Raw genomic sequence first — 60166 nt, forward strand, 5'->3', positions numbered from 1 at the left:
AAGGTTATGTTTTATCAAAACAATTTATTTACAAATATATGAAAAAATAAAATGTACATAGTGAAACATTTATTCACAATGAATAATTCACTTTTGTGTGGTAATCATTATAACACTTTCCGGGATGCAAGGGCACACAACAAGACTTGCACCACATTTTTGTCTCACTGCGCAATCCCTTACGTGCGCAAACCCTGCACCTCCTTGCAGGTCTACTTTTACTGCTGGTGGGCTTCAGTTTTTCAAGTTGGTGCCTGCCTAGGTCACCGTCTAGCCTGCTATTAGGGTCGGTGTTGTAAGGCGCCCTTGGGGTTTTTCTGCCTTTCCAGTCACCTTCCCCTTCAAATCCCACACCTGCCCCCTCCCATTGAAAAACGTAATTGACGTCTATAGACGTCAATTACGGTCCCGCCCCTCATCACGCCCCTCATCACGCTCTATAGACGTCAATGGCAGTCAACGTAAGTTTTTCAATTGACGTCTATAGACGTCAATGGCAGTGAATGAGTTAATATAATGTCTTAAAAAGGATTAAAATGTCTTAAATTCAATTTTGATGAGTGTTAAGTCTCCATTAAGTCTCCACTTTTTCTAACTTGAAAGGCAACTTCTAATTCATATTTCAGTGTATTCATTCAAATAAATTGTCTGATTAAATGTTGAGCTAACATTAGCTTGAATAATGTTGGATACGACGGTGACTCACTACTCCATCTGGTGGTTTAAAGTAATATTACATGACAGTGCATCACAGCTCTGTTTGAACAAAATAAGTTTCCACACATAAAATTCGCTTGTTACATGATGGTTAATGTCACTGATGGTCAGTCGCTAATGGACATTCTGGTTGCCTAGGTAATCCTATATTCTATTTACCATATGTTATATGTTAGTCATCACTGTCCTTCATTTTCATTGGTATTGGCTTCAGTCACTTGCATCATAGTTGGAAGCTTACTGCCAAAAGTTATTTCGCCCATTGTTATTTCATGTCACCAAGTATCTTTCATATTTCACGATCTGCTGCTGTGATTTACTTCTTGTGTGGACGCCCCTTTTGCTGACATAACTAAATTAATGCTTAAGAATTAACAACTTACCTCAGGGGGGTCAAAAATGTGGCCCAGGGTCCTGCTAAACAGTCCAACTTTGCTTGTGGGATGCCATTTCTACAACATTTATTGTTAATCTTTTTTGTGTGCATTTTAGTAAATTAACACAAAAATTCTGTTTTTTAATTTGATGACAAGCCCGGATATTGAGCTGCCAGAGTTTTTCTGTAAATTTACACAGTTATTTCTTGAAGTTTAGGCTTGAACAGCCATCCTGATGGGCTTCTTTCATTTACTGCAACAGTATTTCTGTATACTGTAGAAATAAAATGTGAAGTCTGATATCTTTGCAGTGAAAAAGGAGAATTGTAAAGAGTTCATCTGTTGCTTGGTGTTATACAGGCTAAATTTACTTGTTAAGGTCAAATTGGGCTGTATGTGCCCCACAGTGTGAATGTCACAGCTGTTGTTGTTTCACATTCTGTTGATAGTTTTAAATTGTTCTTTAGAAGCAGAAAAAGTAGACTTTCCTGTTCTTTCGTATGAACACGTGAAATGTAGAAGGTGCTAAAGGCGAGTGTTGCAGCAGAGTCAGGCTGCAGTGGATCCTGCTCTGTTAAATAATCATGATGAATAATGAAGGTGTGAGTCGGCCCTCCTGGGCGGACATTTAGTGTCAACTTGACAGCTCTCGGAGCAGCTCGGGGACGAGGGGGAGATGAAGTTGTCTCCATATTAAGCAGGCAGATTAGACCCATTAAATGGAGGGCAGCGTGATGAGGGGCGGGACCAGGACCTCCGGGGTCTGCATCTCATCAGGTGAGACAGGGTGGTGGGGGGAGGCTCTGGCCCGCCTCCACCGCACCTCACGTCTTCCGCAAACTGGAACTGACCCCGCGCTTCTGCTAGCCTCTGCCGCAGCTCGGCCCGGCCCTTCCCATCATGCACAGGGGCTGCGTCAAGCTCCCATGAGTCTCGGCTCGCTCCCTGCCATCTGCCGTGATTTATAGAAAACGGCCGATGATTTATGGGCCAGTCATCTCACAATGAAGTTGTTCTCTTTCATTTGTGCGACCTCCCGACCCAGCCGCCACTCCCAGCCAGGTTGGGGAAATGCGCGCTAATCATACACTATGAGGGCTTTTAAACAGGAGGAGCCGGGCGGGTGGAGGTGCAAACAGAGGGCCTTTAATCAAATTAATTTCCAGCAGCATGTGCATACTGATGAAACAGGCGGGCCTGAGAGATGCCAGTGCAACCGCTTCAAGGTCTGATGGCAGAAAGAAGACTCGGGCAGTCAGTCTCATCCCCATGCCTCGCTTTGATCCATGTATGAAATGCTCCGTTAGGAGCCAGTGATCCACGGGATGTGTTTAAATATTTATGCTGTGTTACTGTGGAGCTTGTAAACTAAAGAGTTAGGCCCCGTAGATCAGCTGTAACTACCAATATGACCCATCAGATCCAAAAACATCCACCTCAGAGGGGTTTCCATCTAAAGGAGGAGCTCAGTGGCAAAAATCTGTCTGTTTCTTTACCACTCTGACTGACTTTTCAGTCCATCAGGGATGCTCGAGGAGATGCCACATACAGTGACTACAGTACAAGCTGTGCTGCAGGGAATATAGAGGCAGATACCTTCTTAAACCCACTGGAGGAAAGGCTTAAAAAATCTTTACCAGGCAGATCAAATTTAGAAATAGGAGTATTGAAAGTTTAGCCTGGCACTCAAAGCTGATGGTAGCCTCAGGTCTGTACTCTGAAAACTTGGGATTAAACCTAAAGTTAGCTCACTAAGGCTCAAATCCTGCTTCAGAGCTATGAAGACACAGACCTAACCTGCTGCAGAGCAGAAGAGCACACCTATTGACAAATCAGATCACTGGAAAATAGCATCACCGTCACTGGAAGATCCGTCAGAATACAGGAGACCGTTTGAAGGAGAAGTGTGAAACATGTTTTACTTTGCAGGCTACAAACAACAATGAGAAGTTCATTCTAAAAAGGTTTTTAAAAAGCCGAAGCACAAAGTCAAAGACATGCTTTTAAAAATATACCTCACAGTACAGTCTTATTTAATGATCATGCCACAAAAAAGACGAAGAACAGCCTGAGATATCTTCAGATGAATAGTAAATCTTACTTTTCACACATCTGAGTCTGCTGCCATTACATGTTTGTTACAGTTCATAACAACAGTATTTTTATGTCTTCATGATTCCAACTGCTCATCAACATAGAATAGAATAGAATAGAATAGAATAGAATGGAATTCAACTTTATTGTCATTGCACATGCACAGGTACAGGGCAACGAAATGCAGTTTGCATCCATCCAGAAGTGCTTTAGTGATATAGATATATTACAATATATATTAGCAATAATATAGATATGTGAGTATATTACAGAAATGGGTCTATTATGGTATGTTATAATGTACACGGTATGAAGTATGTTGTGAATATTCTATAACTATAAGTATGTACAGGCTGTAGTGAGTACAAGCTATGTACAGGATATGAACAGGATATAAATATGAAAAACTATACAGAATATGAAATAAATAACTTTACAGAATCTGGGATATACAGCTATACAGAAATGGGAACTATGCAAGTTGTAAACAGTTGTAAACAGAAATGGGAACTATGCAAGTTGTAAACAGTTGTAAACAGAAATGGGAACTATGCAAGTTGTAAACAGTTGTAGGATTAAAGATTATCGAATGTACAGAATGATTATTTACACAGAGCTATACAGTAGTGCAGTTAAGATAAGTGAGGGTGTAGATAGTTTCTACAGAGGCTATATAAAGTGCTAGTGGTTGTGAGTGGTGGTTCAGTCCATGTTATTATTGTGTTTGAGGGTACAGTTGTCCCTCAAACACAATAATAACATGGACTGAACATCTGAACATCTAGAAATATCTAAAACCTCCCAAACATTTTCACTCCAAAAGGAACAGAAATCGATTCCATTGAAATATTGGATGGATTTGATGAATTCCTTTGATCTTCCTCTAATGAGCATCAATAAGGAATAAAGATCCATGGGAGCAACTTTATTTCTTTGTTTTTATTTCTTCTGGCTGCAAAATTATTTCCAAACATTTTCATTGTTCTGTGAGCTTTAAAGCAGACTTCAGTCTAAAACAACACCTGAGCCTTGAAAGTGTTAGCTGATATAAAACCAGCATGTAGGCCTCCTTGAATTTGACTGTTTAGTTCTGCAGGGTTTGGAGCTGGAAGAACACGATTCAAACTGAGTAGCATGCCATAAGAAAACATCTCAGCAGCACCTGAATTTAACTGAATAAAAAACTATTTGATCTGAGCACACTCAGAGTTATTATAGATTTGAGAAGCTTTGACACCATGAGGGAGGTGGTTTGCTGGACTCATGAGGATCCTGCCTCATTTTACAAACACCTTACTGAAACAGAGAGCTGCTAAACTCACCACTCCTTATACCAATTATGCTTCACACAACTTCCAACGCAGAATGAAACCAGGTAGACAAGGTGAATATCAGCTGATATCAATGACGCTGTCAGTCCCTAACAATACAGACTAACAAAAGTGAAAAGTCTCAAACCAGAACTGAGGGATCCTCAGGGGATTAATCCTGTGACTTCTACTGTGGGAGAAAATGAAGCTGAGCTCCACAGTGGCCTCGCAAACAGCATCATGGGGATTTTTATTTAAAGAGTGAGAAAAGGGGAGCAAAGAAAATAATTCCAAAATAAAACCAACATGTGCTGCACAGTGAAGCTGAAATAAACTCTCAGAGTGAAACACTGAAGCAGCTCTGATGAGCTGAATAATCACTAATCAAACACACACACACACGAGTTTAAATGGTTCAAATAAAGCACAGCAGCAGAGACAGAGCTGCCCTGGCTCAGAGCGCCCTCTGTTGGATTTTCACTCAAAGTGCTGTATTTACATTTACAGCTGTCTTAATGCAGGCTGAACATCAGAGAGGAAAAATAATGAATCAAAACTTAAGTACCCAAACCAAAACTTTACATGTGCATCATGAACGAGTCACAGGGATGAGAAGGAAAAAGGACGAGTTGAAGGTGTTAGTAGGATGTCATTATCTTCTGATCAATTATCTCAATCTGCTCCAAAAAACCAAAACAAACAAACAAAAAAAGAACTTCTTACAAATGTATTTATGACTTGCATCTCTCTGAAGGTTTACAATGGCTAATTCTGAAGTGAGCCATTGTAAACCTGAAGTGAAGTGAAGACTGAAGCTCTGGAGCTGATCATCATCAAAGAAACCATCAAACAAGATGATAGAAGTTCTGATATTTATTCATTTCATTGTGAACAAGTGTGTTGTACTTGTTAAAACAATAGAACAGTTTCTCCATCCTGTTTTTGATATTTCACACCAGGTGAATGAAAATAATGTAATTCTAACATTTGTATTCATGTCCATGGACAGTATATGCTTTAATATCTGTGCCTTTAAACATTAAAAGGAAAGAAGAGGTGAGTTTCTATTTATACAGACTGGATTTATCCTCAAATGGATAATTTTCTTAAACTTCGGAACAGTTTAAAAGCAGGAATCAACTAAAGCTCAGCTTGTTCTGCAGCTTCTGACCGAATCTTGTGGTCTTCATCAGGTGCATTTTGCTGGGTTCTGTTTATAGGACTTCTTCTCTGGCTTGGCTTAAACTTTGATTGATCCACATTCCCCATGGAAAACGATTTGACTGACTGATTGACAGGACATATGATCAGAGGTGCAGAGTTATCATTATCATCATCATTGACCCCGGGACAGAAGAATGGGTAGAGTTTCCCGGTGAAGGAGCAGCCAGGAAAGGAGTAGACAAGAACTGCACGATCTATATCATAAAAGGAGACCAGACCCTCCTCATAATCCACAAACACCCCCACCTTCTCAGGATAAGACTGAAGCAGGAGATGGACTTCAGGATCCTCAAGAGCCACACAAATGTTTTCATATACTCCTACAGTCCAGTAACCTTTCTCAGGACTCGGTATGATTTCTTGTTTCCTGTTGACTGACTCTCTGACTACTCCTAAAGCCCATTCAGTCTTTTCTTTAACCTGAACTTCAAAATAAAATCTGCCTGAAGAGAAACTCTTCTTTCCTAAAACAACAAGCTCTTCAGAAAATCTCTCTGGGTTGTCTGGATGATCATTCTCCTCTTGACCACAGTGTACTTTTTTTCCATCATCAGACAGGATGAGATAACGATGTGCTGTATCAGGATCGAGAGTCACATCCACTGCATACTGCTGGACCCTCTTCAGTTCAGCCTCAAACAGCTTCTTCATGTCTTTACTGAATATCTCCTTCAGCTGATCCACAGCTCTCACCACAGTCCCCTCATATGATGGTGGATGGATACTGACCTCTGTCAAGTCCTTGGTGGTTGGAGCGGATTTCAGGGATGAGAAGCTTTGGAGGAGGTGGAGGTGATCTTTAGAGCGTGAGAGCTGCTCCAACTCAGAGCTTCTCTTCATCAGCTCAGAGATTTCCTGTTCCAGATCTGTGATGAAACCTTCAGCCTGTTTCTCTTTTGTTTCCTGTTTCTCTTCAATCTCCTTTATGAGCTCGTTCAGACGTCTGTCAACAGACTCCTTCAGAGCAGTGAAGACCTGAACACCTTCTGCTTTCTCTCTGTCTGCAGCATCTTTACTCATCTTCACTGACTCTTTGATCTCCTGAATCTTCAGTCGTCTCTTCTGGATCATCTGTTCAATTTCAGCCTCAGTCTCCCCCAGCTCTGCCTTCTTTCCTTCATATTCTTCTCTCAGAGGAACAAACTCATGAGTCTTGTGGTCAAAAACACAGCAGAGCATGCAGACACATGTCTGATCGTTCTTACAGAACAGCTCCAGAGGTTTATCATGCTTCATACACATCCTGCTTTCCAGGTTCTCCTCAGGATCGATCAGCTGATGTCTTTTCAGCCGTGAAGCTGTCAGGTGAGGCTCCAGGTGAGTCTGACAATAGGAGGCCAGACACACCAGACAGGACTTCAGGGCCTTCAGTTTGGTTCCAGTGCAGATGTCACAGGGAACTTCTCCTGGTTTGGCAGCTTGTTGCTCTGACCTGCTGCTGCTGACTTTCTGCTGAGTTTCATGTCTGAACTGAGAAACCATCTCAGAGACAAATGTGTTGATGTGCAGCTCAGGTCTGGTCTGAAAGACCTTTTTACACACAGGGCACTGACACCTGTCACTGATATCCCAGTGTTGACTGATGCAGTTTTTGCAGAAGTTGTGTCCACATGGTGTGGAGACTGGATCAGTGAAGACATTCAGACAGATGGAGCACAGAAACTGATCTTCAGATAGAAGACAGCTGGCAGCAGACATGTCTGCACCCTGAACAAGAAAAAAAAAGAAAATTTGTTCATTTTTAAATTTATTAATTCACATAACACTACACTTATATTTTTCTTTCTTTAAATATAGGATTTACAGGCTCTTGGTTTAGAATTAATTAACTCATACAATCACATAATACTGTATTCTAAAATAATTTTGCACATTTTAGTTTTTCCTGTTATATTTATGATTTAATCTTTCTGTGTTTTCTGAGTTACCTTAGTGGCAGTTGCTCCAAGACCCTTGGTTGATGAGCTAAGAGGTGGAATAGGGGCGGAGCAAGCATATATGGAGACCTGCAAATTGGGTCATACCACAACTCTGGATCAATTTGTTATGTTAGTTTCAATAAGGTTTTGTGTGTTCTACCTCTTTTTGTGTGTGCACTATTTAAGTTTTGTTTAGGTATTGAGTTAGTAGAATTGTTTGTTGTCAGCTTTTGAATAGTGTTCTGTTACTTTGGCCCAAGATTTAGATTTTGCTGTATAATTTAACCCAAGGGCGTAGATTTGGCATGGACGGAAGGGACATGTCCAGCGATTATTGAATTGTCCCCACCAATAATTTGATCTCTTCGAGTAAAGAAAAACAAACCCGACAGAAAGAAGAAAAAAAAAGATCTGTCACCGTCTCATTCACCCAGCGGTGCAGAAAGAGCTAAATTACGTCCTCTACTGGAGTCCTACCTCATGTGACAAATATGGCCAATGTGATTGGCTGTGCCTTTCAGGGAGCTCTGTTTAGTTTTAGCAGCGGCAAGCCTGCGCTGCAAGGAGTAGAGGATGATGGCAGCAAAGAGGAAGATCCTGGATATAAGAAAGAAACCTGTAAGTCACTTAAAGCCAAGTTAACTCATAAAATGTGTCCGTCATAATAACGTTACAGGCTATGCTAGGCTTTGGCCCACATCAGTCTAAAATTTTATGTAACCATGAATAACGTGTTTTGAAAACTAACTGCACAACAGGCAGCACTGTTAGTTATCTCAGTCTCCCAGAGCAGCATTTCTAATTTTGATTGAAACTGTCAGAAAACGGCAGCCTTGAGTAAGCCAGGATATTAGTTTACAGAGGCTGTTAAAATTATATGTCTAACGTTAAAATGTTGGTGACACAATAATTTCATCCTAATGGTACTGACATATTCATAGGGTTAATTTTTGAGACAAAATATCATGAGGTAGTCATGATTGTGCAAATATTCCACCTTGTAGTGCAGTTTGCACAAATTGTTTTAAAAATGCACTCACCCTACAAACATTACTGATGAGTCAAGATCTGCACAAATTGACAGAAACACTGAAGCAGCTACTCATTTTATTCTTATTGTCATGTATGTCCTATTTGTCAGGTGACAGAAGAACCAACACAAAGCTCAGAGAGCAATGGTGACACAAGATCACAGGTGAAGTTGGATGATGACTTGTTGGTTCATGACTGTATTTGAAGCACATGTGTGACTGCATGTATTTGGAATGCCTCACTGTTATTTATCAGGTGACAGAGGCAGCTCTGCCATGTTGTAGCTCGGACAGAGGTGAAGAGGCGAGGTCACAGGTGACTGACTGATGATTTGGTGCTATAGATTAACTAGTATTTATTATCATCATCCCATCATCCCAGTATCCTCGGCTGAGGCTGAAAGAAGCTTCAGTGCTCTCAGAAGACTAAAAAGATGGCTAAGGTTAACAATGACTCAAATGAGATTAAACAATGCTGCTGTATGTCCACCAGAGACTGGACAGTATAGATGTAAAACCAATATGCCAGCAGTTTATCTCAGTTAACGAGAGGAGAAGGCATGTGTTTGGCTCCTGTGGACATTGAGTTGTTGTGTGGGACATGTAGTCCATGTCTGTTGCTGTAACAGTAGTTCATGTTTAGAATAAAACATCCCAGCTCACTGACTTGATCGGGGCAATAGTGCCTAAAATGTTGCATAATTTTGCCGAGAGATCCTTTACTTTGTGGTCATCTTAGATGGACAAAACCCACCAGGTCAGTCAGTGTTCCCTTAGTGCTAATGTATATAAGAGATGTTGGTGTACTATAACTGAAGTAATGCTGTTAAGTCCTTAAAGTCATATTCTTTTATTATCATGATTGTATTTGAAGCTGGGTGAGGGACCAGACAAAGAGCGATTCATAAGACCCTTATGAAAAGGACACCGAGGGAACAGTTTACCCTGCCCGGGATAGGGTTACCGGGGCCCCGCCCTGGAGCCAGGCCCGGGGAGGGTGCCCGAGGGCGAGCGTCTGGTGGCCGGGCCTTAGTCCATGGGGCCCGGCCGGGCACAGCCCGAAGAGGAGACATGGGCCCATCCTCCCGCAGGCCCACCACCCGCAGGAGGCGCCATAGGGGTCGGGTGCATTGTGTGCCGGGTGGCGGCCAGGAGCGGAGGCCCTGGCGGACTGACCCCCGGCTGCCAAGACTGGCAATAGGGACATGGAATGTCACCTCTCTGGTGGGGAAGGAGCCTGAGTTAGTGCGTGAGGTTGAGAGGTACCGGCTAGATATAGTCGGGCTCACCTCTACACATGGCTTGGGCTCTGGAACCAGTCTCCTGGAGAGGGGCTGGACTCTGTCTCAGTCTGGAGTTGCCCCTGGTGGGAGGCGGCGGGCTGGGGTGGGTATCCTAATATCCCCTCGGCTTGCTGCCGGTACGTTGGGGTTTTTCCCGGTGGACGAGAGGGTTTGTTCCCTGCGCCTTAGGGTCGGGGAACGGGTCCTGACTGTCATCTGCGCTATGCGCCGAGTGGCAGTTCAGAGTACCCAGCCTTCTTAGAGTCCCTGGGGGGGGGGGTGTGCGCTGGAGGGTGCTCCACCTGGAGACTCTGTTGTCCTGCTGGGAGACTTCAATGCTCACGTAGGTAACAACAGCGAGACCTGGAGGGGCGTGATTGGGAGGAACGGCCTCCCTGATCTGAACCCGAGCGGTGCTCTGTTATTGGACTTCTGTGCTAATCACAGTTTGGCCATAACGAACACCCTGTTCGAACATAAGAGTGTCCATAAGTGCACGTGGCACCAGGACGCTCTAGGCCGTAGGTCGATGATCGATTTTGTAATCGTATCAGCAGACCTGCGACCATATGTTCTGGACACTCGGGTAAAGAGAGGGGCTGAGCTGTCAACTGATCACCACCTGGTGGTGAGTTGGATCAGGTGGCGGGGGAGGACGCTGGACAGACCTGGTGCACCTAAACGCGTAGTGAGGGTGTGCTGGGAACGTCTAGCAGAGGCCCCAGTCCGCGAGATCTTCAACGCACACCTCCGGCAGAGCTTCAACAGCATTCCGAGGGAGACTGGGGACATTGAGTCCGAATGGACCATGTTCAGCGTCTCCATTGCCGAAGCTGCTGCATTGAGCTGCGGCCACAAGGTGGTTGGTGGCTGCCGTGGTGGTAATCCCCGAACCAAATGGTGGACACCAGAGGTGAAGGGAGCCACCAGGCTGAAGAAGGAGTCCTATCGGGCTTGGTTAGCCTGTGGGACTCCGGAGGCAGCCGACAGGTATCGACAGGCCAAGCGGAATGCGGCTCGGGCAGTGGCTGAAGCAAAAACTCGGGTGTGGGAGGAGTTCGGAGAGGCCATGGAAAAAGACTTTCGGACTGCCTCGAAGAGATTCTGGCAAACCGTCAGACGTCTCAGGAGGGGAAAGCGGTGCTCTACCTGCACTGTGTATAGTGCTGGCGGAGCGCTGCTGACGTCGACTGAGAAAATTGTCAGGCGGTGGAAGGAATACTTCGAGGACCTCCTTAATCCCACTGACACGTCTTCCGAGGAGGAAGCCGAGTCTGGGGATGAGGGGAATGACCCGCCAATTTCCGGGGGCGAGGTCACTGAGGCAGTTAAACAACTCCTTGGTGGCAGAGCCCCTGGTGTTGATGAGGTCCGCCCCGAGTTCCTGAAGGCTCTGGACGTTGTAGGGCTGTCCTGGTTGACACGCCTCTGCAATGTTGCGTGGAGATCAGGGGCAGTACCTGTGGACTGGCAGACCGGGGTGGTGGTCCCCATCTTTAAGAAAGGGGACCGGAGGGTGTGTTCCAACTACAGGGGGATCACACTCCTCAGCCTCCCTGGGAAAGTCTATGCCAGGGTGCTGGAAAGGAGAGTTCGTCCGCTAGTCGAACCTCGGATACAGGAGGAACAATGCGGTTTTCGTCCTGGTCGCGGAACACTGGACCAGCTCTTTATCCTCTCCAGGATACTTGAGAGTGCATGGGAGTTTGCCCAACCAGTCTACATGTGTTTTGTGGACTTGGAGAAGGCATTCGACCATGTCCCTCGGGGTGTCCTGTGGGAGGTGTTGCGGGAATATGGGGTGTCTGGCCCATTGCTACGGGCCATTCGATCCCTATACAACCGTTGCAAGAGCTTGGTTCGCATTGCCGGCAATAAGTCGGACTCGTTCCTGGTGGGTGATGGGCTCCGCCAGGGCTGCCCTTTGTCTCCGGTTCTGTTCATAATTTTTATGGACAGGATTTCTAGGCGCAGCCAAGTGGCGGAGGGCTTTCGCTTTGGTGGCCTCAGAATCTCATCTCTGATTTTTGCAGATGATGTGGTTCTGTTGGCTTCATCGGGTGAGGGCCTCCAGCTCGCACTGGAACGGTTCGCAGCCGAGTGTGAAGCAGCGGGAATGAGGATCAGCACCTCCAAATCTGAGGCCATGGTTCTCAGCCGGAAAAGGGTGGAGTGCCCACTCCGGGTCGGGGATGAGTTCCTGCCCCAAGTGGAGGAGTTCAAGTATCTTGTTCGCGAGTGATGGGAGAAGGGAGCCGGAGATCGACAGACGGATTGGGGCTGCAGCTTCCTCCGAAGGGTGGCTGGCCTCTCCCTTAGAGATAGGGTGAGAAGTTTGGCCATCCGGGAGGGGCTCAGAGTAGAGCAGCTGCTGCTCCACATCGAAAGGAGCCAGCTGAGGTGGTTCGGGCATCTGACAAGGATGCCCCCTGGGCGCCTCCTGGGTGAGGTGTTCCAGGCATGTCCCACCGGGAGGAGGCCCCGGGGCAGACCCAGGACACGCTGGAGAGATTATATCTCTCGGCTGGCCTGGGAACGGTGGCTGGGGAGAGGGAGGTCTGGGCCTCTTTGCTTAGGCTGCTGCCCCCGCGACCCGGCCCCGGACAAAGCGGATGAAGATGGATGGATGGATGGATAGATGTATTTGAAGCTATTTTTATTTTTGTATGATACCTGATTTATATGGAATATGGCTGAAGTAAACATAAGTCTAAAATACTTAGTCAGTCATTTGTTTAATAGTAATTTAACTAATTTAACAAAACTATGAATTTTAAGTTTAAATGGTTGAAAAGCATGTAGAATAGCATATGCAGGGAAGTATATTTCTCCTTTTTTATCAAGAAGCAAAGACAAAAAGGAAAAAAAAATAGAAACAGGGCAGGGTTCGGTGGTTGAATCATCCGTCCCCACCAATGCCAAAACCAAATCTACGCCCTCAATTTAACCACATTTGTTTCGGGGTTAAATAAAAAGCCTTTTTTGGGGGGACTTTAAGGTTAGGGTCAGGTTAGTGTTTGGGGACTATAATCTGATCATCGTTAGGGTTTGGCATGTGGTGTGATGCTGTTTCCACATCTCAAAAATATGACATTACAAATTTAAGCCCAGATCAAATAAAGGATCATTTTAAACTGTGAGTCATGCAGAGCTACTGTACACACTGTACTTCCTCTCACTTCTTCACAATAAAATGAATCCGCTGCTTTGCTTTTATTGCAAAACAGCTAAAGCAAATAGAAACAATGAGTACAGGAAGTGATGAGTAAGCAGTAATAAAGCAGGCAGACTGAAGTCCAAATGCAATTCACTTCCAAAGTCCAAAGAAGTGACAGAGCTAAATGTTTGCACAGTCGATCCGTAGATGAATGATCACGTTTCTATTGGAACCAGTGTGACTGTGACGAGTCAGCATGAAATGAATAGAGTGTTGAATGTGATCAGCTATACTCACTGCTGTTTGTAGAGACTCTGCTGTGTTGTTGAGGAAAATCTGATAGACTCAGTTGAATCTCTGCCTCTCCCTGCAGGTGTGTCAGGCACAAAGTGGGGAGCTTATCAGACCCTGAAATTAGAGATTTTAACTGTAAACGTCTTTTCTCTGTCCAACAAATGTAATCTGATCAGTGCTGCTATTAAATCAAGTCTTATTTCATCATTTAGAAAAAATGTGAAACACACCAGCTGCAGCAGTGTTACAGTTATTGTTCCTGACACAGAGAGAGTTTAAGTTTTAAACAGCGTGATCATGATATCTGTACTCACCAGTGCTGGACAGAAGCTCTGCTGTGCTGCTCAGAAAGGCTGGATGAGCTCAGTTTAAGGTTCCTTTGAGGAGAAACAGATTTGCTGAGCAGCAGCTCTCGCTTTAAGTTTCAGGTCTCGCCTCTGACACTGAAGCCCTCGTCTTTCAGGTGTTGCTCCACCTCTGACAGGTGGTGGGTAAGGTAACACTTTATAATACGCTCAATGACAAAGGGTTTAATTTCCCTAGAATCAAGTGGAATTTCCATGTATTTTACTTGAAACTACAATGTACTTGTTTGTACCTAGAAAAACTTAGTGGTTTATACACTGAAAATAGGGGCTAATAATTACTTATACTGCATAATGCTGACTCTCTGTGTTCTGTCCATTAGAAGGAGTGAATAAGCAATTTTAAGTGAGTGAGTATAGGGGTGGGATTTAATAAGTTTTCTTCGTCCCACTCCTTTTTCAGGCAATTTTTGTTTTTTGTTTTGTGCATTTTATGTTCAATATAGGTATTTGTTGTGCCTGGAAATGAACAAATAAATGAATGAAAAAATGAATGAAGTAGTACGTAACTTCTGAGTATTTTACAGGAAAGCAAACAGAAATGATACTATTAGTCATTTTATGTAGGGACTGAGTAATTTTTAAGTAGTGTTTAAATAATTTATTAATTAATTTCAGGTTTCAGTGGAAACAACAACAACAACAAACAGAAATTCTCCCTCTTATGTTGTAAATACACTGTAATTGTACAGGAACAGGTTATATTGTGTAATGTGTTTTTATTTTTGTGTTATGGGCTGTATTGGTGTACATCAGGAATGTTACACTAATCAGTTTCCTCTACATCTCTAAAAAATGTGATTTGAACTGTGTCCCTTTTTCCAACTTAGAAAAACAAACAAACACTAGAAAATATTACTTTTCAATTCAGTTTCAAATGTACAGTGCCAAATCACAACAAACGTTGCCTCAACATGCTTTATATCACAATATAAAGACCCTACATTAAGTCAAAGAAAACAGAGAAAACCCCAACAATCATATGACCCCAATGTGAGCAAGTGTTTTGGTGACAGGAGGAAGGAAAAACTCCCTTTTAACAGGAAGAAACCTCCAGCAGAACCAGGCTCAGGGAGGCGCGGTCATGTGCCGTGACCAGTTGGGGGTGAGGGGAGGAAGACTGGGACAAAGACATGCTGAGGAAGAGAGCCAGAGATTTATAATAACTAATAATTAAATGCAGAGGTGTATAAACACATACTGAGTGAAAAAGGTGACTGAAGAAGAAACATTTCACACATCATGGGAATCCCCCAGCAGCATAGACCTATTACAGCGTAATTAAGGGAGGATTCAGGGTCACCTGATCCAGCCCTAACTATATGCTTTATCAAAAAGGAAGGTTTTGAGCCTAATCTTAAAAGTAGAGATGGTGTCTGTCTCCTGATTTCAAACTGGAAGCTGGTTCCAAAGAAGAAATCAGACTTTTGAGTTTTCCAGATAGAGTGGTCAAGGCTGGGTGTCAGGCTTTCAAATAAATTTAAACTCTGTCTGGGTCTCGTGGTTGATTAATATCTTAGAGTGGAAGATTGCTGCCACACCCCCTCCTCGGCCTGCACTTCGAGGATTCTGAGAATTAGTATGACTCAGGGGTATTGATTCATTTAAGCTAACATAATTATCCTGCTGTACCCAGGTTTCTGTCAGGCAGAGTAAATCACTTTGTTAATTACTTATTAATTCATGTACTAACAGACACTTAGAAGAGGGAGACCTAATGTTTGATAATCCCATTTCACTGTTTTAGAGAGCTGCTGCACCCAGTGTGGGACAGATACTGTCTCTCCTCACAAGACCACGTTTCCTCCAGAAAGTTTGCCAATTATCTATAAAGCCCACATTGTTTTCTGGACACCACTCAGACAGCCATTAATTTAAGGAGACCATGCGGCCAAGCATGTCACTCTGGGAAGGGGACCAGGAAAACCAACCAAGTCCAACATTGTTTTGGCAAAATTACACAGGATTCAATATTAATTTTTAGTGATTGTTGTAACCAGGTGTCATTACTGCTGATGTGAATTTTAATTTTATGGAAGTTATGTTTACCCTTAGCCAGTAGTGTTAGGTTGCCCTCAGTGTAGCCTATTTTGGCTGTTTGTGGGTGTGTAGCAGTGTAGAGCAATAGACGGGATGGTGGTGTTCCGGTGGTTTCTGTTTAGACCATGCTTCCTCCTCACTGTCACCCTGCTGTGGGAGATCTAATGGTTGCTATGCTACCTTCAACTGCACAGACTACAGGAGCCTGGCGAGCTACAGGTATTTCAAGGCTGTGAAGCCAGGACTCCAAATCAGTGATCCTGGCCTGCAGCGCTGCAAACAGGTTATATTTATCACAAGTATTGTTATTACTAAAGGAAGTCAAGGAGTAGCAAAGCATCTGACACACTGAGCAGGAAAGTACAAGAGGGACAGGTGAAGAAGCCATACTGCTAGTGAATCCTATAGACAAAATGAATGAATGTTGTGAATATAATTAGCAGATGAATCAAAGGAGACTGTGCTACAGAAAAAGCCTTGAAGATTACACTATGAAATAAAACGTTATCTATGTTTGTTTGTTTGTTTTAATTGGCTACACAGATGAGCTACACAAAAACACCACTGTGCTCTGTAACAAAAACATGAAATGGTAGTGTACTGTGCAGAGAGCTCTCGATTTGGGGCATTATAATGGTGGAGCCAAATCAAACTTGACCATGAGAAAAGTGAGGAAGACGAGGAAGATTCTCTGGTTCTTCTCTCTGATGTATCTATCAGATAGATACATCTACTACAAACTGTCTCTTGTAAGTGTATGATAATTTTGACTGTCAAAGACTTTTAATCTAACCAAAGACCATGAATTTCTTCTTTTAATTTTTCTTTTTCCCCCACAAAACACCAATATAATTGTTAGTATTAAACAAGAGAAACTGAATTAGATCACGTGGAAATATTTTATTAATTAAGTTTTACACAATAAGAGATTAACAGAGTTATTGGTTTGGTTTTCATCTTTCGGGGTGTCAGAACATCGATGACAGCATTTAAAATGAGCTGAAACAGCTTTGAGACAAACTCAGCATCGACTCTCAGACAGTACTGCGTTTCACCACTTATTATACACACAGAATTTACTGAGGTGCTGTTTCATTCAGTGTATTTAACAGTCAGGGCCTCAGTGAGAAATGAGAGCGCTAACAGCAACAGCAGAAAAGAACTACAGCAACTATTTCATTATTCTCCACTGAAACAAAACTAATGTCTGAAAACAGAGAGCAGGTCGGGCTTCCCTCTGCATTTTAAACTTTATTATGCTTTTAATTTAGAGGGCATCATCTTATTCAGAGTGAAACACAGCAACAGCTCTGATGACCTGAATAATCATTAATCAAATACACGCATGAGTTTAATGGTTTAAATAATGCACAGCAGCAGTGACAGTGCTGCCCTGGCTCAGAGCGCCCTCTGCTGGATTTTTACTCCAACTGCTGCATTAACATTTACATTTAGGCTGAACACCAGAGAGAAAGAGTAATGATTTAAGACTTAGCTAGCTAAATGTTTAAGTACCAATACCACAACTTTACATTAGCATCATGAACGAAGGACAGGGTTGAGAAGGAAAAAGGACGAGTGGGCCGTGGGTGTCATTGTGTGCTGATCAAGTATCGCAGTCTTGAAACTAAACATAAAAATGATGGTACAAATGCATTTATGACGTGTATGATAGTTAAAATAATATTACTGATTCAAAACAGCAGCTCATAGTCCTGTTACTTCAGAGGTAAGATGACTAAAGTTCAGCAGCTGATGATCATCAAAGGAGACGATAAAAGTTCAGATTTATATTTATGTGATTATGAACAAGTGTGTTGTAGTAGAACAGAGGAACAGTGTCTCCATCCTGACTTTGATATTGATATAACACCAGGTCAATTAAAATAATACAATGTTAACATTTGTACTCATACGTGTGCCTTTAAACATTGAAAAAAGAAAAAGAAAAGGAGAGTTTCTATTTACTCACACTGGATTTCCTCAAATGGATCATTTTCTTCAACTTGTAAACAGATTAAAAAATAAATAGAAATCAACTAACGTTGAACTTCTGCAGCTTCTGAGTGAATCTCATAATCTTCAGAAGGTGCAGTTTGCCAAGTTCTGTTTATAGGACTTCTTCTTTGTGTTAGTTAAAATAATGAGCTTAACCTATAATTGATCCAATTTCCTCATGTAAAAAGATCAGACTGGCTGATTGACAGGACAGATGATCAGCGGCGCAGAGTTGTTACCATCATCATTATTACCGGGACAGAAGAATGGGTAGAGTTTCTCGGTAAAGGAGCAGCCAGTAAAGGAGTAGATAAGAGCTGCGTGATCTACGTCATAAAAGGAGACCAGACCCTCCTCATAATCCACAAACACTCCCACCTTCTCAGGACGGTGAAGAGGAAGATGGACTGGAAGGTTGTCAAGAGCTATAAAACTATTTTTACCTAAAATTACTGTCCAGTAACCATTCGCAGGACTCGGATTGGGGTCTTCCTTCCTGTTGACTGACTCTGTGACCACCCCTAAAAACCATTTGGTCTTTTCTTTAACCTGAATTTCAAAGTATAATCTGCCTGAAGAGAGACTCTGCTTTGCTAAAACACAAACACCTTTAAAAAATGTCTCTGGGTTGTCTGGATGTTGCTTCCTTCTATCACCACAGTGTACTTGTTTTCCATCATCAGACAGGATGAGTTTCGGATGTGCTGTATCAGGATCAAGAGTCATATCCACTGCATACTGCTGGATCCTCTTCAGCTCAGCCTCAAACAGCTCATATGATAGTGGATGGATACTGACCTCTGTCCAGTCATTGCTGGTTGGAGCAACTTGTAGGCATGAGAAGCTTTGAATGAGGTGGAGGTGATCTTTAGAGAGTGAGAGCTGCTCTACCTCAGAGCTTCTCTTCATCAGCTCAGAGATTTCCCCCAGCTCATGTCTGATCTCAAACACCGTTTTACACACAGGACACTGACACCTCTCACTGATATCCCAGTGTTGACTGATGCAGTTTTTGCAGAAGTTGTGTCCACATGGTGTGGAGACTGGATCAGTGAAGAGATCCAGACAGATGGAGCACAGAAACCGATCTTCAGATTGAAGACAGCAGGCAGCAGACATGTCTGAAAGAAAGAAAATGAAATTATTTTATGCACAATTCAGTTTTACTCATATTTAAAGTGGACTTGTTCTGCTTTTACTTCCTTCTGTCTCATGTCTCCTCTTCCGGTGGTGGATGGTCATGTTAAACACGACCAACACTCAGTTTCACAGGGTTTTTTTACTCTTAGATCCATATGAGGACAATACCAGCCATCTGTGTTAGACAGGATCATTAGTTTGAAACAAGAAATCAAATGGGTGATGTTGAATGTTGTCAGCGTGAGTGCCCCACAGGTTCGATGTCAGTTAGAGACATTCTGGAGTAACTTGGATAAAGTGGCAGAGAGTGTCCTCAGTGGGGAGGAGAGTGGTGTTTAGACCAGACTTTAATTGACATGTAGGTGAAGGAGGCAGAGGTTATCAGGTGTTGGGCAGGTATGGTGTTAATGAGAGAAACGAGGAAGGACAGATGGTGAAGCATTTTGCCAAAAGGATGGAAATGGCTGTGGTGACCATGTACAAGAAGAAGCTTGGAGACGATGGCTCTAACAAAAAGAGTCAGAATGACATGAACAGAGCATTGAATCATGAACGTGATCAGCTGCACTCACTGTTGTTTGTTGTGTTGTTGAGGAAAACCTGATAGACTCAGTTGAATCTCCGCCTCTCCCTGCAGGTGTGTCAGGCACAAAGCAGTGAGCTCTTCAGACCCTGACATTAGAGATGAAAGGTTTTAAATGTAAACTTCTTTTTCTCTGTACAACAAATGTAATCTGTTCAGTGCTGCTATTAAATCAGCTCCTATGTCATCATTTAGAAAAAATGTGAAACACACCAGCTGCAGCAGTGTTACAGTTATTTTTCCTGACACAGAGAGAGTTTAAATTTAAAACAGTGTGATCGTGATCATCTGTACTCACCAGTGTTGGACAGAAGCTCTGCTGTGCTGCTCAGAAAGGCTGGATGAGCTCAGTTTAAGGTTCCTTTGAGGAGAAACAGATTTTCCGCAGTGAAACTGCTGTGAAACAAAAATTTACTTTCACTTACTGTCTTTATATTTGTTTGTTTTTACTCCTAGTCCGTAATCCTGTGTTGATGCAGAAGTATTCTAAGTCATAAAGAGATGAGACTGAACATCTGGATTTTAAAACAGTGTGATCGTCTGTACTCACCAGTGTTGGACAGAATCTCTACTGTGCTGTTGAGAACGGCTGGATGAGCTCAGTTTGATTTAAAAGAAACAGATTTTAAAGTTCTTTCAGTTTCACTTTTCGAATTCTGATCCTGAAGTTCTGGTTTTTCAGGTTTTGTTCTGCCTCTGTCAGCAGGTGAGAGCTGGTGGCTAAGCAGAGACTTTTAATGTGATTATCAGCCAGAAACATTCAGATGTTTTCTTACGCATGTGAGTTTCTGCCTCTCACACAGATCTGACTTCATGTGTTCCTTTGATATTTCAGTCATGTTGAGCAGCTTTGTTTGGGTTGTTTTTCAAACGTGAAGGGAAATTTTTTACTGTCACATTTTCTGTTTGTTTTGACTTCTCAAATGTTGTTCAGCTCTAAAGCTGCACCATCATGTCAAGAAACCAAACAGATTCTCTCATGATTTGTGCAACTAATCATTTCCTCAAATCTTTACACGAGATGTCAGAGAGCAAAAAGACCTTAGAAACACTAAACCTGGATTTTTTTTATAGCAAAATTTGTCTCAACAGTGTTACAAATAAGTATGAGTGTAAACTAAGACAAATGACTGCAGTGATGTGTGTTTAACTTTAGAGGATTCTCAAACATGCTTAAATCCACACATAAATGCAAAGCAATTTGAGCACATGCAAAACTTCTTTTACAAATGTATACATCCAAACCCAAATAAACACTGATCAGTTACACACAATTTATTAAGTTCATCTTCACAAATCTGATAATTTTCTCTTTCATTAAACTTTCTCTGCGTACAAATGTATAAAACTACACATAACATCCTTTCTGCTCACTTAAAGCCATAATTTTTCAAATGTTTGTGTCACTATTTCCTCAAATGTAAGAAGACCAAACGCACACAGACGCATCCTCACAGAGAAGCAGCACTACCTGCATAGCATAAGTTGACCATATGTTACTGCTAGATGTATTAAATTATAAATTTCTGTTCTGTGCAATAGCAGGATTCAATGATGGAGATATTTCAGCCTTTATTTAAAAAGTCAGAGCCTTTAAAAACTGCTAAAGAGGTTTGATGAAGTCGTGTCCCTGTGGTAGCGCAGAAGCACCTCAGATATTAGAGGTGCAACGGATCACGGTTGATCCGAAATCCGAACCGATCCCACTCCACGGTTCGGCACGCACGTGATCCGAAGATTCAAAAAAGAAAAAAAAGTATGTGTATGGTGCGCGTGGTCAGTCTGTCAAGCGGTATGGTCAGTGCTAGCGGTCCAGGTGGAGGAGCAGAGGAGTTTTCGGCATTTAAGCAGCCCTTTGCTGCCCAGTCCGACCGGGCTAAAGCTATTACTAAAGCTATTGGGGTGTTTAGCTGCAGACGGGAGGTCATATTCCGTTGTGCAAAACAAGGTGTTTAAACTGTGATGAACGTGCTTGAGCCACGCTATGATATCGCGTTGCAAGTCCACTTGCAAACCTGTGTTAAGTAATAAAATCAGTTTAATTATCATGTTAAACCTTTTTAACTCCTGGCTCCACCCAGAGCCTGCATCCTCGGAACTGCCTAGAAACAAAACCTGTGTGTTAACATGAACTTTACCTTTGAAACTCAGTTTTCCCCACTTATGATCCAATCTGTGCCATAAGAAACAAAACTTAAGACAGAGCAGTTATCAGTCATGTTCTTCATACAAAATTTCACATTTTAATTTCATGTTGCTCCTCTGAATGTAATGGTACTTCTTTTAATTTTGACTTTATCAGAGCTAACCAAAATATGTTTTCTCTCTTTACTTTGCTCCCGTTTTCCTCCAGTACCAGCTAGTATCACATACCCTTACCGATTGTGCTCTTTTAATAATTTACTGTTTTAAAGGAAGAAAACCTCAGTCTCTTGGACCAGTGTTTGTTATTCCATAACTGTTTTTGTTTTTGTTTTAATGTAAGAAGTCTACCATTCCCCTATGTAACTCGTAAATTTTGCTTTGTTCTGACTATTTTCCTCTATAAAATTTAATTGTCTTCTACAGTGGCCTGCTTTGGTTAATGGTAACATGAGTAATATCAAAAATTTCCTCCCCTTTAGCATTTGACATTCTCCCAACAACATAATGTGATACCATAATCTAAACCCAGTCAACAAAACAGAATTTTCTTCAAGCAAACATCAACAACCCAAAATTAGCAGCTCCAGAATTAAGTCTTCCGCTCCTCCTGCTCATGGCAAAAGCAAAGCAAAGCAAAACAAAGCAAAGCACCCCCTTCTCTTGCCAGTGTGGTGAATTGTTTGTCAGCATTTATTCATCCTACCCTTGGTCCAGTCTTTATCTCAGTGTCCAGTCAGTCCAACCTTTAGTCCACATCGTCAGTCCATCACAGTCACACACATTCGCTCACACGCATTCACACCAGATATTGCTAATAGTGGAGACTCCCGCGCAAATAATCCCATTCTCCGCCCTCAGCAACATGAGCTCATTCATTTGTTTTATTTTGTTTTGTTTTTTAGGAAAAGAGTTCTTTATGCTCTTGGACTGGATTGACTCACTGCAATCCTTTTAGACAGGGACTTACAACCTGATCAGGTCCCCACAGGTAGCCTTTTCCTCAGCCCATTGTAATCTGGAAAAGCTCACCTTATGTTTGTTCTCCTGAAAAGTTTTTACAGCGCTGTTAATTCACTCCTGCAGGCCTGCTTAGCACAAAAATGAGAAAAAGAGAGCTGATTAGTAGCTCATCAAAGCACAAAACATAATCACCTGACAGATTTTCTCTTAAGTGCACTGTTACAAGGGCCCAGTTCTACCCACGTCCAGGATCAATAAAACTCCCTCTATTAAAATAAGAAAACAACCCAAACCTAACTGTCAGAATCAACCCATCACTAAAACAACAACCCCAAAAATCGTAATCACAGAAAAGTTTTGCCTCAGGTTCTTCAGCGACTGACAGTCTGAGGTCAACTGACATAATTTCACCTGCTAAATACACAGAAAATCTTGTTAAAAGCCACACAGTTTTGCACACCATTGATATTCTCATTAAGCCCTCTCTAAAGACGTTATAACAATCTATCATCACTAAATTCTAAATTTATTTTCCAAATCTGGACTCCTGCACTTAGACTACTGCACTGACCATTTTATTTAATTATCCTGTATGTTACCAAGCCTTTGTTCTCACCCAGTCACAGTGTCTCTTTCAGTGCAAGCTTCACTCATACAGTCAGACAGGAAACCCAAGTTGTTCTTTTCTTTTCCTGTCCCCAGTCATTCAACTAATTTGCATACTGAGTCATATCTCAAGAAGTTGCCGTGACAAGAGAAATGCATATTTAAACATTACCACATTATTGAATTATTTTTATTTTCTTTCAGTAATCACTTGTTTTGATCAATCTGTACAAGAACACTTCTAATTCACTATTCTAAAAACTACTTTAAGCTTTAATCACTTTTTCCTTTTCACAAAAATCACTCTATTGTCATGGAACTTCCCTGAGTTATTCCTCAAGTTCAGGGTTTAAGTGTGTTAAATTCACACTATTTTAACACTGATGAAAGATAGTAAGCTGATTTTCATTCAGTGTTATTAGTCAGGTTAAATCGATGTCTGTGCAGTGGAGCTGCAGATCCACCAGGGCATGTTCTCAAAGCTGCCTTTCCTACACATTTCTCTGCTAAAATTGGATCATTTTTTAACTACTTAGCTATTAGTCCGATGGTCTTTGTATCAATTTTTCATCACACTAAGCGACTTGGACAAGATGATAAACAGACTCACATGCTCAAGATGCTGTCTAATCTTCATGGGCTCTCTTGTTTTTGGAAGTGTTGGTAAGGTTAATACATTTTCTGTTCGTGTGTGTGATTTTGTATATGTTTCTTTTTGCAGTGTTTCAGACTCCTTCACAATTTTCCCACTTAAGCAGTCAGTTTTCTTTTTTCCAGGTTTGCTAACCCACATTTTGATTTCCCATATTAAATAACAGCATTCCACTGTGTTATCACGTACTCCTCTCACTCCGTTGTCCTCTCCCACTTCAACCGTCCAAAGCCAGGCAGTTCTCTTTCCGCTTTGTCCTGCATTCTCCACTGTCTCTCTTTAACTGCCATGTTATTGCTCTTTGGAACTGCATTCCTTGTCTTCAGCCAGGAGTGAGAGCTCGCTTGTCAGGTTTAGTGACACATGGCGCTGTAAACAATTCAACCAGAAACTTGGCCTGAATGTTTCCAGTGATGTTAACCTATAACTTTCTTCCGACTGCTGGATGTGGAAAATTGATCCAGGTCTGCTTTGCACCTAAAAGTGACAAAACTAAGACATTTCATTATTATCATCACTGCTTAAACAACACGCATCTCTCTCTCTGGGCAGAAACACCAATTTATGTCATGTATTCACATTCACAAGTGTAAGCGTGTCTTTGTTGCGTCTATGTACCGGTATTTGTATTCATATTAAGATTGAGTGTAAGCTGATCTTCATTGCCTCGATGTGTTTTTTATAATCAGGTTTAATTCGTGCATCTTTGCACTGAGCTCTGGATTCAAACTATCTCACTTCTGATTCTCTCCAAAAATAATTTCACATGTAACAATTTGTGCATGTGTGTTTTCTATTCATTCATGTAATTAGTAGCTTATGTATTTCTTACTCTCTCCCTTTTTTTTTTCTTTTTTTTTACCTTTCTGTTATGATGCTCTGGACTCAATTTTCAATCCAATTCCCCATACGCTCTCACTCGAACTCGTCCGGGCATGACCTCTCACTGGTCCTTGTCCCTCTTCTCACAGTTTCCTGTGTGGCCTCGCAGGTCAACACAGGCCCAAATCAGGCGTTTCTTCTCTCCATTGCTTCTCTCTTGATCTTTTCAGTCTTTTCTTTATTTCAGGTTTACTCCCAGCATGGCAAATATGAAACTCAGTTTCCAGTGCTGTCCAGTGCTTTCACGCAATTATTTATCCCACTGTTCTTCCCAGCATGTAATTCAGAGTTCATCTTCCATCAAATGTTTTCTTACATGCTGCTGCTGGAGTCTTCAGTGTTATAGGTCAGTTGCACTGTCTTTTGCCTGCTGTTAATTCTTCAAGTCCACGGCGTTCTGTCTGTCTTCTGTCTTCATCAGGAGATTGACTGTCCTTTAAGCTTCTTCTCCAGATGAGGACAGAATGAGAGGTCAAGCTGTAAAAATTTTAAGCCGAAGGCTGGCCTGTTTGTCGTCCCAATTCTGTTAATCTATCATTTTGCCGCTGTACTCATGTTTTGAGGTTGAGTAAGTCCATGGGCACCTGTATTAACACACTAAAACACTTATTTAATATCATTTTCACACACATCAGCCAGTTCCTTTTATGGACATGCAAAATTGTTCACTTCCTGCCAGACACACACACACTCTCTTCTCTCAGACTTCATCTTTTCACGCACTCTGCTATGAACCCACGATTCTTACCCCAGTAGTGTTATTATTACTTATTTATTATTTTGTACAAATCCCACAGAATCACTCAGATGCAGTACCCACAATGTTCACACACTTAGAATCACCCAAAACATGCTTGTGATAGACTATTTTCATCAAACATGCTGTTTGGAATCAGAAAGATTCTATCACATAGACTACGGCGGGTCCCGTAATATTCATCAACATTAAATCAACAGTTTTCTATTCTAAGTCACTTAAGAAAACCTTGCCCAACCCAAGGTTTATTTCTCGGACCTCCACGTCCAAAATCAGCTTTTCTACTGACCAAATAAGTGCATAAAAAATGATCCTTTGATCATTAGCTATTTTTAACCAAGGTCCCAAGTCTTGGCAGGTGCTACCTGGAATAATCCTCACTCCCGAGGCCCCTTTTAGACGTCTCTAAATGGGAGGCAGTTTAATAAGTTTGACACTTATTAAACCCATAAAATGACCAATTACCTATTTATCCTTTGTTACTTTAAACATACATTGGTCTCTTTTCTCTTTTACCATGAAATACCATATTACCTTTAAGTCAGTACTGTCATTCTCGAAGTTTCATTATCATTACTTCAAAGCTTCTCATTCTCAAGAATTTAGTTTTACCACTACTGATCCAATTTAATAGTTAAGATCGTCAACTCAGCGAACAGATAATTTAGAATTCATCCAATGTGCACAAATTTGCTTTTTCTTTGAACAGGTTTGTGCCTACCTTTAAATCTTTTTAGACCAGTCTTCTGTTCGCCTCATATCAGATCCAACCTTTGGCCACATTTGTTCTCTCTGTTGCAAAGGGAACCGGGCGGAAACACCAAATATTAAACCCGATTCTTTGATCTCCATGACATTTATATATATTTATTCAATCATCTTCCGGAAGAGAGAGCCCTGCACACCCCAAAGGCAGTTGCAGGATCTCTAACATTACAAGCTCAACATGTGTCTTATATGGTGTTATTTTGGTACTTCAGACGTCACAAACGTCATACGTGACACACACAGTTTCATTACAAACAAACTCCTACTCAGTTCCTCTTTTCTGTGTCTGATTTATTAATATGCCTGTGCACTAAAACTTCCTGTGCAGCTTGAAATAACTTCCCCTTTCTGAGGTCTGTTGCCAGGGCAACCTGTCACCCCTCGTCTGAACTTAGTTTCACTCTGTCTGCTGCTCATACTCTGCAAAAACATGCAGTTTCCTGTCAGCCTGTGACCTAGTCAAGTCTGGGTGTTAGTGCATTTGAGCGCATAGCCGCTGCTTTGAAGTGGCCGAAAGAGTTTTGGTCCCTCTTGCTCCAATGTAAGCTTGTGGGAAAAGCCCAAGAAGTGTGTTCAAGCCTGTCTATTGAGCAGAGTTTAGATTATGAAATTCTTAAGAAAACTGTGCTGCAGGCATATGAACTGGTCCCTGAAGCATATCGGCGGAAATTTAGGAATCTTAATAAAACTGCTAACCAGACTTTTGTTGAGTTTGCGCGAGAAAAGAATGTGTTGTTTGAGAAATGGTGCTGTTCATGTAAAGTTAAAACCGTGGAAGAGTTGAAAACTCTTATTTTGCTGGAGGAGTTTAAAAAGTGTTTGCCGGAACGCATCGTGACTTATTTAAACGAACAAAAGGTGTCGTCTCTCACTAACACGGTACTCCTGGCTGACGAGTTTGTTTTAACGCACAAAAGTGTGTTCTGTGCACAGAATTCATTTCAGGAAAATTTCTCTGAACGAAAAAAGTCACCACAAGCAGTGCGTAAAAATGTATCAGCGTTCATTGCTAGATCAAATGGTCGAGAATGTTTTTATTGTCACGACTCAGGACATTTGATTGCTGCATGTCCAGTATTAAAAAGAAAAGAAGCGAGGGGCACTAAATTCCCTGCAGGGGTGGGTTTGATTAAAACCGCTTGCTCGCCAAAGGTGCACGTGGAGGCCGAACAAAAAACAGGAGAAAACTGATCGAACCCCTACATGCTCTTACATTAACATAATGACACAGTGACGGTCTGCCGGTTCTTAGAACTTAGAATCCTTTCTGTCGCATCTGTCAGATTCCGCCCGCAAAGATATCCTTGATCTGATTGAAGCTAATTTGCTGCTTTTCTCTGACCATCCTCGGCAGACGTCTGTGCTGTTTCATGATATCGTTGTGGAAGTTGATAAGCCAATAAAACAAAATGCTTATAGAGTAAATCCAACCAAGCGGATTTTAATGCAACAGGAAGTCGAATACCTGGTTGAACATGGGTTAGCTGAGCCCAGTAACAGTGCGTGGAGTTCACCCTGTATTTTGGTGCCTAAACCAGATAACACCCCACATTTCTGTACCGATTTCAGAAAGGTTAATGCAGTCACAAAACCTGATTCTTTTCCTCTCCCCAGAATGGAGGACTGCATTGATCGTGTCGGCTCAGCTACATACGTCACTAAATTAGACCTGTTAAAAGGGTATTGGCAAGTCCCGTTAACCCCCAGAGCTTCTGAAGTCTCCGCGTTTGTAACTCCAGATCATTTCCTCCAATACACTGTAATGCCCTTCGGGTTGCGAAACGCACCTGCAACATTTCAACGTCTGATGCAGAAGGCATTGTTTGGAGTGAAAAACTGTGAGGCATACTTGGATGACATTGTCATTTACTCTCCAACATGGTCAGAACATCTGGAAACGCTCTCTGAGGTGTTCAGACGTTTTTGTGAATCTTCTCTCATATTAAACCTCTCTAAGTGTGAGTTTGGTAAAGCCACCATTACTTATTTGGGGAAACAGGTTGGACAGGGGCAAGTGCGCCCTGTGGCTGCGAAAGTACAGGCCATTGTTGATTTTCCTGTGCCGCAGACAAAAAGAGCTCTGCGTCATTTTTTAGGAATGGTCGGTTTTTATCGAGGGTTTTGCAGAAACTTTTCTGATGTGGTTAGTCCCCTAACCGATCTTGTTAGCCCCTTACAGCCTTTTATTTGGTCTCCAGCGTGTCAGGTGGCATTCGAATCTGCCAAAGCATTGTTGTGCAGTGCACCAGTGCTAGCTACACCGAATTTTGAGCGCCCTTTTAAACTAGAAGTTGATGCCAGCTCGTGTGGCGCAGGCGCTGTTCAGTTACAGGAAGATGGTCATGGCGTAGATCATCCCGTCTGCTACTTTTCGAAAAAGTTTAACAGACACCAGACCCATTATAGCACCATTGAAAAAGAGGCTCTTGCCTTACTCCTTGCGTTAAAGCATTTTGAGGTCTGTGTTGGGTCAAGTGTGTTGCCTGTGCAGGTGTTTACCGATCACAACCCACTGGTGTTTCTTTCCCAAAAACGCAACTCCAATCAAAGACTTATGCGCTGGTCCTTGTTATTGCAAGATTTTAACTTGGAGATCAATTACAAGAAAGGGAAAGAGAATGTGTTGGCTGATACTCTGTCTAGAGCACTTTCTCCTTGAATTAAACATTTTGGGGGTAATGTTAATTCTTGGAAAAGGGGGTGTTACGACTGTGATTGTAATCATATGTGAATTTGAGTGTCCAGGTGCTCCTCCGGGATTGGTGCATCCAGGGTGGATGGCTCGCACCGATTGGCTGAGAACCAGGAGGCAGCGGATAAGAAGAGACCGCCGGGGACTGCCACTTCATTCATCCTCGGCCCAACCCAACCGGCGGACTGTCACTGTGTCATTATGTTAATGTAAGAGCATGTAGGGGTGGACCGCCTTTTTGTTTGATCAGTCTTCTCCTGTTTTTTGTTAGGCAGGGAGGAAAGTGATTGTCGTTTGGTTTAGTTCTTTTGAGTAGGTAAGTTGTGTTTATTCCTGAGATAGGTTATCTTTTGTTTGTTGTTTTGGCCTTGGGTTCACCCTGAAGTTATGATATGCTCCCTTCCTTTGTTTAACTGCACTTATTGTAAATAAATCACTGTCACAAAATATTAAGTGTGTGATGTGCTGCTTGGGGTTGGACGGGGATGGATCACCCTTTATGTTGTGGTCTGGCCGCGCCTAGATGGGCCATAACATAATTGGGGGCTCGTCCAGGATTTGAACCCGGGACTGGTGAAGAAAATGATAAAGTGCCAGTCACGATTCTTAGAGATACGGGTGCGTACCACTCATTCTTACTAGAGTCTGTGCTGCCTTTGTCTGAAACAACATCCTGTGGTTCCGACATACTAGTGTGGGGAATAAAAATGAGTGTCACCAAAACCCCTCTGCATATGGTACACCTGCATTCACCGTTAGTGTCGGGCTACGTTAAAGTCACCGTGCGCCAGCGATTACCAATCGAAGGAGTTTCCTTCATTCTTGGTAATGATCTAGCTGGTGGGCATGTTTTTCCCCCGCCAGAAGTTGTTGATGTTCCCGCCCTTGCTGCTGACTCAGACTCCACTGCTTCAGAGGTGTTTCCTGCGTGCGCAATTACTCGTGCTCAGGCTCGTAAAATGGGTGAGATTGTGGTTTTGTCGGGGTCGTTTATGGCTACGCTTGATGAAGACGACTCTTTCGTGTCACCCATTGATTCTGTAAAAGTCTCCACATGTGACGTTCCTGAAATGATTCCTGAGGACATTAATCAGACCTTGAATATGACCAGAGAAATGTTGATCAAAGCACAGCAGGGTGATCATTCACTGGTGCCTTGTTTTACCTCTGTTGTGGACAGAGAGGGATCTAAGGCTCCAGTGAAATATTTCCTTGAGAACGGTGTGCTGTTGCGATCTTGGTCTCCTGACTCAACTGATTTACATAGGGTAAGTCAGGTTCTGGTGCCAAAGGAATATAGACTCCAGATTCTCAGTCTCGCACATGATGCCAGCTTAGCTGGACATCTTGGGGTCAAAAAAACTTATCACCATATACTACGTAACTTCTTTTGGCCTGGACTAAAATCAAAATCAAAATTGTCGCTCATGTCATACATGCCAGGTAGTGGGAAAGCCAAATAAACCGATTCCGCCAGCTCCTCTTCATCCGATTCCAGCGCTGGGTGAGCCGTTTGAGAGAGTTCTGTTGGACTGTGTGGGCCCGTTGCCAAAAACAAAATCAGGCCACCAGTACATGTTAACGGTAATGTGCGCTGCCACTCGTTTTCCAGAGGCAATTCCATTACATACATTAAAGGCAAACACTGGGCCTCTCATCCCCTTGTCTCATAAAACAATCTAATCAGCAAATAAGTATTAAGATTATATATTAAATACATGACACTCGATACATAACTAGCCAAATTAAAGCTTTCTGATTAACCCTCTGGGGTCGACGGACCCCGAGTCTCCATTTCAACTTGGGTCGAACGTGCGGACTTCAAACTATTGTTAAATCCTCCCAATTCTTTTGATCTTTGGGCTGAAGGACGGACAATACTCTGTGTATAAATGCTCAATCAACAATATTTTATTTCATACAATTCAACACAAACCATCCGGAGGGGAGATGAGCGCGGGAGGGTGTCCGCCTGATCTCGAAGTGTCTGAGCATTCCTCACATTCTTATAGCTTCAGCCCCCCTCCAAAGTCATAAAACCTAAACATCCACATTCTTTCTCTCTCTCAGTCAGCCTAAGTTATGACCTTGGCTTCCTGTGCAGTATGTTCTGTTCTTTTCTAATCAGACAAATAAGGCCATGATTCTCTGAAAACAGTATTTCTTATAACTCAGCAGTATCATGCATCATAAAACAATATCATTCATTCACAATAAATCAGCAGTCTAATGTAATACAAATCAGTTTAATAAATCTAATAGTTATCACCTCTTCTAAGTCAGGATAATAATGCAAACTAAAACTACATAATGATTTCACAATCTTTAATTAGGGGTCTAACGTGGCATAAGATAATATAATAATCTCACACTATATACCAGTTTTTAAATTGTGTTGATAGGCCACGTAAAACCGATGTTTTTTGAATAAAACAGGGGCGTTTACTCCGGGAAGAAACGGCCCATCTTCTCCAGAATTGTCCTGATCACACACAGCAAATAAGAGAAGAAAGGAAACCATGGCAACTATGTTAATCCCTAGACCCAAAACTTTTCACAGCAGGACGCCAGAGGAACACCGTCTGGACATCAGAAGTTCTGTACAGCAGTGGTCCGTGAGTTGTTTGGTACAAGGCCACGAGAGTTGAGGCTCCGGTGTGAAATTTATGGTTTTCAGGGTTTTTATCGTTAATTTGGTTTCCCTGGGTCTTTCCCTTGTTGTAGATGTGTCTTATTTTGAAAGAAATATTTACACGTTACCATAGCGACCGGGGAGCATTAAGCGGCAGAGAGGAGGATGTGTTACGGATTCAAATATCGAGGAGGGATACAGGAGGAATCCAAATCACAACACTGGTCCAGGAGGGTTAGGTCAAATGATGATTTTAATGAACACACGTGTGGGGAGATGTACACTGCAAAACATCAGCTGTAGATCTCCGCCCAATAATACACAAGCAGTTGTTTTTATAACATCAGGGTAATATTTATGACGCCCCCTCATGCGTCAAGCAGATACAATACATGCATAAGCTTCAAAACCACAAATGTTCTGGTAACGACTTTTGACACATTTGAAAAGAACATTCTCTTCGTCTCCACGCCAGGCGCATCCGGTAGCTCATCTTACCCTCGCTTATCTCCGAAACCTCAGAGCACGTCCTACAACAAACTATCACTTATGCAGGCACAAAATGCAGTTGCAAGCTTGCAAAATATGTCTGAACTCTTACCTAGAAATGAATCTACCTACGATGTGTGTGTATGTGTGTCCTGACCTCAATTGCACTCTGTTTCACCTCTCACCTCGCCTACTAAAGCTCCCAACCAGACAGAGGCCACTCTCATATGTGTACTAACCTAACTGAAAGTATATATGTAATATATTGAATAAATGTTTTAATCAAATGGCCCTACTTAAAGCTTAATAAAAACATAAATGAACAAAGGATCATACTGAATAATATGGTATAAGTGTTTTGTAAGCGTGTAAGCAACCTTTCCATAGCTCTAAGTCACTTTACTCAATAGATCGGCCGGAATTCGCGCCGGACGAAGCTTCTGACCATCAATTAACTCACCGCGCTTCAACTCTTTAAAAGCACCAAAATGCGATGTGTATAAAATGATTACAGTTGCACCTGCAATGAAAGATTATTATGTGATTATGCTAACACCTGAAATACAGACTTTAATGTAATATCAACAGCTTCAATAAATGCTTTAATGCAATGCTTGTTATGTGGTTCTAATGCAATGATAATGACTTAATACAAGGTTAATTAATACAATGATAATACAGATAATAAGTAACAGTGAAATCATTTGTCCACAGGACTATGCTGCTAATAAAGTTACAAAATTACATAGTACATTGACATTTATTATTATATTTACAAAATACCACAGTTTTTGTCTGGGTCGGATCATTTTATGGGGTTGTATTTATTCGCGACACCTTAAAGGCAGCTCCGTGTCTGACATGAACCGCTCTGTGGCGCAAAAAAGGTTGGGGACCGCTGCTGTACAGCATGAGGGTTAATAGGACCGTACTCATATGAATATGATGTGTAAATTCATTTATTCTTGTACATCAACGCCGTAGCGGCCCAATTCTTCACCCCAGTGAAGAGGTGATCGTTTTCTCCTTGTTTTAATAAATTAAGCCGTTTGGTCTTTGTTCCCCACAACATATCACCAATTTGAAAAAAACTTGTAAATAACTCATGAAAGAATAAAGTTACGTTGAAACCAAGCACACCATTGTTTTTCTTGTGACATTACCAATAAGTTTGATGTGTCACATGGCCCTCTTCCTATTAAAAAAACAAAAGTTGTATCCAAGATGGCCGACTTCTAAATGGCCACCATGGTCACCACCCATCTTGAGGAGTTTGCCCCCTCACATATACTAATGTGCCACAAACAGGTCTTTAATATCACCAACCATTCCCATGTTATTACGGTGTATCCATATAAATGGACCACCCTGTAGAGTGTCTACCTCCTCAGGCTGGACTTCAGGAAAAAAAAAAAATTTCAACTTGAAAACAGTCTAATAAAATAAATCAACTAAATTTCAGATTACTGCCTTGTTCTGCAGCTTCTAACCACATAGACTGGTGTAGTTTGGTCACTTCTCCTCTGTGTTGGTTTACACGTTGAGATTAATCTGTAATTGATCCAATTACAGATTAATCAGACTGGTTGACTGACAGAAAAGATGATCAGAGAAACAGCTACCACCACCACCATCATCATCATCATCATCGACACCGGAAAAGAAGAATGGGTAGAGTTTCTCAGTAAAGGAGCAGCCAGTAAAGGAGTAGATAAGAACTGCATCATCTACATCATGAAAGGAAACCAGACCCTAACTCTAAAAGAAAATTAAAGAAAGGTTCTTTTTAATAGGAAATTCCTCAGATTGATTATATATTTATAACAATTTCAAAAAACAATCAACTAAAGTTCCGCTTACTAGCTTTTTCTGTAGCTTCTAACTATGTCACGTGATTTTGATCAGCAGGTGCGGTTTGGTCAGTTCTATTGTTAGGACTTCTTCTCTGTGTTGGTTTAAATGCTGAAATTAACCTGTAATTGATTCAATTTCCCCTTGGAAAAGAGAGACTGACTGATAGATCAGTTGTCACCATCACCCATCACAGGACAGATGATCAGAGGTGGACAGATTTTACCATCATCATTAACACCGGGACAGAACAATGGGTAGAGTTTCTCAGTGAAGGAACAGCCAGTAAAGGAGTAGATACGTGTTGCATCCTCTACATCATGAAATGAGACCAGACCCTCTTCATAATCCACAAACACCCCCAGCTTCTCAGGATAAGACTGAAAAGAAACACGGATTGGAGGGTCCTTAAGAGCTACACAAAGATTTTCATTTGCCTTAAAAACACACCAGTAACCTTTCTTGGGAGTCCACTCAAATGTGAATTCTTCCTTCCTGTTGACTGACTCTCTGACCACTCCTAACATCCAAAAGGTTTTCGCTTTAACTTGCACCTCAATGTAAAATCTGCCTGATGAGAAACTCTGCTTTCCTAAAACAATGGGAAATTCAGAAAATCTCTTTGGGTTGTCTGGAAGATCATTCTCCTCTTGATCAACGTGTACTTGTTTTCCATTATCAGACAGGATGAGTTTAGGATGTGCTGTATCAGGATCAAGAGTCACATCCACTGCATACTGCTGGACCCTCTTCAGCTCAGCATCAAACAAGTCTTCAATCTCTTCATCAAGTGTTTCCTTCAGTTGACCCACAACTCTCACCACAGTCCCCTCATATGATGGTGGATGGATACTGACCTCTGTCCAGTCCTTGGTGGTTGGAGCAGCTTTCACGGATGAGAAGCTTTGGAGGAGGTGGAGGTGATCTTTAGAGCGTGAGAGCTGCTCCACCTCAGAGCTTCTCTTCATCAGCTCAGAGATTTCCTGTTCCAGATCTGTGATGAAACCTTCAGCCTGTTTCTCTGTTGTTTCCTGTTTATCTTCAATCTCCTTTATGAGCTCGTTCAGGCTTCTGTCAACAGACTCCTTCAGAGCAGTGAAGACCTGAACACCTTCTGCTTTCTTTCTGTCTGCAGCATCTTTACTCATCTTCACTGACTCTTTGATCTCCTGAATCTTCAGTCGTCTCTTCTGGATCATCTGTTGAGTTTCAGCCTCAGTCTCCCCCAGTTCTGCCTTCTTTCCTTCATATTCTTCTCTCAGAGGAACAAACTCATGAGTATTGTGGTCTATAACAGAGCAGAGCATGCAGACACATGTCTGATCGGTCTTACAGAACAGCTCCAGAGGTTTATCATGCTTCATACACATCCTGCCTTCCAGGTTCTCCTCAGGATCAATCAGCTGATGTCTTTTCAGACCTTTCATTGTCAGGTGAGGCTCCAGGTGAGTCTGGCAGAAGGAGGCCAGACACACCAGGCAGGACTTCAGAGCCTTCAGTTTGGTTCCAGTGCAGATGTCACAGGGAACTTCTCCTGGTTTGGCAGCTTGTTGCTCTGAGCTGCTGCTGCTGACTTTCTGCTGAGCTTCATGTCTGAACTGAGAAACCATGTCAGAGATAAAAGTGTTGATGTGCAGCTCAGGTCTGGTCTCAAACACCTTTTTACACATGGGGCACTGACACCTCTCACTGATATCCCAGTGTTGACAGATGCAGCTTTTGCAGAAGTTGTGTCCACATGGTGTGGAGACTGGATCAGTGAAGACATTCAGACAGATGGAGCACAGAAACCGATCTTCAGATAGAAGACAGCTGGCAGCAGACATGTCTGCACCCTGAGTGAGAAAGAAAAGAAAATGTTTTTATTTTAAATTGAGTTTTAATTAAATCTATGGATTTTATTTAGTTTCTGATTCTGATCCTTCCAGACCGTAATCTGCTTTAGTCTGTACGTCTGTTTTATACCAAGGAACACAAGTTGTGTTCCTGTCCTATCAAGAACTCTAACAAAGAATTTCATACAGTGGTTTTTACATTCACCATGTTAGTTTCTTTGAAATTTTGGTACCACTGTCTCTGTTGCTTTTTGCATGTTTTGTTTTTATGTCAGGATCAACCAGTATGGCTGCTGAGTCAGCAGATTCTGGTATACAAAATGTATTTACTCTCAGTGCACATAATGCACTTGAGTGTGTTTTATTTCTTAAACATAAACAAATTTAGACAATGATGCCCTCAACACAGATTCAAAATAACCCTGTAAATGTAGTGACAAGTAACAATCTGTAAAGCTCTCAATTAGCAGGTTAACTGATATCAGGTGCAGGTTTTCAAGATTAGTGGATGATCCTTTTATACCCAAAGGTTCAGTCTTTGCAAAAGGGGTTGTAGCTCACCACTGTTTGTGGAACTTCATGAGAAAATTATCTTTCAATATAAAAACATTGTTTCTCTCATCATCTATGGTACATAACATTGTGAAGAGATTCAGGGAGAAATCACTGTGCATAAAGGTCAAGCAAGGAAACCACTGCTGAATGTGCGTGACCTTTAAGTACTTAGGAGGTATTGCGTTCAAAACCATCACGCTATTGTGACTGACAGAGCCTCATGGCCTTAGATGTACTTCAGAAGTCATTGTACAATATCACAATCCGCAGCTTTATTAAGAAATGCAGCCTAAAGCTGAAATGTGCAAAGAGGAACCAATATAACAATTTTGTGCAGAAACATCAGTGTTTTCTGGGTAAAAGCTCACTGAGTTAATGGGAAAAACTGAAAATCCTTTCTTTTTTTCACTCGCCTGTTAAATGAAAGTTGAATGTAATTACACAATTGTAGATTTCAGTTTTTATTCCAGTTTTAGAAAGTTTTTTGGGTCGGCCTTGTCATTTTTGAGATATTATGCAAATGCAAGAAAGCAGCCATACATAAGTGATAAACATGCACACTAGAGGACACATCCTGGTCAAAAAGGACTCCAAGATTCCTCACAATGTTACTGGAGGCCACAGTATTGCCATGCAAACAAAATATGTGGTTAGATACCATATTTCTAAGAGTTTTAGTGTTGAGTACAATATTCAGCCTGCTGCCAGTATTTTACTGTTAAATATACAAGGTGATAAATAAGAAACGTAAAGCTGAATAAAGCTTAGGAATATTACTAATATCTAAAGATATCTAAATAAAACTTCAAAGCTCAAAAAACACAGAACGCTGGGTAAGAGACCCAGGACCATAATATCTCTATCCTCTGCAGCCCTTTAAAACATTTCTTAATGTAAGTAAAAACTAGAAATAATCACAATAAAATAAAATCAAAACTTAAAACACAGTTAATAGCAATACAAATGTGTTAAAATTAGGTATAAAAACAGGCTTTAAAGCAATAATAAAAGCCTGGTTAAACAGAGAAGTTTTCAACTGCTCATTAAATGAGTCCACAGGGTCAGCTGGAAGTTTCACAGCTTTTGTGCCACAGACTGAAAGTCCCCTGTGTTGCTCTCTGTTTTTTCTTGTACCTGAACAGCAAAGAAGGAAACTTACCTGTACTTAGTTTCAGCTTTAAGAGCGAATAAATATGTGACAATGTCTCAGCTCAGGACCGTGTTCTAGGCTCTGACACTGAACGACACAGCTGATGATTAATCTTTAGACACAGAAGTCTGGCTGCTCTCTATCAGCCCGTCACAGCAGCTGCAAAGCCAGCGAACCATGCATGCACTTTCTTCATTCTACAGATTGTGGCAGCCTAGGTGCAGAGCTGCAATTCTACACGTTGAATGAAGAAGCTAAGGAAGTGTTTGACACACAGTAGGATTGTTTCTATTTTGTTGTCTTTTTTTTCTGAGTCTCTTGATTCTTGAAGTCTATTTCTCGTTTATTTACTTAACGACACTTGCTACTGTGAAACAGCTGCAATTGAGCGGTTTCAGACCTTCCCCCCAACCAGCCTTATCTCTGCTGTCACAGATCAGGATTGGTGGAAGTGAAAGTAAAAGGGAAAAAACAGTGGTTGGTGGGGGGTGCAAAACGATTACATTAATGGAACTTTAAATTTATTTTTTTGTACCATGTTCACGATTCAAAATATTCAGCTGACAGAAATTTTGATGACTCAAATATTTAAGTTAGTAACTTATTTAATTCTCAGGTCCAGTTGGTCCAGCAAAATATGAAGCTGGCTCAGCTGATTGCCGAACAATCTCACTTGTGGTTGTTCGCTTACATCAACCTGTAGGTTAACCAGTCATGTTTTTGTGATATCATGAAACACATACTGAAAGAGAGGACACATGCATGAGTGAGAACACAACAGAGAGAAATGCAGACAATATACACACAAAGAGGACTACAAGGGAACAGGCCACAGGTGGGAACACAGCTGACACTAAACTGAATGATGGCGCAGGGGAAGCAAAACTGAACAGAATCCGATTGTTCAGGCTGACGTCACTAGCCGTGTCTGGGTCTAAACTCCGCTGCAGGTCCATATATCAAACGATCACTATGGCATTACTGAGAGTTGAAAAACTGTCTAAAGTCTTTCATCTTTAATAAAATGATCAGCGTTCTGCTCTACCAGGTGTAATAATTGAGTTTAACATCCAGGCATCCATGAAAACGGAATTTATGACATTTAACGGAGTTAGAAGTTAGCAGGAAGTTAGCTCGCTAGCTTCTATCTAAATACAATATAGCATGTCCTGACTGCGGGGTTTTGGAAACAAATTCAAACGTACAGCTCTGTTATCACTTCCAGCATAAATGAAGACAGAAAACTAAACAGCAGTGACGTTTGTAGGGTTACTGAAGTTGGGCTAGCTGGTATATAATGATGTGCTACGTGACCGCTAGCGACACAGCTATGTTAGCATAATATAAACAAGCTAACTTTTTTTCCCACTCAATAAAAGTTAACGTGAGTGTTCTCGGTGGTCAGGAACAAATGTAATCGCATGGCAGGATGCTGTAAAAGGACCAAACTTCAGCCAGGAGAACAACTGAGATAATCCATCCACAATACGAGGTTAGTCATTCATATACTGCTGCATGGGCTGGGCTGTAGTTACATCCTAAGGTTTTAAAAACTGAGCTTAAATAAATGATTAGCGGTAATAAAAGCCGAGGGAGGTCAACAGGGATCACTGACTGTTTTATGAGCTTTTTGAGATCAAATAGAAGAAAATACATAACATTAAACATGTTAACAACACAAAAGCCATATTAGACGCAGACTACTTTAGACCCGGAAGTAGGATTCGTCGCGTCATCACTGAACAACCGGATACACATGAGATAGAAGATTAACAAAGCAGGAAGTACAAACACTGAGAGCATGACTAAGACACGTGGGATTGACACTGGGACTAGGGAGAAAACAGACAGTCATGGGTTTGTGACCGGGAAGGCTGAAAGACAGAGACTATACTGTGGAAAACTGAGCTGAAGAAAAACTAATATAGAACTAGGACATAAACCATGACAAACACAAAAATTAGTTCAAAGATGTCTTAGAGGAGAAGAGAAAATAATTCCAAAATAAAGCCAACATGTGCTGCACAGTGAAGCTGGAATAAAGAAAAAACAGAGTGAAACACTGAAGCAGCTCTGATGAGCTGAATCATCATTAATCAAACACACACAATGATTTAAATGTTTTAAATAAAGAACTGGGCCTGGCTAAGAGCGCCCTCTGCTGCATTTTCACTTAAAGTGCTGCATTTTTGTCATCTTAATCCGGGCTGAACATCAGAGAGAAAAAATAATGAAAACTTAGCTGACTAGATGCAACTAAAGAATTGCATTTTCCAAATTTATTTATGACATGTATGATAGATTTCATGCTACTGGCGTAAATGTGGGTCTTTCTAAAAGAACTGGTCTTGCTGTCACTTCAGAGGTAAAAAGGCTGAAGTTCACCGGCTGATTATCATGTGGATCAGGGAAATTATTTTACTGCTATTGGTAAATAATCATCATCATTACTATTGTATTAATAATATAATCTGCAGCATTCAGTTCAGTTCAGTTCAGTTCATTTTTATTTCAAACATTTCAAACATGTGCCTTCACAATCATTACAAAATATCATTCCATTATTTGTTTGAAAAGGAGTAGGCTGAAGTATTTACTTATTTGTCCCTACCCCCTCAAGTTTTACCTCTCATTCATTTAATTTTTTTTTGTCTTAAATTAAACAAACAACATATGAAACATATGAAACATATGAAGTAAAACAAAACATAACATACATAAATCAAAACAAGAAATTAGCAAGCCCCACCACAGTATAGTTTCTTTCATATGAAAAATACAGAATGTGTATATTTGCAGATACACAAGTTATGGAAAAACAACAAACCAAAACAAAACAAAAAAACAAAAAAACAACCAAAAAAGAACCGCAACACCATTACCAGCAACATTACCGTCCTGGGTTAACCCCGTTTTCTTCATTCTTATACTTATTTAAAATTAGGTTTTTATATTTTACTTTAAACTGTTTTATGTTTTGACTGTCTTTTATTTCTTCTGTTAGACTGTTCCATAATTTAACTCCTGCAATTGAGATAGACATAGTTCTTAAAGTTGTTCTAGCACTTTGTATTTTTAAATTCCATTTCCCTCTTAAGTTATACCCACCTTCTCTTTCTATGAACAATTTACAGATTTCTTTGGGAAGCAATTTATTTCTGACTTTATACATTATTTGCGCTGTTTTAAGCTTCACCAAGTCTTGGAATTTGATAGCTTGCATTTTGACAAAGAGTGCATTTGTATGGTCCCTGTACCCTACATTATTTATTAATCTAATGGCCCTTTTCTGTATTATAGTTATTGTTTGTGTGTTACTTTTGTATGTGTTTCCCCAGACCTCTACACAGTAGCTCATATATGGCAGTAGTAAAGCACAGTATAAAATGTGCAGTGCTTTCTGATCCAACATATGCTTTGCTTTCCCCAGGACGGCAATGCCCCGTGCCAATTTCCCCCGAACATAAGTAATGTGTGGCTTCCAACAGAGCTTGTGGTCAATGATCACCCCAAGAAATTTTATTTCATTTACTCTTTCTAAATATACATTGTCAACACATATTTCTACTTCGATATTTTTCTTTTGGTTTCCAAACAACATAAATTTGGTTTTATCTAGATTCAATGATAATTTATTTATATCAAACCACTTCTTTAATATCGTTAATTCCTGTGTGATCATTTCCAAAACCTGTGGCAACTCCACACCTGAACACAGTATATTTGTGTCATCTGCAAATATTACAAACTTTAAAATCTCCGATACTCTGCAGATATCATTTAAGTACATAATAAACATTTTTGGACCCAGTACTGAACCTTGAGGTACTCCACAAGCTATATCCATCAAATTAGATTTATATTCATTTATTTGTACATATTGTTGCCTATTCCCTACATAGCTTTTTAACCATTCCAAAACCACTCCCCTAAACCCGTACTTTTCCAGTTTTTTTAATAGAATTTCATGATTAACAGTATCAAACGCCTTCTTTAGATCTAAGAAAACTCCGAGCGCATACCTCTTATTATCCATACATTCCGTTATCTTTTCCATTAACTGGGAGAGTATTGACATTGGTCTATAGTTTGTAAAATGATGTCTTTCATTGATATTGCATTCAGAGGTTTAAACAGTGTGTGTCTTTCAGAAAGACTAAGTTGCAGGCAGGAGTTGACAGGAAGTTGCAGAGAGTTTGCAGAAGTGAAAGCAGAGTCTAAGTTATTCTGAGGAGCAGGTTAGACGAGGCTATTTGAATTACTGGGTTATTCAAACTGTCTGTTATACGTTTATATTCTCTTATTAAGCTTTTAGTAGAGGTTCTTGATTAAAACATTTATTCAATATAGTACATATAGTTTCAGTTAGGTTGTTACACATAAGGATGAGCCTCTGTTCTGGTGAAAGGTCAGAAGTGCAACGGGTGAGATGAGAGAGCATGTAAGGTCAACACATACACACACACATACATTAGTTAGACTCATTTATAGGTGAGAAGTTGGTCATGTTTGTCTCTGGAAAGAGGAACAGCGTCTGGCAGGATGTGGGGCTCATGTTCCAGACGATGTTCTTTTAAACCGTGTTAAAAGGCATTGTGGTTTTAATTGGACGTATGTATATATTCTGTCTGTGACGTATGAATGGGCGTCATTAATTCAAACCCTGATGCTATAAAAATCTGTGTATGCTTTGATTAAGTCGAAGATCAATCCCTGTCTGCGTACAGACTGGTTTTCCCACGCGTGCATTCATTAAAATCAATTGTTTGACCAAGCTCTGGACCATAGTTGTTTGTACTCTCCTTCCTCAATATGTGAACCTTAACAATCATCAAAGAAGAAATAAAAGTTTAGAATTGTATTTATTGTATTCTGAAAAAGCATGGTGTACATATTAAAAAAATATTTTCAGAAACCCTGATTTTGATATTTAAGAAAAGGTGAATGAAAATAATAAAATATTAACATGTTTCCTCAAACGTGTGTACAGTATATGCTTTAATGTCTGTGCCTTTGAACACTGAAAGCAAAAGAAAAGGAGAGTTTCTATTTTGTTATGTTGTAATCTTTTTTTCAACTTGAAAACAGTTTAACAAAAACTCAACTGACTCGAATCTGCAGCTTCTAACTGTATATCATGATCATGATCAGCAGCTGCAGTTTTCTCAGTTATGTTTTTTATGACTTCTTTTCTGTGTCAGCTGAAAGGTTGAGATGATTCTGTATATGGTCCAGTTTCCACATGGTAAACTATCAGACTGACTGATTGACAGGACAGATGATCAGAGGTTTAATTTTTTTACCACAACTGTTCTCATCATCATTATCAACATTAACTTTGGGACAGAACAATGGGTAGAGTTTCTCAGTGAAGGACCAGCCAGTAAAGGAGTAGATCACATCTACATCATCTACATCATAAAAGGAGACCAGACCCTCCTCATAATCCACAAACACCCCCACCTTCTCAGAACCACGCTGAAGAGAGAGTGGGACTGTGGGATCTTCAAGAGCTCCACAAATGTTTTCATATGCTCCTACTGTCCAGAGACCATTCGCAGGACTCGGTGTGATGACTTCCTTCCTGTTGACTGACTCTCTGACCACTCCTAAAACCCAGTCAGGCTTTTCTTTAACCTGAACCTCAAAGTAAAATCTGCCTGAAGAGAAACTCTGCTTTCCTAAAACAAGACGCTCCACAGAAAATCTCTCTGGGTTGTCTGGAAGATCATTCTCCTCTTCACCACAGTGTACTTGTTTTCCATCATCAGACAGGATGAGATAAGGATGTGCTGTATCAGGATCAAGAGTGATATCCACTGCATACTGCTGGACCCTCTTCAGCTCAGCCTCAAACAGCTTCTTCATGTCTTTACTGAGAGTCTCCTTCAGCCGACCCACAGCTCTCACCACAGTCCCCTCATATGATGGTGGATGGATACTGACCTCTGTCCAGTGCTTGGTGGTTGGAGCAGCTTTCAGGGATGAGAAGCTTTGGAGGAGGTGGAGGTGATCTTTAGAGCGTGAGAGCTGCTCCACCTCAGAGCTTCTCTTCATCAGCTCAGAGATTTCCTGTTCCAGATCTGTGATGAAACCTTCAGCCTGTTTCTCTGTTGTTTCCTGTTTATCTTCAATCTCCTTTATGAACTTTTTCAAACATCTCCTGAGAGTCTTCCTCAGAGCAGTGAAGACCTGAACACCTTCTGCTTTCTCTCTGTCTGCAGCATCTTTACTCCTCTTCACTGACTCTTTGATCTCCTGAATCTTCAGTCGTCTCTTCTGGATCATCTGTTGAATTTCAGCCTCAGTCTCCCCCAGTTCTGCCTTCTTTCCTTCATATTCTTCTCTCAGAGGAACAAACTCATGAGTATTGTGGTCAAAAACACAGCAGAGCATGCAGACACATGTCTGATCGGTCTTACAGAACAGCTCCAGAGGTTTATCATGCTTCATACACATCCTGCTTTCCAGGTTCTCCTCAGGATCAATCAGCTGATGTCTTTTCAGCCGTGAAGCTGTCAGATGAGGCTCCAGGTGAGTCTGACAGTAGGAGGCCAGACACACCAGGCAGGACTTCAGGGCCTTCAGTTTGGTTCCAGTGCAGATGTCACAGGGAACTTCTCCTGGTTTGGCAGCTTGTTGCTCTGAGCTGCTGCTGCTGACTTTCTGCTGAGCTTCATGTCTGAACTGAGAAACCATCTCAGAGATGAAAGTGTTGATGTGCAGCTCAGGTCTGACTTCAAATGCCTTTTTACACAAAGGACACTGACACCTGTCACTGATATCCCAGTGTTGACTGATGCAGTTTTTGCAGAAGTTGTGTCCACATGGTGTGGAGACTGGATCAGTGAAGACATTCAGACAGATGAAGCACAGAAACCGATCTTTCGATAGAAGACAGCTGGCAGCAGACATGTCTGCACCCTGAGTGAGAAAGAAAAGAAAATGATTTTATTTTAAATCGCAGTCACATTTAAAATGAACCTATTTTGCTTTTCTTTCTCTTCTGTCACATATCTCCCTTTCCAGTGGTGGATTTTCGCGCTAAAAATGACCAGAGTTTCAAATAATTGTAAATGTACCTGTTTTTATACAGCTATATATCCGGTCTTTAAGTCTGATGTCGTTAGCTGTTTCCGGGTTCAAACTCCACTTCAGGTCCCAAAGTCAAAAGAACACTGCAACATCACTGAGAGCTATGAACTGTCTAAATTCTTTCATCTTAAATAAAGTGATTAGTGTGGCTGCTCTACCAGGTGTAACCACTAAGTTTAACATCCAGGCATCCATGAAAACAGAATTTATGAAGTTTAATGGACTTCAAAGTCAGTAGAGAGTTTGCTCGCTAGCTTACACCTAAACATAATATAGCATGTTCTGACTGAGGGATTTCTGAAAAATTAAAACGTACAGCTCTGCTACCACTTCCGACATAAATGAAGACAGAAAACTAAACAGTAGTGACGTTTGTAGGGTTACTGAAGTTGGGCTAGCTGGTATATAGAAATGTGGCTAGCTACACAGCTATGGTTAGTATTGTCATGGGCTGGGTCTATGACTGAGCATTTTGAGTTCATTTTGTATTTCTAATTTCTTATATTATATTGAAAGTATGAAAAGTTCTTGTGTTGGTATTATTGGTTAGGATTTAGTTGAATTTTTATTGCAGTTTAGGTTTTCATGTGTAAATCTGTTCTTGTCTCCTGTGTCAGTATGTCAGGTATTTCTTGTCTGTGTGTTTCATGTTGTCAAGCCAGTGATGTTATGTCTACGTCTTTCCATGTTTCCTGTTACTTTTCTCTGTGGTATCATGAGGTTCATTTGTGTCAGCTGTTTCCCTTTGTCAGTGTTTTCCAACCACTGCGACCTGGTGTGCTGTAAGAAATGATCAGCTGTGTCTTGGAAGATTATCTGGTTCCGTTTGATTAGCACTCTAAGTCAGCGGTCCCCAACCTTTTTTGCGCCATGGACCAGTTTATGCCCGACAATATTTTCACGGACCGGCCTTTAAGGTGTCGCGGATAAATACAACAAAATAAAACTAGTACCGGTACTGAAAAAAAGAAGATTTATTCATAACACATGTGAAAAGACCCAGGAAAACCGAGTTAACGATAAAAACGATAACAAAATAACGCTGAAAACCGATAAAAACCCTGAAAACCATAAATTTCACACCTGAACCTCAACTCTCGTGGCCCGGTACCAAACGACTCACGGACCAGTACCAGTCCGAGGCCCAGGGGTTGGGGACCGCTGCTCTAAGTGACAGGCATGAGTAACTGGGAAAACAATTACATTCTCCACTAGGGGGCAGTAACTACCTGCTCTAATTAAATGAGCTGCCACCTGCCAGTGAAACAGAAGAAGATGAAGAAGAAATTACATAATAGTCTTTCTTCGAGTCAGACAACACAGCGTGTAATAGCAATAGATAAATATTTGAAAAGAAAAAGTAGCCATCCTGACCCGGGTCCTGGAGAAAATTCCAATCCATTTTTTATTTATTTTTTTTTTTTTTTGCCTGTCCCGTTTGGCTCTTTTGCCATCAGAATTGTTGTCTAAAGGCAAAGAAAGATGCCCAACGGATTTACTTTACCAAATTGACCATCCCAGCCTTGCCATAATGGTCCATTTGATTCACCTTTTATTGTTTATTTTATTTTCACTTACTGAATATGGGACAGACTTGACTGGGGGAAAGAAGGGGAGAAAGAAAGAGGGAAAGAGAAACAGCTGAGAAGAGGGACGGGGGAGAAGGGCAAAAACCAAAAACCAACAGAATGAGCAGAAAAAGAAAAAAAAGAAGAAAAAAAATGCATATATCAATCACCTGGGTCACCTGCTGAGAAAGAAAACAGAAAACAAGCAGAAGAGAACAAGAGTAATAGAATAAACAACATCACAATGATATATGGGAATATGACAGTAAATACTAAATATTAAACATTATTGTGCAGCACATAAGATCAACAGAACACAGTGTGCTTTGAGGTAGGAGCCAAAAAGGGTGTAGTTTGTGGGTGTGATCACCCGTGTGTACACCTGTGAGCATGGACGCGTTTGTTTTTTGTTTTTTAAAAGGTTCCTTCATGTAATGATCTGCTAGAGGGTGTGGGGGGGCCACAGCAGGTATGGAGGAGATCAAAACTCCAGACATCCAGAGGCCCCCAGAACACAAGAGACCAAGGAAGACCAACAGAGGGGCAGCAGCGCCACTGTCCCAGAAAGAGCTGAGGAGAGTCCCAGATGAGGGCGGCCAACTCCTCCTCCTAGTCCTAGCCCCCCCGCTCCAGCAGGTCGCAGAGAATGGGGGTGAGAGAAGACTCCAAACCTCCCTCCACCCGCTCATTGTAGTGTTGATGCATGTGTGTTCTAAGGTGCATTTAAAACCCAGGAGGGCATGGAGCTACCTGCCAGAGAGCAGCAGGTAAGCGCATGGTCCCTCCTGATAGCCCTCAATGTCTACGTGTATTTAACATTGAGAGGTGGGCAACGACGCCAGGGGTGGGGTGTACACCCTGATGGTACTTTGGATTCCGTGTATCGTGCCCACCCCCAAGATCCTATATGTATGTGTAATGAGAGTGTGAGTAATGTGAATGTCTAAGTTGTGGGATAAAATTGAGGCAGAGGCAGCCAGAAGGGGACGGGGGGGGGGGGGGGATGGGGTGGCCTCCTCTGCACCCTGGTGACATACCCCTACTCCAAGGTCCTGCATGTGTGGGTGGTTGTGGTGGAGCGGGAAGAGGGAGGCAGCTGGAGATGGGGAGGGAAGGAAGGGAGGGGCAAGTGACCCCTCCCTGGGGCCAGCTCCCCCGCTGACCCCAGTAGGCACCCCCATACCCCGCGACCCACCAGGGAAAGGGGGCCCAGGCCCATCCAGACCGGGGCCCAGCGCAGCAGCGCCTCCCGGCCCCACAGAGCCCAGGACAGTCCACCCAACCCCACCACAGAGAAAACTGCACCCACCCCACCATCCACTCTTCTTCCAGACTACATAAGACAATAAACACCCAGGCTGAGATCTTCCTCCACCTCTCCTGTATCTCCCCCTCCTGTAGAGAGAGCCCCTGAGGAGAGGAAAGCTCCTGCAAGATGTGACAATCTTCCCCACCAGTTGAAGAGCCCCCCAGGTGGCTCAATGCACCGGCGGCACCCTGCTCCAGGGCTGGGCCCCCATGCACCCACCCGCCCACAACCCCGGCAACACACCAACCAGGACCCAAGCCCTCGAGGCCCGGCCCGGGCCCCAGCCCAGAGACGGAGCGCCCCCAGAACCTCACGCCCATCCCGGACCCACCCAGGGGCAGCCAGGTTACCAGGTCAGTAACCCACGTCCGTCAGCACAGACCCTCCCCTAGTCCCGCTGCACGCAGCCGCGAGGAAACAGTCACCTGAGAGCCAACAGAGCCCCTAACCGGACATGACCGCTACCCCGGGTTGAGCCCCCCAAGGAAAATGCCTCCGGGGAACCCCCCGACGCCCTAAGCCTGTCCCTACCCCCACACCAATCACAACAGTGAAGGCGGGACCAAACTATGACCCCCCACCCCCACTAGGTGATGGAGCTGATCAAAGTAGCCCAGAGCAATTGATCTGATGTGGTGGCAGAGGCTGTATCAAGACTAATGTAATCTAATAGATAATTTCTATATTGGTTAGAATTAAGATTATGATTATGAAAATTCCAATCCAGATGAAGGCCCTAGCATGAGTAGTGGTCAGAAGAAAGCAAAAAACGGTATACTGGGGACAAACTGAGCCAATCCCACTATATCTGGTGCGTGGGGGGAAATTATCAATAGCCTTTTTGTGACATTTTTGTTTAGTGGTGTGCCCTGTAATTTTTCTAATGTGAAATATGTGCCGTGGCTCCAAATGGTTGGGAATGGTTGTGTTTCCACTTCCCCTAATCACCTCCTGTGTGTATTTAGTCTACATGTTTTTGTTCAGTCTTTGTCTGGTCGTCTGTGTTACCTCCCACCACGTCATGTCAGGATTAAGTCTTTCACGACTCAGCTCAGGTTTCATGTTTCTTGTTCTTGTTACCTCCTCATAGTTTCTCGCATACTCGTGTTCATGTCACCGTGTCATAGTTAACCATAGTTTCTCCCTGTCTAGGTTTCAGTTTAGTTTTCCCCTGGTTGAGCCTTGTTTTCTGTTTCATGTTTTTCAGCCTCAATAAATGGCTCGCCTTGTGTTTAACATAAGTTACGTCTCCTTCCATGTCTGCAATTGGGTCCCACTATTCACTCTACATACAGTCAGCTCCCACTGACCGTGACAAGCATAATGTAAACACATGAAGAAGAAGGATGAACGCAAACGTTTTTCCACTCAATAAAAGTTAACGCAAGGGTTCCCAGTGGTTAGGGACAAATGCAACTGCATTGCAGGACGCTGTAAACAGACCAAACTTCAATCAGGAGAACAACTGAGATAATCACGTCATCACTTAACAACCAGATAGTACTCATATAGTAATTAAAGCACTACACAACTTGCCTCATTCCCCCATTCATACAAGTATTTTTTCGATGCTCTTTCTGTTTAAGTGCTTTCTATCTAATATTCATACACATTCATACTCATAAGTAGGTCAGTGTATGTGAAAGTAGTCCTTGTGAGCCCAAAGTTCACATTTCAGTGTGCTCTGAACACTGTTTCACAGGTTATTTACTCCAAGTATGATGACAATACCAGCCATCTTGTGTTAGACGGCATCATGAGTTTGAAACTAGAAATCAAAGGAGTGATGTTGAATGTTGTCAGTGTGAATGCCTCACAGGTTGGATGTCAGTTAGAAGAGAAAGAGGAAGTCTGGAGTAACTTGGATGAAATAGCAGAGAGTGTCCCCAGTGGGAGAGAGTGGTGATAGGAAAACACACCAGCTTCAGCAGTGTTATAATTATGTTTCCTGACACAGAGAGAGTTTAAATTTAAAACAGAGTGACTGTGATGCTTTGAACTCACCAGTGTTGGATAGAAGCTCTGCTGTGCTGTTGAAAAAGGCTGGATGAGCTCAGTTTAAGGTTCCTTTGAGGACAGACTGATTTTTTCCCCACTGAATCAGCTGTGAAACAAAAAGTTTCATCTGATAAATGCTGGAATGCGATCCATCCAGACTTTTGTTCTGCTTCTTTGTTGTCAGGTTGGATTCCTTCTCAGAAACAGTTGGAGTTTTATTTTAATGCAAAAGTTAAAATAAGAGATTCAGAACTTCAGTCCAACATTTAGCATGCACTGCATCATGTCTTAAAGGGTTCAACAGCCAAAGAACAGAAGATGTTTTTTCTCCCAATCAAAGCTCCAGAAAAAATAAGAAACTCTTGTTTTTTTATTAAATCTTAATTCTTTTTTTTTTTTAATTAGAAGAGTCACAGTTGTCAAAGCAGCAAATTGTGGTTAGCCTTTATGTTTGTTTGTTTTTACTCCTAGTCTGTAATCCAGTGTTCATGTAGAAGTAATCCACATCATAAAGAGATGAGACTGTGTGGGGTCGCGAACTTTGAAGTCAATATGATAACCTTATCCCACCAACGCTGTGGAAGTCCAGCTTTTCAGATTCAATTAAAATTAAATCACTGAAAAAGGTCCTCTGGAAAAGAGTAGAATTCTTGGAACTGAGTTGATTAAACAGTGTCATATGAACATGCCCTGTGCATTTACAATAAAACAACACATAGAAAGCAAGCGAAGTGAAGCAAAGGTAACTCCAGGGTGTAGATAACTTTAAGCACACTGAGCAGAGACACACAAAATGACAGACAGGAAATGAAAATGAGCGCAGAGAGAGAAAGAGTCCCAGGTGCACACGTAGCTGTGCCAAGCTGAATTAACCCTATATGTTTGGACTTGTCACCGTTGGTCATAACACAATCAGAGGTTACTTATTGATCCTAATTATTACATTTCAAACAGTACTGATCAACATCTGCTCGTACAACAGGGGCACAAACTTCATTAATATAATTGTGAATAAGATTTGTGGATAATATTTGTGGGTCTTGTGATTTTGAACATGTAGGTTAGCTGCTTATCACAGTGATTCTATTTAAAAGAAAAAACCTCTCCAGTGTAGGTATATATATAATGGTTACGAGTATATATGATTATATTATATATGTGAGTATATGTCCAGTGTGTACAGGTATATATGTCATTTAAAAAATACCCAACAACTGAACATTTGGACGTGCTGTTGAGAACGGCTGGATGAGCTCAGTTTGATTCTTGTTTAAAAGAAAGATTTTAAATTTCTTTCAGTTTCACTTTTTGAATTCTGACCCTAAAGTTCAGTTTTTTTCAGGTTTCGTTCTGCCTCTGTCAGCAGGTGAGAGCTGGTGGCTAAGCAGAGACTTTTAATGTGATTATCAGCCAGGAACAAGTCAGGTGTTTTCTTACGCATGTGAGTTTCTGCCTCTCCCTACAGATCTGATTTTATGTGTTTCTTTGGTAGTTCAGTTATGTTGAGCAGTTTTTGTTTTTGTTTGTTTTTTTTTGGGGGGGGGGGGGGCGGGGGTGGTCTCACAAATTCATCAGACCACCCCCGGGCGCACTGACAGAGGCGAGGCTGCCGGACACTGGCGTCCAAGGACACAACGACCAAGACTGTCGGAGCCGGGGCTCGAACAGGCAACCTTCCGATTACAAGACGAACTGCCAACTCTTGAGCCGCGAATGACCACATAACATCCCTTCTGCCCACTTACAGACATAACTTTTCAAATGTTTGCGTCACTAATGCCTCAAATGTAAGAAGAACAAACGCACACAGAGTGCCTCTCCGGCTGACTTATTTTCCACCCTGATTTACGAATAAATTCTTTACAAATCCTACCATGTGGATTCATGGATTTTTTTTTTCACATTCTGTCTCTCACAGTTGAAGTGTACCTCTGGTGCAAATTACTGACCTCTGTCATCATTTTAGGTGGGGGAACTTGCACAATCGGTGGCTGACTAAATACTTTTTTGCCCCACTGTAGCATTATATAGCTTTTTAGCATTATGCTGTTTAAACATTATACTTTTAAGCAGGCCTCTGTGTGACCTTAGGAGCAACAATAGTTGAAACAACATCACAGGAAAAAGATGCATAGGCGAGATACTAAGAAATAGTACAGAAGTTGCAGTAGATAACGGGAGGGGGGGGACAAAGGGCAGCGTTAAGAACAGTCTAACACTTTGGATAAGTATAGACTAGAAAAGCAGAACTAAGGAGGAGAGCGTAAACCCCGGGCGCAACACACTTAACACCTACAAAGCGCACACTCAAGACACTTGACATGACCCGCACACACACACATTGCAGATCAGACATGTACATCACACACACACATAAACAATTAAGACATGCATTTAAGAATGGGGTTAAAGATGCAAGACCTTAAAAGGAAAGGTAGAAGACGACAGATGAGGAAGAAGTTGTTTTGATCAAAACTGTGTATGTCGTATAGGCGAACGTGATATCAGAATAACAGGAAAGGTGGGAGGTAAATAAGGAACTTTGGAATAATATAAATGTAACAGTTAGAAGGACTGCCCTTTGAATCTGCAAGAGACTTTATGCTGACCTGATTCCCTCCTGTGCAGGGGTTGAAATAAAGAAGTTGACTGAATTGAAGAAGTCTGTCTCGAGTCATTCGTTTTGGTTTTTCACCAGGTCAGAAAAAAACGATCGGGCGCGGCATCAGCACACCGACACCGGGCTTCCCTCTGCATTTTAAACTTTATTAAGCTTTTACGTTAAAGGGAGTCACCTTATTCAGTGACTGAGACTCAATACACATTTATTCTAATGAAGACAGTCAACTAAACTGGACTTGAATTAATTTTTAATTGGTTAGTACATTCATTAGTTTACTGACACTTCTTGACAATAAATCGCAACTGGAGTTAATAAAAAAATATTGTAAAAACATATCAGACGTGTGGGATTTTTCTCCATTTACCCTAAATTCAGATTTAATCCCTATACGGTGGACCTAACCTGCTCCAGAGCAGAAACCAGACCAACTCACTAATCAGATTTCTGGAAAGTAGCATCACAGTAGCAGATTTTAAAAATCTGAAACCAGCAGCCCAAAGTGAAAGACGAGTCTTTATTTATCTTCCTTGAAACAGAGCAGACAGTAGAAAGTCTTATTTACAAAACAGATGAAGAACAGCCTGAGATATCTTCAGATGAACAGTACATCTTAGTTTTTACACATCTGATTCTGCTGCCATTAAACATTCATTACAGTTTATAACTACAATAGTTTTATGTCTTCAAGACTCAAACTGTTCATCAACATTAGGAAATATCTCAAACTTTCCAAACATTACCACTTTAAAATGAACAGAGATCAATTTTATTGAAATATTGGATGAAATATAGAAAGCTGTCCTGTAGGGCTTGTCTGATCTGAGCATCAATAAGAAATACAGATTTACAGGAACAAATCATAAACACGTCAATGTGTTTCAGACGAATGTGTTGGTGCCACCTGATAAAACCTGAACTAACAGTTAGAAGCTATTTTTTCCCATTTAAATGTAACGTTTAAATCTGCTTCATTAATGATGATTTGGAATTTGACGAGGAGAACAAAGACATGAATCTGTTTGACTGCAGGCCTGAAAATAATTAAATATTAACATTTGTACTCATATTTGTGAACAGTATATGTTTGAATGTTTGCACTTGTAAAAACTGAAAGAAGAAGAGAGTTTCGGCATTCTCAGAATGAAATTTCCTCAAATGGATCATTTTCTCCATGAGAACAGAGACACGAACCTGTTCCCAAACTGTTCACCTCATATGCTGCTGCCACATTACAGGGAAGAAGACTAGAGTTCAGCAGCTGATTATCATCAAAAAACATGAAAGGAGAAAACAAAAGTTCAGATTTTTATTTTTTATTTTTATTTAAGTGCACACCTTAAAACAGCAGAAGAGTTTCTGAATCCTGTTGTTTGATATTTCACAACATCTGTGCCTTAAAATGCTGGAAGAAAATTAAGGAAAGGTCTTTTTCAAACTGAAATTACACAAATGGGTTATACTGTTATCAGGTTGAAAACAGTAAAACAAACAAATCAATTAAAGTTCAGCGTGCTGACTTGACCTGCCGGTTCTGACTGAATATCATGGTTTTCATCAGCAGGTTTGAGTTGCTCAGTTCTGTTCTTAGGACTTCTTCTCTGTGTTGGTTTAATGTTACGATTAATCTTTAATTGATGCAATCTCTTCATGAAAAAAGATCAGACTGACTGACTGATGATCAGTTATCATCATCCTCATCATCATCACTGATGCCATCACCCACCATCACAGGACAGATGATCAGACGTCCAGAGTTTTTACCATCATCATTAACACCGGGATAGAAGAGTGGGCAGAGTTTTTCCATAAAGGAGCAGCCAGTAAAGGAGTAGATAAGAGTTGCATGATCTACATTATGGAAGGAGACCAGACCCTCCTCATAATCCACAAACACCCCCACCTTCTCAGGAACAGACTGAAGAGAAAGACAGACTTGAGGTTTATCAAGAGCTACACAAATGTTTTTATGTTCCGCTACAGTCCAGTAACCTTCATCAGGACTCGGTGTGATGGCTTCCTTCCTGTTGACTGACTCTCTGACCACTCCTAATATCCATTTGGTCATGTATTTAATCTGAACCTCAAAGTAAAATCTGCCTGAAGAGAAACTCTGCTTTCCTAAAACGCAAACAAACTTCGAAAATCTCTCTGGGTTGTGTGGACATTTCTTCCTATTGTCACTACGTTGTACTTGTTTTCCATCGTCACACACAACGAGTTCAGGATGTGCTGTATCAGGATCAAGACTCACATCCACTGCATACTGCTGGACCCTCTTCAGCTCAGCATCAAACAAGTCTTCAAACTCTTCATTGAGTGTTTCCTTCAGCTGATCCACAGCTCTCACCACAGTCCCCTCATATGATGGTGGATGGATACTGACCTCTTTCCAGTCCTTGGTGGTTAGAGCAGCTTTGAGAGAGGAGAAGCTTTGGAGGAGGTGGAGGTGATCTTTAGAGCGTGAGAGCTGCTCCACCTCAGAGCTTCTCTTCATCAGCTCAGAGATTTCCTGTTCCAGATCTTTGATGAAACCTTCAGCCTGTTTCTCTGTTGTTTCCTGTTTATCTTCAATCTCCTTTATGAGCTCGTTCAGACGTCTGTCAACAGACTCCTTCAGAGCAGTGAAGACCTGAACACCTTCTGCTTTCTTTCTGTCTGCAGCATCTTTACTCATCTTCACTGACTCTTTGATCCCCTGAATCTTCAGCCATGTCTTCTGGATCATCTGTTGAATTTCAGCCTCAGTCTTCCCCAGCTCTGCCTTCTTTCCTTCATATTCTTCTCTCAGAGGAACAAACTCATGAGTCTTGTGGTCAAAAACACAGCAGAGCATACAGACACATGTCTGATCGGTCTTACAGAACAGCTCCAGAGGTTTATCATGCTTCATACACATCCTGCTTTCCAGGTTCTCCTCAGGATCAATCAGCTGATGTCTTTTCAGCCGTGAAGCTGTCAGATGAGGCTCCAGGTGAGTCTGACAGTAGGAGACCAGACACACCAGACAGGACTTCAGGGCCTTCAGTTTGGTTCCAGTGCAGATGTCACAGGGAACTTCTCCTGGTTTGGCAGCTTGTTGCTCTGAGCTGCAGCTGCTGACTTTCTGCTGAGCTTCATGTCTGAACTGAGAAACCATCTCAGAGATGAAAGTGTTGATGTGCAGCTCAGGTCTCATCCTGAACACCTTTTTACACATGGGACACTGACACCTGTAGCTGATATCCCAGTTTTTACTGATGCAGTTTTTGCAGAAGTTGTGCCCACATGGTGTGGAGACTGGATCAGTGAAGACATCCAGACAGATGGAGCACAGAAACTGATCTTCAGATAGAAGACAGCTGGCAGCAGACATGTCTGCACTCTGAGTGAGAAAGAAGAGAAACTGATTTTATTAATTCCACTGGTGGATGTTTAGGTTAAACATGACCCAAGTTTCAAATACTGAGGTCAAAGTTCTTACAGCTCTAAACACAGTTTATAATAATTTATTTCAATGACATTAGGCTGTGAAGCCTTTTTTAAAATACTAACTTTTTTAATTAATCCTTTTTTATTATTAGTTAGCCTCATCGTGCATGCGAGGAAAAAAATGAATACAAGCAAATAATTATATTTCATGGGTGAAGGTATTTTGGCCAAATTATAATTGCCAGGTCCTGAGGCACACTTCCTTTCCTGATCCTCGTTATGAAGTTTTTCATTTGTTGCGTCTTTTAATGGAATGATTGAATGGACCTGCTGTGGAAAGTGAAACCACGTGGACTTCCCCTGTGCAGAGAGCGATTACAGATGTTACACATTTTAAATAAACAGAAATAAATGATCCTTGTTGTTGTTTGCTTAATGACTGATTTCAGTCTTAACAAACCATCTTTGAAAATGATGTTTGTGGGTCGATTTAAATGCTTCAAGTGTGAGTGCAATCAGCTTCTACTCAATGTGTTGATAGAGTCAGACGCAGATGTATCACAAGTTAATCTGATTGTAGGCTATGGCACTTGGACACAGGTGGCATTAGTGGACTGGACCACATTTGAGTGCAGACAGGCAACAACGAGGAAATCACATGGGAGTAATAAAATATGGTAAAACTGATAACAAAAACAACAAGATTCTTGGTAACTTTCATGGTATTCTGAACAGCATCGGTTTGGTTTTGTTTGCAGTTTTCACAGTCGCCTCGTGCACGGGATTATTACCAGATAAACTTAAGGGCATGTTAAATATTTTTTTGGTCAAGAGCAACAACAATGACAGACTGGGTTTGAACTAACTGTCACTGACATCCTTTTCAGTGTTTATTTCCTGCTTTGTCTGTAGCGGCTCCGGAAAAGCGAATCTGCGACACATCTGTTTGAACACCAGTTAATGTGAAACATCATTAAATCTAAAACACCTTTGACATGAAATTATTTGCTAATGATTATGTTTTTGTCGCCTGAGTTTTGGCATAAATTTGCGATTTTTGGCCCATTTTGAGCCGATTTTTGAGTCGTGCGACCGTTTTGGCGATCGGCCCGATTTTGGCCTTCATCGTGCGTCGTGCATCGTGTAGTATACGTGGGGTAACGAGAAGCGATTGACACCTCACGACCCGCTCCCGATCATCAATCGATTGAGAGTCGTGAGGGTGTCACCGTAGTTTGTCACACTGCGCACGCGCAAAGACAAATGTCAGCGAAAAACACGGAGCAGCACGGCTGTGCAGCGTGTGATCTGGACACAAGCGATGGAGGCACAACTTGTAGAGCTTTGGAAAGCTCATCCGAGCCTTTTCGGTGTGGCCTCACAAAATTATCACGACCACAACAACCGTGAAAATAGTTGGATCTATACTGCTGCTCAATCACAGCTGCCTGATCAATGTTTTTCATTAGAAATTTAGCAAAGTTGATGGTGGTGGCGTGTCTGTGTGAGTGAAAGACAGAGAGGGAGAGCGAGCGACAGAATTTCTGTTATAACCTTCATTTTTATGGACGCACAGTGTGAGCACTCAGGTCGCATCAGAGCATCGGGCGGTATAGTGTGAGACCTGCATCGTGACCTACCAACTTCTAACCCCTGCGAGTCAATCGTGCAGTTTGAGCAGGAGCTGAATCGCGCGACTGAAAAAAATCGCACAGTGTCTGCAGCAGAGATGACGCAGCATCATCTCTGCAGATCAGGATTACTGAAAGTGAAAGTTTACCATTTGTTTGCACTGCGCTAAAAATCAGAACAGGGTGAATTTGCATATTTTTATAAAAAGAATTTATAAGAGGAGAGAAATGTAGAGACGTGTGTGGAAATACCCCAACCAGCAGGTGAACTGCACCGTATTTGCAGGTTACAAAGAGGAGGCTTAACATGTGGACTTTAAAACAGTGTGATCGTGATCATCTGTACTTACCCGTGTTGGAAGACGCTCTGCTGTGCTGCTCAGAAAGGCTGTAGAGCTCAGTTTGACGCTCCTGTGAAGAGAAACAAGTTTTGCTGTCTTTACTGTGAGTTTCACTTCTGGACTCTGACGCTGAAGCATGTTGCTCCGCCTCTGAGAGGCGGTGGCTCAGCAGTGCGTGGATGCGTATTGATGGACGTGATCACAGTTCGTGTTCAGTCAACTATTATTGTATCTTTTAAGAAATTGAGAAAAAAGCAACGTCTTCATTGCCAAGAAAAGAAAAGACAATAGGACGCTCCGAAGACCACGCCCACATAGGTGGAGAGCAGGAGAAAACCGGAAGAAGCAGTGAAGAGTAAAGAAAAGGGCTGTCTCCCAATTCAGGGTCTGCAGCCTTAAAGTACGCAGCCTCAACGATCCTGAAGGGCCGCGTACTCAAAGACCGCTAAGGCCGGAAGTGCGAGGCTTGTGTAATGGGACGGCCTAGCCTCCGTTGCGCTGATACTGTTGTTTGTCAATAAAGTTTAAATAAAAAGAAAGAAAAAAAAGCCTCCGTTGCACTGCCCAGGTTGCCTAGCAACCATGATACTAACCACTGGAAACGTGTCGTACAGCTTTGTTTGACAGAAATGAAGGAGAAAATCTTCTGTTCATTTGTTTGTTTCTTGCTACATGAGCTTTGATCATTCTCTGTAAGATTAAGGTCAGCTATTGAACGGCGTATATTTTAAAGTAAAGGCTTTAAAACCAAGTTAGTACAAACATCACTAATGTCACATAACTTTGCCGACATGTGGCCAACAGTAATGTTTAATGTTCTTCGTTATTAAACATTTGCACATAAATAAGTGACATAATATTCAGTACTTAAAGTGTACTCTTCGGCCGCCCCTCATCCGCCGTTTTTTTCTGCAAATTTATCCACACCCATCGCCGCGCTATGCATTCTGGGATATGTTGGGCCACGAAGTCTACACTGCCACAGCCTTAAAATTCAGGTAGAAGACAGCTGGCAGCAGACATGTCTGCACTCTGAGTGAGAAAGAAAAGAAAATGATTTTATTAACAATTCCAATTTTGAATGTTCATGTTAAACATGACCAAAGTTTCAAATAATGAGGTGAGTGTTTTTGAAACTGATCCTTGTGCGCTCTAAGTTCAGACTTCAGACAGCTCTAAACACTCAGTTTCACACAGTTTATGATTATTTTTTCAGTGAAATTAGGCTTTAAAACCATTTTTATTTTAATTTCAGCCTCATGTTTTTATTGAGTTATTAATTGGTTTGCATTAAAATTTACTTCAAACTCCATGAAAATGTTGACTCATTAAACTTTACACAACCAGAATAGGCACAAAGAATTTATTTACATGAGTAACAATGAATATCTGTACCAGTGACATAAAAAAATATTTGCTTGTGATAATATTTTTTTTCACGTGACTTTTGACATAAATATGCACTAAAAATACATAAATAAATCAGAAGAAGGTAAATGTTCATATTTTTATAAAAAATAATTTAGCACAGGGTAGAAATGTGTGTGGAAATACCAGGGCTGGACTGGGGCAAAAAATCCGCCTAGCATGCCTAGAGACCAGCCCACCAGGTATTATAGGAAAAGCCATAAAGCCTTTAAATGAAAACAAACGCTGTTGTGACAGTGATGTACACTGTCTTGTTGGGATATATATATATATGATTTCTATACATTTTACATCAGATGACCACTTTGGTAAAAGCTAGACATTTTAAATGAGAATAAGAAAGAAAAGTATTTCTTTGTGCCCCCCTTTCCCTGTCTACCTGGCCCCCTGGCAAAACTTTGCTAGACCCGCCCCTGCACAGTTACCACCTGTCAGCTGGTGTTATTTGTCTCTCAGAAACAGTTCATAGCTTCCCTTCAACCCATTCATGTCACCTAAAAGGTAAACGTGTTTCTCCATCACCTGTTCAGCTCTGATGATTCAGTAAGGACATCTCCTGGTTTCATCTTCATGTTTCCCTCTCACCACATATCCAAACCGATATCATGACCAGCAGGTTTTACAGTTGTGGCTCCAGCAAACATCAGTTGATATTAGAAAGTAATATTAAATAAATTCAAAAAACAGCTGATCAAGCTTTAACTTTGTGGCATGGGTGTGGTCTCTGGCTGGCTGCAGAGGAGGGGTGGCACGGTGAGCTCCCGGGGCGGCATGGAGGCAGGGCTGAACAGGTGTTGGGGACAAGTGACTGATTGTGACTCTTTTTATGTTTCAGTGACAGTCGAGGAGGGAGAGCGGAGTGACCGCTGAGCGGGAGTGTCTGTGTCCCGTGTAGTAAGCTGAAACCACAGTGAACAACAGTGATAATAAAATAAGTGTGCTGTCACCATACCCACGGTCTGTTTGCATGTGTTGGGGTCTGACATCACAGTGGTGCCGAAACTCAGGCCGCAATGTCGCATCTCCAGCCCAACCCGCCTGCTCCTCCGGCGCCCCAGCCGCCTGCCCAACCGCTACAGATGCTGGGCCAGATCATGCAGGACATGGCGGCGATGGTGGCTCGTCAGGCTGCGACTCAGGGTCAGCAGTTGGCGATGCTATGCCAACAATCGGAGCAGCAGACCGCGGCCCCGGGGCAGCTCTTGGGGACTGTGGCCGTTAAACCGGATGGTGGAGGGGGAAGACCTGCTGGTCTAAGC

General features: G+C 41.8%; 5 protein-coding genes and 1 long non-coding RNA gene across 8 annotated transcripts; all 6 read right to left on the bottom strand.

Annotated features, from left to right (window-relative positions):
- Positions 1-5370: 5370 nt before the first annotated feature.
- On the bottom strand, positions 5371-7719 carry LOC143414991 (E3 ubiquitin-protein ligase TRIM21-like). Its single transcript, XM_076880183.1, has 2 exons — positions 7651-7719; positions 5371-7429 (listed from the first exon to the last, which is right to left on the bottom strand). Exon 2 carries the CDS (start codon positions 7418-7420, stop codon positions 5639-5641), a length of 1782 nt encoding a protein of 593 aa, XP_076736298.1. The 5' UTR covers positions 7421-7429; positions 7651-7719; the 3' UTR covers positions 5371-5638.
- Positions 7720-8077: 358 nt separating this feature from the next.
- Positions 8078-13816, bottom strand: LOC101476289 (uncharacterized). Its single transcript, XR_191565.2, has 3 exons — positions 13721-13816; positions 13410-13520; positions 8078-8238 (listed from the first exon to the last, which is right to left on the bottom strand). It is a non-coding gene; the product is annotated as an uncharacterized LOC101476289 (long non-coding RNA).
- A 2875-nt stretch (positions 13817-16691) lies between these two features.
- Positions 16692-26436, bottom strand: LOC101475402 (E3 ubiquitin-protein ligase TRIM21). Of its 3 annotated transcripts, none has more exons than XM_076880184.1 (5): positions 20083-26436; positions 19831-19893; positions 19522-19621; positions 19009-19124; positions 16692-18930 (listed from the first exon to the last, which is right to left on the bottom strand). In XM_076880184.1, exons 4-5 carry the CDS (start codon positions 19049-19051, stop codon positions 17999-18001), a joined length of 975 nt encoding a protein of 324 aa, XP_076736299.1. In that variant the 5' UTR covers positions 19052-19124; positions 19522-19621; positions 19831-19893; positions 20083-26436; the 3' UTR covers positions 16692-17998. The 3 variants fall into 3 exon arrangements, with proteins under 3 accessions (XP_076736299.1, XP_076736300.1, XP_076736301.1); XM_076880185.1 differs by having other exon boundaries at positions 19831-19928; XM_076880186.1 differs by lacking the exon at positions 19009-19124 and having other exon boundaries at positions 20083-26435.
- Positions 26437-31861: 5425 nt separating this feature from the next.
- Positions 31862-37676, bottom strand: LOC101475103 (E3 ubiquitin-protein ligase TRIM39-like). The gene is made up of 2 exons (XM_004565568.5): positions 37516-37676; positions 31862-35801 (listed from the first exon to the last, which is right to left on the bottom strand). Exon 2 carries the CDS (start codon positions 35790-35792, stop codon positions 34137-34139), a length of 1656 nt encoding a protein of 551 aa, XP_004565625.1. The 5' UTR covers positions 35793-35801; positions 37516-37676; the 3' UTR covers positions 31862-34136.
- A 5083-nt stretch (positions 37677-42759) lies between these two features.
- On the bottom strand, positions 42760-44421 carry LOC106675016 (E3 ubiquitin-protein ligase TRIM39-like). Its single transcript, XM_076880750.1, has one exon. The coding sequence runs from the start codon at positions 44419-44421 to the stop codon at positions 42760-42762; it is 1662 nt and encodes a 553-aa protein (XP_076736865.1).
- An 8177-nt stretch (positions 44422-52598) lies between these two features.
- Positions 52599-57918, bottom strand: LOC101474810 (E3 ubiquitin-protein ligase TRIM39-like). Its single transcript, XM_004565567.3, has 2 exons — positions 57489-57918; positions 52599-55460 (listed from the first exon to the last, which is right to left on the bottom strand). Exons 1-2 carry the CDS (start codon positions 57615-57617, stop codon positions 53778-53780), a joined length of 1812 nt encoding a protein of 603 aa, XP_004565624.1. The 5' UTR covers positions 57618-57918; the 3' UTR covers positions 52599-53777.
- Between the last annotated feature and the right edge of the window lie 2248 nt (positions 57919-60166).

This window comes from Maylandia zebra, linkage group LG23 (genome assembly GCF_041146795.1).
Source record: "Maylandia zebra isolate NMK-2024a linkage group LG23, Mzebra_GT3a, whole genome shotgun sequence".
NCBI lineage: Eukaryota > Metazoa > Chordata > Actinopteri > Cichliformes > Cichlidae > Maylandia > Maylandia zebra.

Coding starts and splice junctions, on each gene's coding strand:
- LOC101475402 (XM_076880184.1), bottom strand. CDS start 19,051: ATGACCATCCACCACCGGAAGAGGAGACATGAGACAGAAGGAA. Junction 18,931..19,008: donor GAGACATGAGACAGAAGGAA/GTAAAAGCAGAA, acceptor TCTTTCTTTCAG/ACATGTCTGCTGCCTGCTGT.
- LOC101474810 (XM_004565567.3), bottom strand. CDS start 57,617: ATGCTTCAGCGTCAGAGTCCAGAAGTGAAACTCACAGTAAAGACAGCA. Junction 55,461..57,488: donor CAGAGCGTCTTCCAACACGG/GTAAGTACAGAT, acceptor TTTCTCACTCAG/AGTGCAGACATGTCTGCTGC.
- LOC143414991 (XM_076880183.1), bottom strand. CDS start 7,420: ATGTCTGCTGCCAGCTGTCTTCTATCTGAAGATCAGTTTCTGTGCTCC.
- LOC106675016 (XM_076880750.1), bottom strand. CDS start 44,421: ATGTCTGCTGCCAGCTGTCTTCTATCGAAAGATCGGTTTCTGTGCTTC.
- LOC101475103 (XM_004565568.5), bottom strand. CDS start 35,792: ATGTCTGCTGCCAGCTGTCTTCTATCTGAAGATCGGTTTCTGTGCTCC.